The following is a 72,089-nucleotide window of genomic DNA, read 5'->3' as shown; positions in this document are numbered from 1 at the left end:
AAAGCCCTTGAGAGGTGGCTGCACTGGTAATTGTACCACCTGCACGGGTGGATTACATGGAAGTGTCCTCTTCCGATTGGTCCGATTTGTCGTTGTCCATTACCAGTGTGTTGTATTATGTCTGTACATCTTGATGAAGACAATCCTTGTCCGTCTCCTTCTCCAACAGTTCCTTCGCTTTCTGTTCCACTGAGTACATCTTGATGTCCCATTCCTTTGTTATTTTGGTCTCCGGATTGTACTTTGAAGCACTCTCCAACCTAATCATCTCCAGGGCTTCGTTGATTCTCCATTGGGGTAGAAAATTCTTGTAATAATTCAGAAAAGCCAAGGTATAAATCATTACTGTTATATCCAAACAAAGTTATATTGTCGTCATTATTCTGATCACGTCCACTTGCTAAGTTTTACATATTTAAATTAATCACCAACCTTCCTTTATATACCCATTCATATCTTATTATTCCACAACACACACATTTATCTTCTCAACATAACCTCTAAATTTAACCGCCCCTATTGTTGCGAAAGCTAACGCTCCTCCGGACACGCAACCACAACTACAGCAAGATAATACATACAAAGTGTTAATCATACTACGTGCGCGAAGCGGATGATTAACATGTATAATATGGTGTTGGAATAAGGGTGCGAATTATATGCATAGCGTTGTAAAAAGGAGCCCGCACAAATTTAAATAATTGAGCAGTGTATTTGTAGAGTGTAACAATATTTGGAATGATAAAAAAGGGGCCAAAAAGACAATAGGCAACCATGATTTAAATTGATTTTATTTACATAATAATAATTCCGCGAACAAAATAGATTTAACTACCCGCCAAAGGGCCAGGACCCATGTCTACGGTGCGGCGCCGTTTGCCGTGCAACGGTACGGCACCGCCGCCGGCAGATGGCGCGGCGCCGTGCCGCGCCACGGCGTCGTGTACCGGCACGACACGCTCAGCACTTATACCAAAATTAGTTTTGGCTTGTTATGGACCGCAAAAGACGTATCCTGCTCCTGTTGCTGTTAAGACGTCGACGAATGAAGAAAAAACAAAATCAAAGAAAATATTGGGTAAATCCATACCTTTCTATAATGAACCATGATGGAGATCTATTCTATTCTATTCTATTCTCTGTGGGGGTGTCAGTACCTGCACCTGGCTCTCTCGAATGGAACCTTTGTGCATATCCCCAAGGTCTAAACTGCCTTCCTAAGCTTGGACCATTTCCCACCACGCTGGTCCACTGCGGGTTGGTGGGTTCACATATCTAGATGTGCTAAATCTAGATATGCAGGTTTCCTCACGATGTTTTCCTTCACCGTAAGAGCGATGGTATACATTGTACTTAAATTCAGAAAAGAACTCATTGGTACATGTCAGCGCCGGGATTCGAACCCGCATCTCTGGCGTGAGAAGCGGGCGCTTACCCGACTGAGCTACCACCGCTCTATCATGATGGAGATCATTTTAAGAGGAAATATGAAGCGTTGAAAATATGTGGTGATGACAAATTTTACGAATATTTTAGAATGTCTATATCAAGTTTTGAAGAACTGCTAACCAAAATAGCGCCTCGTATACAGAAGAAATACGTGTTCAGGAAACCTGTTGGGCCCATGGAAATGCTAGGCTTAACTATAAGGTAAAAAAAAGAAATTTATTTCAACTTATTTACATATTCTAATCATAGAAATATTTTCTTTGATGTATTCATACGTATGTATTAGCTAGGTCTGTGTTTTGTGTCAATCCGTCAAGCCTTTTAAAATTGCTAACTCGTCAAGTGGTCCTTTTTGCAGAATTTAAATAAAACAATCAAGTTCACGCATTTAAACAAATCGTATATTTTTTACTTCTTTTCGCAACCATAATATTGTATTCTTGTATCAATAACAATCAAACAAAAAAAAATCAACAAAGAAGAAAATCAATAAAAAAACCGTTTTCTTACAAAATTATAATATAAATCAGTAATAATGTAATCTTTTTCGTATTTATTATGATTTAAGAAAAATCGTATTCGGATTCCAGTGTATCTCTGGTATTAGACATGATGTCTTCCAAAGGTGAGACTGGTGATGTTTCGCGACGATTTATACTAATTGGGTTTGATGAATTACAAGCTGTTTGATAGTTAGTTTCATAAGACATTGTAGCTTGTGGTTGTTGGGCAGTTTGGTTATAGTTAGCGTCGTAAGATGTTGCTGTCTGGTACCCGCTATATGACTGGAATGGTGATTGATGGAAATCTGTTAAAATCTTTAAAACCCCGCTTTGAAATAGTAAGGTCTGGTGGTCATTTAACTTGTTGAGAGACGGTAAAATGGCTTTAAAAAATGACAGGTGTCGATTTTCAGAAGCAGCTAAAGTTTCGACGATTTGCTTCTCAAATTCATCGCAACTTGGTTTTCGTTTTAGCGTAGTTTTTCTGTAGGGTTGATATCTTGACCTTGTGTTCGGAGTTTGAGATTCTTCTTCTATACTATCTTCAGTTAAATTTGGTGCATTTTTTTGTAAAAACATGAGTTGTCTACAAATGATATTCTTTTATACGTTTAGCACCAGCTCCAGATTTCTTTGAAAGTTCTACCTTCTTTGTATATTTGAAAAAAATATCCTTAATGTTAGTCCATTTTTTTATGACGTCATTCCTGTAACAATCGTTATAAAAATAGAACTGATAATAAAATTGCTTTTATAATGGTCTGTAAAATTTTAAGAAATGTTTCTTTTGCAGATTTTTGGCAACAGGGAATTCATTCAGAGATATGGAATTCACAGATTATCGTGGAAAATCTACAATTGGAAAAATTGTACGAGATGTTTGTCGTGCTATATGGGACATTCTTTTAAGTGAAAGTATACCGAAAATATCCGAAGAGCGAATTGAAAAAATAGCTAAGGATTTTGACGTAAAAACAAATTTCCCAAATTGCATGGGGGCATTGGACGGGAAACACATCCGAATATGTAGTCCTGCCCACAGTGGGTCCCTTTTTTTTAACTATAAAAGTTTTAACTCTATAGTCTTGCTGGCACTGGTGGATTCTAAGTATAGATTTGTATATGTTGATATAGGATCGTATGGAAAGGAATGTGATTCCACCATTTTCCACAATTCAAAACTATACGAATTATTATTGCAAAATCGACTTCCCATACCAGCGCCAAAGCCTTTACCGGGGCTCCAAAATTCAGTTCCCTATGTTTTTATCGCTGATGAAGGCCTACCGTTACTTAACAATCTAATTCGTCCATACCCAGGGAAGCATCTCAGAGAAGAACAAAGGGTTTTCAACTATCGTTTGAGTCGAGCAAGACGATATGTCGAGTGTGCTTTTGGTATTTTCGCAAATAAATGGCGAGTATTTCATCGGCCCTTAAATGTTCAATATAATTTTGCGACCGACATTATCAAAGCATGTTGTGTTTTACACAATTTTGTTGTAAGTCGAGATGGAGTTAGAAAATCAGAGGAGTTATATATTGACGACTGTTTTTTGAACCTTCCACAAACAGCAGGTGACGTTTCCTTAACAAATCCTGTCAATATAAGAGACGAATTTTGTAAATACTTTAATAGTGATGTCGGTGCGCTTAGTTGGCAACTAAGCAAAATATAACTAAAGTTGGGTCACGGATCGAACCCACCAAATGTATTGAGTGTGTGTAAATGGCAAGTTCATAATAATACTAAACATTAATGCATTGATTTCACTTTGATGTTTATTGTATTCACTTTATTAAGTTAAAAAGATAAATAAATAGGTAGGTATATACTCACCGAGTTTCGTTTTTTCTTTATTGTCCATGCTGTCGAATGATGGAAAAATATTTAGGCAGACATCTTTCCACCCTTCTGTTTTTAAATTTTTATTCTTATAATCCTCCTTTGACTTGTCCCAGAGTACGGGACGTGCTTCCACTAGTGAAATCAAAAAGTCTAAATCTAAATCGTCCGCCATTTTATGCAAAAAAAATTACCACGTGCGCACTATGCAACTACAACACAATAATGAGCACGTCGGTACACGACGCCGTGGCGCGGCACGGCGCCGCGCCATCTGCCGGCGGCGGTGCCGTACCGTTGCACGGCAAACGGCGCCGCACCGTAGACATGGGTCCACGCCCAAATAGAGGTGAGAGAAGTCGGTTAAATACGTTCTAACTAATAATTCAGGGAATACTACATTATTAACGTACGGGTGATTAATAAAGATACGATCATGGTTATTAAGAACAGTTAGATCGTTTCCATTCCGTACACGACACGACCTAGCGCTACATAAAGTTGTCCGTGGCTGAATACGTCCGACCTAACATCAACTCCCACACGGTTGATCGTCTGTCCTTGACTCTTGTGTATAGTATTTTTTTATATATTTTTTTTTTGTATCACTCCACAGACTTTATGTCCGTGCCTTTTTGAGAGAACAATATATTGTGAGAGTTTGGTTGTTTTTTATTTTCATCTTTTAACTACTCAATGTTTATATTATTATTGTTTTTTTTTTGCTCTCCTCTTGTGTATAGTCATGGTTCATGGCGTAGCAACGGAAACTGGTGACGAAACATTTCTATGGGGCTATTCGTAGCGATAGGCGCTTTAAATGGTATTCCCGGAATAAAATACAACTCATGTTCGTTAGGTTTCCGCACTGTTATTAGACGGGGAGACTTTACTTTAGTGCCGTTCACTATAGGATCCGAAAAACTTAGATTACGCATGGCCATGCAAACGCTACCAATCTTTAATTGCAAGTGATGTTCCGGTATTCCTTTGGGCTGCGCTTTGTTCAACGTATCCGTATCCTAAAATATTTCGTCGGCATTATCCGCAACAGTTTTATCGACTGAAAAGAAATGCAGCAGTTCTCCTGAAACCCTATTTAGTACTATATTATTAATTTCCCTAACGCCGTTATTATGTGTACACATCTGGGTCATTGAGGCATTCAGTTGGAAATACAGAATCAATAAGCCAATATACTTCTGTGACATAATTTACATTAGAGACATTTATCAAATTGGTGATGTTGCGGCCTGTATCTATAGATTCTGACTGAATATTATTATGTCCGATATTTAATAAAAATTCTGAAAATTCCGGGTCATCTCTACTCCGCTAAGCGGTTGATAGGGCAAAACATTTTATCTGCGGCCAAATATGAGATGACTTTAATGAACAATTAATTTGATTTTAGCGTTTGTTACTACCGGTGGGATTTGACGGAAATCTCCTGCAAAAATAATTAACTTCCCGCCGAAAAGTCTGAGTTCATTAAATCCCGTAAGGAGCGATCTAACAAATGCACGAAATATTTGTGGGCCATAGGGGCTTCGTCGTAGATGATAACTGACGCATGATAAATCTGTGTGCCGTTCGTTATATTCCAATATCCTAAATCGTCATGCTATGTTTCCAACTAATAAGGAGTTCATTAGTTTTTTCTTCTACTTTAATTCTTTGAGACTCCATTCAGTCGCTGCATTTTCCTCTCGTGGTGCATTTTTTCCCTTTCTTGCTATGTCTGCAGACGCCTTCGTTCTATCTTAGATAATTCCATGTACGCCCTTTCAAAAGGCGTTTCTCTTCTTCTGCGTACATTTCCCTGTGTCGCTGTCGCCGAGGCGCAGCATGGCGTTCTGTTGTTGGAGGAGCTCAGCAGGCTGTTATAATATTAAGATAATCGTCGACACGGGTGTAAAGCCAAGCCTGCATACGCAGGTTATACTCTGCCTACCTCTGTTTGGTCAACCCAATACAAACGCGTTACGTTTTCTCCGCGATGCCGTTTAATAATAAAGTTATTCACGATTTGGGGAACTTCTACCCTATTTGATTTTGGCCTTTGCGTGTGGACAATATAACGTTCATAAAAGTCTAAATTTGTAAGATTGGCGAATTCTAGACCGGACGGACGCTTGAATACTACGTTATGTGCCCCTTCAAGGTGAACCGTAAGGTGTTGGATAGTGGGCTCGCGAGCTTTTATGTAAAATTCGAAAACTCGCCACGCCGCGTCACTAGACCCTATATACCGTTTTGTGAAGTAGTTTTCTATCTCATAATTTTGATCACCGGTTACCATAGCTACACGTGTTTCGTCTATACCTTTCGTAATATATTTAAATAAATACTTAATAATTTTATGCGCGGAGGACACATCTTACTTAGCGTGATTCTGTCATACTTATAGCCATGTCATACGTCCAATTCATTTTTTTTATATTTTCTTCTGTAAGCGATGTTTATGGTCGTCCTTCGCGATGTACGTCTTCCGTCGATGTTCTCCCCAGCTTATCCTATTATACTAGAGGTATTTATTGCATCTAATTCCACAACAGGGAGCCTGGCCTTGGTACACATGTTGTGTAGTATGACATAATGCGTTGACAATAGAGGCTGCTACCTCTGGACTGTAGTGCAATGTCCTAGGTGATAGGAGACATCGAAATCGTGCTTTCAGAACTCCGATAGCACGTTCCACAGTGTTCCTGGTTTGGACCTGTTTTTCTGTATAATATGCCTCAGGGGTAAAAGGCATCGCATTCACAACTGGAGTCATCATGAACTTCCTAAGCGAATACCCAGAATCTCCTGAAACAATATATCAATATATATAATATCTGGCGAATGGTCCACATCTCCATCAATTGAGGCAGAATCAGATGATATACATTAAGAAATTGGAGCGAAAAGTTGGGTCCAATTATATCGCAATATTTCTTCTGAAACTGATCACATTTCTCGAGTAAAATCGTTTCATTCCAGCTAAGCAAGTTTTTTGGCATCAGGAAGTCGAACGATTTACAAACTACACTCATACCAATAAAACGCGCATCTAACTGATTGATTATTATGTCGAGTACATTGTTGAAAATAGTAACTCTAAAGACTTCTTCCTGGTTTTCGAATCGGTGATCAGAAGCCAATTCATCGAAATGCTTTTTAGTTTTTCTTCGTCGCTAATCTGGGAAGGTAGGCTCGATATCGTATTTTATATTATAATATTTGGTGCACTTGTATTGTAAGTATTAGAATAATTGCCATCATCGTAATAGATTGGAGGAGTCGATGAGTTAGTGTTAGGCGAGACACGTGTGCTTTCACCGATCTCTGCTAATTCTTGTTCTGTTATGATTTGAGCTAGTTTCATTTTTATAATAGTCTGTCTACGTAGCGACAATCTCGTAACACTCTTTGCATATCTAATAAATATATGTTCCAAATCGTCCATTTGTGATTGTGATCTCTTTTGCGATTTCCTTTCAAAATATTGTAGCACTTGGTTGACTGGCGTGACGTAATTGTTATTTTTTTGCGTAAGAGTGTTAGATCCAAGCGGAGTATTTGAAATAGGTGCATTTCGTGCAGCAATGATCTCAGCCTGTGATGCAGAAATTTGTGTTACCGGTTGTGATTCATTATTGTCAACTGCAATATTTTGGGCATCGTCGGTTTGATAAATTTATTATAAATCACGTGTTCGTATCTTTCCACTAACACGGGCCACATCATAGGGTTAAGTTTCTTCTTGTAATCTTTAGGAGGAAGGAAATCGGCACGTCTCCACGTGTACATGAGCATTCTATCTTCAAATGCAAGGTTCTTTGAAAAAACCCACTTGTTTGATAGTATAATCACGGGTGTTCGTGATAATGGTTGTTCCGCTTGATACTTGACAGCAGCTTTCAAAGGATCACCTGACAAGAGTATTTTCACTGTATTGAAAGCAGCAGCTTCCACGTTAGGTATATTCCAGTAGTTGAGTCGTCTGTTTATAGCTTCCATAAGTGGGAAATTATTGTATCTGTTAAAATTTTGTATAATTCCAACATTTTTTCCAGCGCTCGGACGACTAACTACCATTACACTGTTTCTTTTAGGAATCAACTTTTCACATTCTGCGAATATATTTGAAATAAACTTTCCACGTCTCTCTTGCTTTGTGTACACAGACATTGTTTCACACTTCCAATTGATAATCCAAAAGTTGCAGTGCAATATCAACACTCTCAACCATTGTAAAGTACATATCTTAGTGTTGAGCTCGATGTATAGCACCAAACAATGGTAAAGTTTCCTCACTCTTTTAAAGAGTTATAAAATCATCATAAATATTTCCATTTGCAGGTTTTATTCATAATCAAAGAGAAGCTCTTTGAACAGTTTTTTCGCTTGCTATGAAAGTATTATATTTTGACATACTACTATGATGACATCTTAATCTAAAGCAGTAAATAAACGGGTCAAAAAGACAATATGCAACCATGATTTCAATTGATTTTATTTACATAATAATAATTCCGCGAACAAAATAGATTTAACTACCCGCCAAATAGAGGTGAGAGAAGTCGGTTAATTAATTTACTTTAGTGCCGTTCACTACTTAAATTACGCATGACCATGCAAACGCTACCTATCTTTAATTGCAAGTCATGTTCCGGTATTCCTTTGGGCTGCGCTTTGTTCAACGTATCCGTACCTAAATATATTTCGTCGGCATTATCCGCAATGGTTTTATCGACTGAAAAGAAATGCAGCAGTTCTCCTGAAACCCTATTTAGTACTATATTATTAATTTCCCTAACGCCGTTATTATGTTTACACATCTGGGTCATTGAGGCTTTCAGTTGGAAATACAGAATCTATAAGCCAATATACTTCTGTGACATAATTTACATTAGAGACATTTATCAAATTGGTGATGTTGCGGCCTGTATCTATAGGTTCTGACTGAATATTATTATGTCCGATATTTATTAAAAAATCTGAAAATTCCGGGTCATCTCTACTACGCTGAGCGGTTGATAGTGCAAAACATTTTAATTGCGGCCAAATATGAGATGACTTTAATTTTATTTTAGCGTTTGTTACTACCGGTGGGATTTGACGGAAATCTCCAGCAAAAATAATTACCTTCCCGACGAAAAGTCTATCAGAGTTCATTAAATCCCGTAAAGAGCGATCTAACAAATGCACGAGATATTTGTGGGCCATAGGGGCTTCGTCGTAGATGATAACTGACGCATGATAAATAAGCTCGGCTCTCTGTGTGCCGTTCGTTATATTCCAATATCCTAAATCGTCATGCTATGTTTCAAAACTAATAAGGGGTTCATACATTGGGAGGCTTGAACGTATCCAAAAAAAATTTGTAAGATACTTAGGTTTCAAATTCAAACTCCCAAGTATGGACTACAACAAACGATGTGTCAAATTGCATCTTCTACCTCTCAAATTACGTAGAGACATAAATGATGTAATTTTTCTGGTGAAAACCTTTCGTGGCCAAGTCGACTGCCCAGACTTACTTAACAAACTCGGCTTGCGGATCCCAACCAGGAGGACCCGCTCTCGGCCCCTCCTTTCTATCCCTCGCTCAAATAGCAATTATAGACATAACACTTTTGTGATTAGATCTGCCGAAACATACAACCGTCTATGTAGCAATACCGGTGTTGATCTATTTTATTGTAGTTATAACTCAATTAAGGACCACATTATTAATAAATTTGTTAGCTCACTGTGATGCTAATCGTAAATTTTAAGTAAAGTATAAGGTTTCTATATGTGAAAACCTTTAACTGGCATGTTTGTTACTATTCATTTACTATTCCTAGTTCTATAATTCCATGCTGTTGGTTTTCCATGCTTCATTAATAAATAAATAAATAAATTAGTTTTTTCTGCCACTTTAATTCTTTGAGACTCCATTCAGTCGCTGCATTTTCCTCTCGTGGTGCATTTTTTCCCTTTCTTGCTATATCTGCAGACGCCTTCGTTTTATCTTAGAGATTTCCATGTACGCCCTTTCAAAAGGTTTCTCTTCTTCTGCGTACATTTCTTCGCTGTGGAGTACTGGGTCCAGACGAATGGGGTGACTGCTCCAGCTCCCTGTGTCGCCGTCGCCGAGGCGCAGCATGGCGTTCTGTTGTTGGAGGAGCTCAGCAGGCTGTTGTGGGTCATTGACTTCTGTAATAAATCAATCAATATATATTACACAAACTTAGTCTTGATATGTATAGAATATACTTAAAGAATTGTTAAAATATACATTTTAACTGCTTCCATATATTATGAGATAACTTTAATGAACAATTAATTACGTCTGCCTACTTCTCTACCTTATACTATGTATGTACTATGCACTATATTACTCTCATCATATAACTTTATGCTAAACCTAAATAAAGCAGTGTTTACTGGAACTTCGCTGGTTTCACTCGTCTTCCATCGCCAATCCTTACAGTCATTTGTTTTTCCTGACTAGCTCGTAACCTTGGCTCCATTTCTGAAAATATGAAAATATTTTATAAAAAATCTGCAAATTCCGGGTCATCCCTATTCCGCTGAGCGGTTGATAGGTAATAACATTTTAACTGCTGCCATATATGAGACTTCAATGAACACTTAATTACGTCTGCCTACTTCTAGCGTTTGTAACTACCGGTGGGATTTGACGAAAATGTCCTGCGAAAATAATTACCTTCTCGCCGAAAAGTCTATCAGAGTTCAATAAATTCTGTAAAGAGTTGATCTAACAAATGCACGAGATATTTGTGTGCCATAGGGGCTTCGTCGTAGATGATAACTGACGCATGTTAAATAAGCTTCGCTATCTGTGTCTCTGTGTGCCGTTCGTTCATATTCCAATATCCTAAATCGTCCACAATATCTAAAGGAAATTTAATCATGCTATGTTTTGTAATGCCTTCGTAATGTTGTGCCTCTATGCCGGACGTCGTCGCGCTACACAACACTACGCAACCTAAGGTGCCACGGACATAAGATGCGAACACGTTTAATAACAGGGTCTTTCCTATTCCTGCTGGCCCATCAACGAAAATCGCATTGTTGTTCGTTGAATGATAGACTGGGTCTTTTGACAGTTGATCAACGTAATCGAATATTTCGCGTTGATCTTGCCATAAAAAAGGCAACCAACGTTCCACTCACAACACACGTCTGTTCACGAATTAATTCAGTCGTGTCATCTGGAATCTCCGGAAGTCCCTCTGCCACAAGAAGGGTCCGTGTTTTCGCTAAAGTCTATCGATTTGTACTAATGCTAACTTGTAAGCCCTTTCGTTGTCGTTAGGGCATCGTTCAAGGAAATTATCACAATTAGGATTGTTCGATGTTTTCCACAAAGGAGCTCCATTAACTGTCAGTAGCACGTACAGCTGCGTAACCGGTAAAATATGTTGCAGCTTCTTGTATGGCTTGTTGATATTCCTGCTCATCGTTGGCAATACCTATTCTTTGCGACTTCCTGGAACGTTTTACAATTTGGACCCCCAAAATTTAGCACATATGTAGTTGTAATACTGAGATAATCGTCGACACAGGTGTAAAGTCATGCCTTGCATACGCAGGTAAAACTCTGCCTACCTCTGTTTGGTCAACCCAAAACAAACGCGTTCCGTTTTCTCCGCGCTGCCGTTTAGTAATAAACTTATTCACGATTTGGGGAACTTCCACCCTATTTGATTTGGCTTTTGCGTGTGAACAAAATAACGTTCATAGAAGTCTAAATACCTAAGAGAGTAAGATTGGCGAATTCTAGACCGGACGGACGCTTGTATACTACGTTATGTGCCCCTTCAAGGTTGAACCGTCAGGTGTTGGACAGTGGGCTCGCGAGCTGTTGTGTCAAATTCGAAAGTTCGCCACGCCGCGTCACTAGACCTAATTTACCGTTTTGTGAAGTATAATAATAATAATAAATTTATTTATTCGAAGTAAAGTGATTACAGTAAAGTTCTTATGGCTAGGATTTGGATAAAATTCATAATTGGTAGACTGTTGCCGTAGCGTCTGCTCTCATAGCTAGGCTATAGAATAGCCTGTATTAATGAGAAGCAGGCCCCTGACATAAATAGTTTTGGTACAGTGTTGAAAAAAAAATAATTGATTACTTTAAGTACAGTTATTGTAAATAACCTAGTAAAAATTTAGTGACAAATAACATTTACATTTTAATCTTATTAATATAATATTATATATGTTTGTGTGTGTGTGTGTGTGTGTTTGTGTGTGTGTGTGTGTGTGTGTATGTGTGTGTGTGTGTGTGTGTGTGTGTGTGTGTGTGTGTGTGTGTGTGTGTGTATGTGTGTGTATGTATGTATGAGTATGTATGTTATGTTACCGCGATCATGAAGTTTTCAGTCTCATCGTATGTCAATTTACTGAGTAATTCAGTAATAATATTTTTGCATTCATGCAGAGAAAGATTGTGGAAGTACTTAATTTTGTTAAATTTATTGTAGAGGTAGGGTCCTAGGTAATAATTGTGTCGCTGAGTGAAGGCTAGGTTTGAAGATGGAATGGTGCAGATTTTGTCCTTACGTCTTTTATTAGATGGAATCGCATGTAAAGGTGTAAGTCGGTGTTGTAGGGTCAGCGTATTAAAGATGAATAGTTGGCGGACAGATAAGACTTTACAGAGTTCATACAACTTATGAGTGGGGAATAGAATAGGGCGGTTAGTGGCCACTTTCAAAATAGCGCGTTGTGCTATTTCTAGTGGTTTTATTATGGTTTTCGCGGCACCTCCCCAACAAGTTATGCAGTATGTTAAAATGGATTGACATAAAGCAAGATAGGTGTTTTTAATAATTTGAGGATTTGCGATTTTCCGTAGCGTTTTAAATACATAAATTAATTTTCTTACTCTGGAGCACAGATTATTAATGTGTGTGTTAAATTTTAGATGTTTGTCTAGGGTTACGCCAAGGTATTTGATTGTTTCAGTTGAGACTATCTGGGGACAGTCACATCCATTTAAATTTGAACATTTGTGTGCATATAGGGAGAAGGAAGAATCAGGTTGATTAACTGAGGAGGCGGAAAAGGGGATAAATTTGGTTTTGGACGCGTTAAGGGTTAGCGAGTTAGTTTGTAGCCAATTTAAGACGACATTAAAGCTAGTTTGGGCGTGGACTTGTAGTTCTGGCCACGAGTCGGCGTATAAAAGAACAGCTGTATCATCGGCGTAAGAAGATATATAAGTGTTTTGAATTTTTAAGTTACATAGGTCATTTATAAAAACTAAAAAGAGCAAAGGCCCGACTATACTACCTTGTGGAATTCCATGGCAAGACGAGGTACTAAGTTCATCACTTAGATGAGCTCCAATTTTCACTTTTTGTGAACGGCCCGAGAGGTATGAACGGAACAACTCCAGTTGCAATCCTCGGATGCCAATATCACTGAGTTTATTTAATAGAGCAGCCGTGGGCACTGTGTCGAACGCCTTTTGTAAGTCTAAAAATATGGTTATTACTTTTTTACGATTGTTAATTAATTTTACGATTTTAGATGAAGTAGTTTTCTACTTCATCATTTTGATCACCGGTTACCATAGCTACACGTGTTTCGTCTTTACCTTTCGTTATATATTTATATCGTTGTAAGGAACTATCCGCAAATCACTGACTTCTACTGGCCGGTTACGAAACCTTATAGTACCGCTATTGTTGGCATCTCTATGTAGACGGAGAAATCTTTTATTTTACGTTTTTTCATTTATGTTACATCTGTAGCAAAATTAAAAGACGGTAGCGTGACTGCTACCCTGGCGACGATTTAGAAGACGGCCCTTATCAGGCTAACACGATGATAGAGATATGTATATTTAAATTACAGAAGAGTCAAATCTCTATCATTCCCATTGACTTTGGATTATTTGGAGTTCCTTTATGTTATTAAATTTTATATAAAGTTAGTGATTTCTAACAAATTATTATTTAATGCCGAACCTGGATCGCTACATATTTTGCTTGGGGTTCGTATTTTTTTATTTTATTAAAGCTTTTCGTAGAACATTATAGGCTTTTCGCCTTACCACCTCTGTGCAGTACATCACATGCAGTTGTGTTATTTTGCTTGCTACATATGGGTGATAATGTACCGTTCTGTCCCTGAGTAAACCTTCACCGTGATTTCAGGACACCAAAGTATATTTTTATACAGTTTCTCGTTTTGATATGCCGCTTTGTATATTATAATTTATGGTAATTGGCTCTAGGCAACAAGTTTTAGCAACAAAAGCTAATAATCCCACAATAGTAATGGATGGAGGGTCTATTGAACAGGTTACTGAGGCGCGTAATCTTGGTCTGGTTTTTGACAGCGGTCTGACTTTTGAGAAACACGTTTTGGATGTGGTAAGAAACTGCTTTTTCAGACTTAGGGTTTTGTACAGAATAAGACCATACATAAATGAGGAACTGCGTATACAGCTTTGTGAGTCACTGGTCCTCTCTAAGCTGAACTATGCTGACACGGTTTATGGTCCCTGCCTACTTAAGAAAACCTTAAAATTGTTGCAACGAGTTCAGAACGCCTGCGCCCGCTTCTGTTTTTGTATTCGTCCACGTGCACATGTAACACCGTTCCTGAATAAGTCAAATTTACTTAAGATAGCTGCTAGGCAGAGGTTGCATCTTGCTACAATGCTATTTGGTATTGTAAAGTATCAGACTCCGGATTACTTGTACAAAAAAATCGATTGGTCACGCAATCACCATTCTATCAATACTAGAGGTTCAAATTATTTGATGCTTACCCCCGCTCATAAGTCAGCTTCATACCGACGTAGTTTTAAATATTTAGCTTGCAAGATTTACAATAATCTTCCGCCACCAATCCGTGATCTCAAATCCGTCTCATCATTTAGGAGTCGGTATAAAATGTTTTTACTAAATAGGCAAAAACAAAATCAGTAATAAGCAGTTATATATATCACACACACACACACGCACACAGACATACACACAAACACACACACACACACACAAACAAACACAACACACACATTTCATTATACATTACATATTTCCTATCTTTCAGCTGGCCTTACAACTATACATAAATAACAGAGTACTCACAAGCATAGTTATTTACATGGGTACATATGAGTAAGCATTTGTTTATGCACTGTTATATACTATATACCATTTATTTCACAGTTTAACAGACACATTTATTCTTTCTTCCTATATATTTTTTACAACGTATTTAAAGATCAGTTAAAATTAATAAAATGTTATATGCTAATTATGGAGCATGCACTTAGAATAGACCTACTTGTAATATATGTATACGCCACATAGGTACCCTTTAAAAACTGGTTCTGGCAGAATTATCAGCGCTATATATATATACACACTTATATATGTAGCACATGCTGAGTCTGAACCATTTCGCTATCACTGTGCACGACATGGAGATTGGCAACCATAAAATATTGTTTATTTATTTAATGTATAAGCTGTGTACCTACCTAATTTGTATTGTTATGTGATTTTCCATGTTGTGTATTCTTGAAGGCGAATAAACTATTTCTTTCTTTCTTTCTTTCTTTCTATATTCTGCTTCTCGCGAACCTTCTCAAAGGTCAAAAAAAATCATCCTTGTCTTCCTGGAACTTAAGAGGATTTGCTGTTGACAGGTCGACTCGTTTCTTCTTTTGCTCGTCGTTTAACATTTTCGGTACCCAACGCGCGGAGACGTTTCTCATATTATTATGCAATTCGTTCGCAAGGATTCTTTGAATGCTGCCATATGAGATCCCTGTGACCTGTGATAGGGACATCGAAATCGTGCTTTCAGAACTCCGATAGCACGTTCCACAGTGTTCCTGGTTTGGACCTGTTTTTCGATATAATATGCCTCAGGGGTAAAAGGCATCGCATTCACAACTGGAGTCATCATGAACTTGACTATAATTAAGCTTGAAATAACCTAATGTACTATGTGTGGAGACAATCCCATTAGATATTTATTTTTCAAAGTTTGACTAGTTGGTGACTACCTACTTAATATGACGCAGCAAAGCTGATGCCGTTTACTGTAGAATGGAATATAATACAAACCTATAGTAGCCAAGTGTTTTCATTTAGATTTTCCAGGTATTGCTTCACAGCATGCTGGGTCCAAATGAATGAATCATGCGTTGCTACACCATAATTGGCGTCTACACTGTATATATTCATGTTGGCATCACAGATCTAAAATAAAAAATAAATAAATTATTAACTCAACTCATTTGTGTCTCAAATGGTCAAACAGACCTTGATCATGAAATATGATATTATACATTTATTTTTAAACTTACTAGGTGTACATTCAGTGAATGGTAAATGGTAATGCTTTCTACAGAAGTACCGTTCCTCATGCTGCGATGGCCTTACAGCAACATGTGTGCCATCCACACATCCTAGAACTCCAGACATACCAGACTTCCCTTAGACCCTAAAATATAAGTAATATGAAGTATATTAATAAACAAATTCATAATTTTTATTCAGCATCAAGATGCCTATGTCCAACAGAATGATGTTATACTTACTCAGCCCTAATTAAATTTCTGTCTTGGAGATCACGTAGAAAAACAATGTTGACACTTGTGCTATGCACGTGGACATGGTCTGCTGAGCCATAGAATGGGCCGCTATGTCCCCAGCTGTTCTCTGATAGGAGCCAGTGGCATAAAAAGATAATGTAGTTGGGTTAGCGGGCGCGGGAACGCGAGCGCTGCCGCTGTCGCGAGTGCTGCGGCTCGCGATCACGTGACCAGTGGTTGTAATATTGATGTTGATGCGTCTGCGTCTTTAATTCAGCGATATCCCACATCAGGAACTCTAGTTTCTCATATTTATGTCTTCATTTGGTGATTTTCTTGGCTCGACGGCTGCAATAGTTATGCGACATTTGCGTGCTTTCCATAATTTTGTCGGCCATTTTGCTAGCTCATCGATGTCCACCGTTGTAGCGATGGTGTTGGTGATGGCGAGGACTGGTCGAACAGATTATGGTAGATGTCGCATCCACAGGTTGTGCACGGTGTGGTCTGTTATCCCGTCGCCGGCGAGGTGTTGCATTCGATGAAGGAGCTGCGATGGCTTTAAGTCACCGAGTTCGGTCTCCGCCAGCAGACGGTCGAGGCGGCGTTCGTCGAAGTCTTCGTAGAATCCTATGTACTTAGTCTTGAGTGCCTCGTATTTGATATTGTCTGGTGGTTTGAGATTGAGGTGGTCCACGATGTCCAGGCCTTGCTTGTCGAGTTGCCGGATGACGATGTTGAACATTGCTTGGTCGCCCTGTCTCAGCGGCTTCATGATGGCTTCGAACTGAGCGAACCAGAGGCGTAGTCGTTGAAACCAGACTGGTGGGATCCGCATGCTGAGGGATATTGCAGAGACGTCTTCGTGGCGAGATGGAGCTGGGGCGTCTTGCTGCTATGAAGGTGCAGAGGCAGATTTCTCGTCGATGCTTGACATTTTGATTTATTTTTATCTTGATTCTTTTTTTTTGAAAGGCTTATATACCAAGCCCCAACGCAAACCGTTGGGCGGCTGCCCGCCAGGCCACACCACCCGGCCTGGTCGGAGGATCCTTTGCCATGGGGATGCACCACCACCTCCAGCATCTCCATACTTAAATACCTTATCTGTTACGCTCAAATCAGATCGTTTTCTTGGTTCATTGAACATGGAACCCAAGTCTTAAAACAAGCTGTCCGTTAACTCCTTGGAAAGGCGATATCGACGGTGAAACTCCGATTCTTCTAGGGAGAAAGGATCGCATTCGTCACGTATATGTTTTCGTCGTCGATTCGTGTTTTTTATGGCGTAATCCATTTCCAGGAACTAAACGCTAACAAGTCGTGAATAATACCGCCAACCATGTGGCGGCATTTTTCACAAAAAGATACAAAACTTTGCTTGGCAATGGCTACGACGCAAGAATATGCATTTTTGCTTCAGTGCAATTTTGGCCATTAATTTGAGCGATAATGTACTCTGTGTGATGAGCTGGTAGTACGACTGTCTGGCAAGCAACGGCTATATTTACACTGACTGGCACTGACAACAGGCTGTGCGTCAAAAATTCAGTTCCTGTGACGTGTACGTGTGGTTTGGTTATCTGCTCAATCCCGCGTGTTGCGACAAGTAGTTCTTGAAAAGTTTTAACGCTGCTCCTTTGTAGTTTCTTCCGAATTTCCAGAGCATGTTGCGACAAGTAGCTCCTCAAACTTTGTAACGCTGCTCCTCTGTATTTTCTTTCTAATGTCCAGACTAAGTTACGTTGAATTGCTGTAGGTCAGCTCTTTCATGGTGAGATTTATTAAATAAAACAGAATAAAATGTGATCTACGACTAATAAACCTAAACTAAAATAGTACCTATAAATATTAAGATATTATAAAACTACCTAACTACCTACCTTAATAGATAAAAAATATTTTCTAGGTCTACCATAATGTGAACTCTAATTATAAGCTTTCAAGAACCATATCACAATGAAACCTCGTATCTTTGAATATAGTCGTTTATTGGTTGTTTTCAAGGACCTTCTTCTAATTCCATTTTCCTATTCACAGACACATATCCAGATCTTTTTTCCACTGACCAATTTTGATATGGTCTGAGGTCCTCTCTTGATATCCTCTTCCAGAATATAATATCAACTTCGGTTTTCCCTAAGATCAGTCGTGTCTCTGAAATCACCACCCCAGCGGAAAGAATAGATAATAATGTTGTCGACAGGGTGAGCCACAGTCTATGCATCCTTGTCTACAGAGTCGGGATAATCTTCTGGTGGGGTAACAATGAAGAAATTGACACAGTACCAGATCTGTTAGGGCCTGCTCCGTGGAAGATATATTGCCCCACAGCTGACAATCTCCTCCTACCAAACTTGGTTGTGAGCTCCAGATTGCATATGACTCGGTTAAGGTACAGGAACTTACCTTTATCGACCTTAACTTTTAAGATAGGACAACAGACCAGCGTTAGCCCTAAAGTTTCTCTAAGTTTGCAGAGCTCGGAACTTACTGATGCGAGGTAGGGAGGTCTGCCTGGGATGTCAATAGGGAATCTTCTGATTTGAAGTGAGGGTTTCCCAGAATACTCTAGTGTCCAAAAGCCGCTGGACTCATTACTTGATAAGGCTTCATGTGCTGGAGTGACGCACGAGAGAGCTAGGTATATGGTCCAGTGATGTAATATCGGTTTGGTTTCTATGAATGGGGGTGGTTGTTGATTATTACAAAGTTGTCCGAATCCTATGATCTGCTGAGATTTGGTGTGACTGGAGGCGGAAGTTGGGCAAACAAGAACCGTTTGTATGCTACAAATGACTCTGTCAAAGTTCCAGGCTCTTGCTTATTCCCAACTATCTATTGGTATATGATATAAGCTGATTTCTATGGAGCAAACGCATGCCTCAGCCTTCGATGAATTGTTCCCACGTCCGGACATATTCTTTGACTCCTTTCCACCATACTGCAGCTTCGTCAGAGAGGACGAGAGGCATTGCCATCAGCGCGTCGCAATCGGAGATGTTTTCCGTCTTCTATTACACCTAAATCGCCGATATGTATGCCTCTACCCTTCCGGACTCTACATCCGTTGAAGTCCTTCGTTCAGTCAAAACTAGGCCTGCCTGTGAAAAAAGTCTTTCAGCCCTGTATTTTGTGACTGTATGGGCGTTAGCAACCGGTGTTAATTGGTACAAACTAAGGGACTTAGGGTTTGTTTCACAATGTCTGATTAAAGGTGTCTGCCCGCTATCCCGTAGCATACCATGACCGTGCTAGGAATGTATCCGGCACGGAAAGCAATCAGATACGCTCTATTTCGCCGACTGAAGCGGGCCGACAGCGTTCTGAACCCGTATGTAACCCGTATTTAATCTGTATGATGCCCGTATGTAACACGGCAGGAATCCTTTCAATACACTCGTAAATCATCGGTTCATTCTCATACAAATAAATATCAGTGTTGCGTTGTTGCGTAGACAAAGTTAAAGTGGTGAAATATTGAAATAGTTATGGCTTAGATTGAACAACTGGCAATGATTGCTATCATTTTGGATGAAGAGGAAGAGGAATGCCCAAAAACACTCGATGTTACTGGATTCACAATTCACATTTAACGATTTCCTGAAAAAAATTGAAAATGACATTGTCAAAAAAAACACAAACTTTAGAGAATGCCTGCTACCTAAAGAAAAGCTTGCTGTGTGTTTACGGTAAGTAAAAAACAATTAGTTTATTATTAATATTTAATAAAACTTTTGATCTAGTATTCATGGTAAAGCTTTATGCTTGATTATTATTATTCCACTCGTTAGTGTTCCAAAGCTCAGGAGACGGAGGCATAGGTGTAGCACTCGCATGTACGCCCGATGAAGTCGATGCTGGAGATGAAGCATAGGCATACGGTGGTGTAGCTGTAGCAAAGTTAGGTGGTGAGCTGCTGCCATTTCTGAAACTCATCATCATCATCATTATCAGCCCGTATCTGCCCACTGCTGGGTATAAGCCTCTTCCCTATCACGTCATCTCTTCCGGTCCCGGTGGAAAACGTTCCCAAGCTTTAACGCTCTAAGAGCGTGCGATCTTTTCACGCACCCTGGATGCGAGACCTTACAGAAGGCCTAGTCCGTTTTGTTCGGACACTCGGAACTCTGGTTGATTCCAGAGCCTATTTCCGGAGCCAAAATCAAAGACGGCGTTCTGATCCGCTAGATAAATAGCCGGAATCGGGCCTTCAAAGGTGTAGCCAACCATATCAGTCTCCAGTGCCTCACGACGCTTAATACGGTACCTCCAGATAGCTGCGGCACATGCGATGTGGGTGGTGGTCTGAGTGTAACTGTTGGTGATGGCTGCCTTGGCTGAGATAGACTCGCCGTTAGTCTCTACGTCCGTTGTAACACGAGTAGAAAATACCGACTGAGACAAACTTCCTCGAACTGATTCATTGAACAGTGAGACTGCCCTGCATTTGGAGTTGTTAATGGCTCCTGCTATATAGGCTAGATGTGACTGATTGACGGGGATTCCGCCAACGTCGACAAAAGAGAGGGGTGGTTCCTCTGGCCGCCCAGTATTAATGCCAGCTTGCTCTAAAGCGGCGACTTGGTCATCGGTGAGTCTTTCGGCTCTTCTCCATCCCAAAAGATTTTGGTTGGGGACGGTTCCTGCCTGCTCACAAGCCAAGGGTTCTGGTAAATTCCAAACTACCGGGCCTTCGGCCTGGGGCAGTTGGGTGCGGCGTATATCGGCCACCATTCGCCAAACCGACACGAATGGGGCGGGCATAGTTTCATAAGACAGGTGGCTATTCGCATTATACCTGCCGAAGCTGCCAGTTAGTCCTCGGACGACCTGGTCTGTTAGCTCGGAGTGTAGTTGCAAATAAAATTGCCTTCCAGCTTGATCTACTATCTCGCCAATGCCGTTCAAATAGACGGCTATGTCGGTCGGAATGGGCATGGAGAAATTTAGGTAATGCTCCAGTCTCTGATATTCGAGACTTAGTGGTCCTCTTCTCGATATTACGTAGTATAGCCTCTTCCATAGAAGCACCACGCAGTAGTATTGATACATGCTGCATGACATGTGCTTCTTGAGACCTCTATCATACGTCACCGCGGATCGGTATGATGCCTGCACTAGTTCAATGAAGCTAGAGTAATCTAACTTGAACCTTCGTTCAGACGCACACTGGACAAATCCAGCGATACCATCAACTAGAATTGAATCTAGGATCATGGGGTCATTGCGCTCAACAGAAGGGACTGTTGACAGGTGCTTCTGCGTGAGGTCTGGTTTCCTAACTGGTGTAGGTGGAGTAGACTTCGGGGGTGGATCGGCTGAGACTTTAGTCTCGATGGGCTCTTCGACGGGGGCGGGCATGCCCGCAGGCTTGCCTCTTCCTCTGCCTCTGAAACCTCCTCGACCTCCTCCTCGATTATTATTAGGTGTGGTTGTTGGGGTGCTCATGATGATGAGTGATCGCGAACTTCGCTAAAACCATAAATGGTTACCGGTGACCGATCGCTCCGGTGGTAAAAAACCATAATTTCTGAAACTAAACTGAATATTTTGTTTTTGCGATGGCTTGTAAGTAAGGAGAAAACTTCTTTACTGTATCTGATATGTGCAAAAAAAAATCGTTCTAATTCAGCGTCTTGTCGTGTAGATTTATTTTGCGCTTCTAACAATTTCGATATCAATACAGCGGATGCTGTTTGTGGTGGTTGGATTTTACTTCTCTTTATTGTCTTGGCCTTTTTTGCTTGACTGAGTAGTGGTTGTGAGGATTTGTTACTGGCAGTAATGTCATCTTCGTTCTGAATTTCGGTGGCTGTAATATTTTCTGCAGCAGGAATATCAACAGTATTATCGATCTCATTGTTGAAGTGATGGTTCTGAATTTCAGTTCCTGCGCTATTCGGCTGTGACTCTTCATCGTCACTTGTCAGCTCAACGGATTCTAAAGATTTTCACTCGCCAAAGAACGAAGCAACAAAAGCCATTTCATCTTCATACTTCCATTTCTTAATGTTTTTCGCTTCTTGTCCACTTTTGCCTATTTTCTTATTTAATGCTCGTCTATATGCATCCCTTAGCCCTTGCCATCTTTGTTTGCAAGCTGCAGCTGTAAAAAATAATTACACGATTAATATTGATATTTTGTTTGAAGGTACTTAGCAATAGGCGATTCATTTACAACCATTGCTTTTAGTTATCTTTTGGGAATCGGTACTGTGAGACGTGCTGTGTTAGCAGTTTGTGATGCTGTAATAAAAAATGTACTGCGAGAAAGTATTTAATTATCGCCTATCGAGAGCACGAATATACGTAGAATGTGCATTTGGCATTTTGTCAAACAAATGGCGAATTTTAAATCGTGCATTGGGTGTATCACTTTATCAATAATTGTGGTGTTTGGCCTTTTTGATAAAAGATTGTTTACAGTTTGTTTATATTTCTAGTTAGTCTATTACCGAATATAAGAATGGTGAACAGCAACTCTTATATTATTTCCCTAAATATCACATTGGCGACGAGGATGGGATCATGATAAAGGTTTGTTTTGATTGTTGATTATTGTTATCTAACATTCTCAACATGATTTTCTGAATGGAAGAAGTAGTTGTTGATGTAGCTCTTTTGTCTCTTGACCCTCCAGATATCCTACTACTCTTCAGCTCTTCGACATAATGGTTGTATTGATTTTGGAGGGTCTCTATATTGTATGTCCCGTTCATCTTTAGGGTGTCCATATAGGATCGTGAGGTGACAATGGAGGGGGACACTCTTTCTTTTGTCAAGGTTTCCATGCTAATGAGGAATCCTCCATCATCCTTGAAAATAGGAATTAATTATATTCCGTATCAACACATACAGAAGGTTGTGAAGCTGATTCATTACTCCAATGAAACAGCCTCTTGGTATTCGTCGCTGTCAGGAGAATTATGTGTTCTCCCGCTTGATATTCTCCACTCTCAAGCATCCCTAGATCGAAATGATCCACCTGTACTGGACACCCCTTAAAGGATAAGGATTCCTTTTTTGGAATAAAGCGGAGCAAGCCAGAGGGAGACTCACAGTGGGGTTCCTTTTTCAAATCACACAAATGGAAGTCCTGGTCTGTGACAACTCCACTAGAGGTAGTTTGTACAGAGCACTTATAGACCATCTTCCTTATGTCTGACTTGGTGTTGAAACTCCCCCAATAGCAGGGGAATGGCACGTCCTCATCGAAATAACCCTTGGGGAGCCCCCTCACAGAGCACTTATAGACCATCTTCCTTATGTCTGACTTGGTGTTGAAACTCCCCCAATAGCAGGGGAATGGCACGTCCTCATCGAAATAACCCTTGGGGAGCCCCCTTTCTAGCTCCTGTTTGGAAGGCCTCTCAACTTATGATTATATTTTGTGTTTTAATTACTTATTGATTATATAAGTTTTAACATGTAAGGGTATATTGAGTTTTGTGTTTTTTATATTATTTTATAAATAGTAGGGGAGGTATGTGGTGTTTGGCCTTTTTGATAAAAGATTGTTTACAGTTTGTTTATATTTCTAGTTAGTCTATTACCGAATATAAGAATGGTGAACAGCAACTCTTATATTATTTCCCTAAATATCACAATAATATTGTGAAGGCATGTTGCATACTTCACAAATTTTACGAAAACGAGGCGACCATCACATTAGAGAAGAAGATTTTACTCATAGACCCACCGACCATAGGTGCGTCCGCGATCGCGACCGCACCCACGACCGAAACCGCGCCCACCTTCGCCGCGCCCGCGGCCCTTGCCAGCACCGCGGGCTCTCCACAAACTGAAAATAAGATAATTCCGTTTTAAATCACATCAGAGGAGTTTGCTGTGGTAAAATGATAAAAGGGCAAAAAATTTTCAACGAAATTTCAGCTATACGGATGAAGCAGCAAAGTCGCCGGCGCCTCCACCTGCGCCGCAGCCGCCTGCTCATGCTCCGCAACCTTTCTAAGTGTGAAAATACGTTATTTTAAAACAATGAAGTCATGTTAATACTTCGAAAATTTGTTAATAATAATAACAATAATTAGGGAACGTAAAAATATTTATGATTGATTATATAAAAAGGAATAATAATAAATATGTTTAATCTATTTCATTATTATTTCTCTGATTCACTGTCTGTGGTTTCTATAACTTCATCTTCTTCTAACTCAGTGTCCAATATCTCATCGATATCTACAAATTCTGTTTGCGAGTCCTCTGGAATAAGTAGTGAAATAGTTTATTTGAACATAGCTCTCTTTTTGTCTGTGGCCATTCGTGGGCGTATTTGTGCTAACATTGGATCGGAACTTATAACCAGATTATTTAATACATCTTCATTACAGGCAATTTAATTGATTTTTCTCGAATGGTGCTCTATGTACCTTCGAAAGTCCTTATTCCTTGCCTCTGAAGCTTCCTCTTAAAGAACTCCTATTGGAATCACGGAAAGATGTTGAATGATATGTGGTCCATGGATAAGTAACTTATGTACATTACATGGCATGTAGTACCATGTCTCGGTGTTGTCGCTGGCTCTGGCGCCGCCGTCATCCTTGTCGCTGGCTATGACACCACCGCCGTCGTTGTCACTGGCTGGGGCGCCGCCGTCGTTGTCGTTGGCTGGGGCGCCGCCGTCGGTGTTGTCGCTGGCTGGGCCATCTCCGTCGTTGTCGTTGGGTGGGGCGCCGAAAGCGTGGCCCTGTAAACAGAGTTCCTCATACTGCAAATAAGCCTCCATCGCAAACTTTCAACTTGTAAAGTTGTCCAAAGTCAAAGTCATATCAATCCGGTAAGTTGCGAAATGGAAATCATATTAGATCTCATGATTATGTTGAAAAAGTGCTGAAAAAGACACCTAGCACCTAACTTCACCGGTATGACACACGCTTTTAAAGTTATGAAAATTATCAATTTTGTTGTTTTTCACTGTTTTTCCTTCACCCATAGTCGAGGATTGGCATGATTTAAAAGCATTTATTCAAAATGACAGATATTACTAGCGTAGCGTAGGGCAGCAAAGTACGTATGTAAATTAAATTTTGCCAATGTTTTTATGCCAGTTTGAAAATAATGTGCAAAGGTAACATTCGATATCTGGAAATGGTCACATATTGTATGTACTAAAAAATTTCGTTTGATTTTGTACAGTGTAACAATGATAGCGAGTTCTAGTATTTTGGTAGCACTTTTATCTGCAATGTGTTTTATCAATGGTAAGAACTGCTTTGGTAAGCCGACATATGCCTTTGGGTCTCTTGATATAAAGTTAAATATTTGCTGTATTCATAATAAGGTAGGGAATCATATATTAATAAATTATTTGTATCTATTGGAAAATATAATGATTAATGGATTTTTTTAACTTACAATCATAACATTTCGGGAATGATAATGTTTGCCGTTTATGTACCGTTCCTCCGAATTATAGCCACATATGTCCCATCCCATCTACACACCCGGTTATCCCTGACATACCATACTTTTCATAAAACCTGGGTAAAATAAAATTTACACTGATTATCAGATGAAATACTACTAAATAGGTGCAAATACCAATTAATTGAATGGGTATTAAAATACAAGTATACAAATACAACTTTAAAATCAGAACTAACATCTTTTTCAAAATTTCCCTCTCTTCTTGATTTTGAGGAAATTTTATCCATTTCACAATTACAGTGAGGTGGTTCAATGCACCTGTAACCTCAGATATAGCCCGAGATACAGATTTCTGGGACATCAGGGTGCCGTGGTTGTTACCGACAAGCCTTTGGTAGCTCCCACTGGCAAAAAAAGATACTGCCAATAAAATCAGAAACATTTTTTTTATTAACTACATTCAAGTCCACATGCATAATTGTAAGATTATAATTAAGTTAATTAATATGACTTTAAAAGAAAATGTGCCTTCAGTACAACTATTTAGGTTATATTTATACATACATAATACATACACGCTCACGCCTGTCTCCCAGAGGCGTAGGCAGAGATTACGGATTTCCACTGGACACGATTCTGACACACCTCTTTCGCTTCTTCCACATTCATTACATCTGCGCATCCATGCTCGTCGGTTACGGGTACTCTTAAATTGGCCCTTTTTCTGTATGTCGCCAATCTGGTCGACATACTTCCGTCTAGAGGACGACCCTTCCTGTCTCTTCCACTCACTTCTGCTCTATATATTACCTTTGTCACTCTTTCATCATTCATTCTTTCCACATGTCCAAACCACCGAAGCATACCTTTCTCAACTCTTGTCACTACATCTTCTTTCAGACCACACTTTTCTCTTATAAAGTCTTATAAAACTATTCCTTAATCTGTCATTCAGAGTCACACCTAACATACTTTGCAGAGAGCGCATCTCTACCGCATTTAATCTACTTTCATGCTTCTTCTGCAACTACCAACATATATACTTACCCAACTTTCACTGCCATACACCAATGTCGGCAACAACACGGCATTGTGAATAGCCAGCCGTGCCCGTTTTGACACGACCTGACTCGCCACAATGGAGTGAAGAGCCCCATTCACTCTATTTAAAATATTTATATAAAAAATAAAAACAAAAAATCCCGATGTATATGTCCCGATGTTTCACGTGTTTCTATTGACGGTACGAGAAACAGAAGATTGTCGAATAAATTGTACTTTCGGCGATCTTTTTTCGCTGCTTGGCCAGACTTTGTTTGCTTCTGTTACCGAAGCTCCCTCGCAACCAACGATTTTGGACTAGTTACCTGAAAAACACAAAGCAATCCTATAGATAATAAAACAATACTGTATTAAGATAATTCTTACTCAAACTCATGCTAGATCTTGCGACTGGTGCAAGCTTTTATACTCTATCATTTGAGCATCTACTGGTAGTTACTACAGTAAAAGAAATAGTAAAATTGACGTGTACCTACACAAATTTGGATACTTTCAGCTGCTCTACCAGAAATCATTAAGACGTTGTTCTCCTGCTCGGTCATCGGCGGGACAGAAGGCCTTCCTCCTGTGCCCGTCAGAGCGTCACGCACTTTTCAGGCCTTGCCTCGGACTTTCTGCACCCATGCCTGCCATACCTGATCTTCAATATAAGATACAGGGGTAGGTTGAGAAGTACTCGGAATCACAGGAGTAAATAGGTTATTGATGAACAGCAAGTTTAACTACTCTTGCAGTAGACATCGTGACTTATCCTTTCATAAATATTCTAGAAACCCTTCCCTTGTAACCATTAATGATACTACGGTATCTGTATTCAGTCTATTGCGGTTTGAATTTTTAAGGATACTAAACCGCGCTCGACTGATGCATTTGAAAAAGGCAATATCAGCAATAAGAAGTTTCCAAGATGTTGGCGGCACTTAACATGTAAGATGTAACACGTTATCCATTCCACCCAAGGAACATAATACTCTCTACCGAGAGAAGAACAGTAACTTCATAGATAAAAAATGCGACCACAGATTCACACATAGACGTATAGTAGCGACGTTACGTTTTATCAAGTTAACTAAAATGCGCGCGAATATTCAAATAGATGTACCTACTTGCTACTACTAAAAATACTACATGAAGAGAGTTTCTCATATATGATTAAAACAACAGTTTACCTTGAGTGTATTTCATGATAATCTGTTAAATTAATCATATATGAGAAACTTTATTCACGCTGAAACTTCTAAATACATGCAAGGCAAATGAAACAAGATGGGTTCTACCTTTTTTGGCATAAGATTTATTTGCCTAACCTCGTATTGCATACTAACGTTTGGTCAAAGTCTCGTTTCGCTATTCAAAATTATAAAAAGTTATTTCGCATAATATTGTTAAGCCTAATAATGGTATGGCCAAATCTTGAATAGTCTAATAATGCTATGACATAGGTTATATAAAGTAATAATATTCGGGCTTTAACTTGGATGGGACATCTTAGCGCAACTGGTTTTATTTATTAAGATAATATTAGGAGAAACAAGATTATACCTATACGAAAAATTTGAGCAAAAGAGACTTACGTGTTTCAAGATTGTGCCAAAAGTGTTTTATGCGAAACGAGTCTTATGCCACGTAAGACTTGGCAAAGTGATGATTTGACCAAAAAAGTTTAGACCTTACGAGTTATGCGAAACAAGTTTTGGCAATAAAGATTAGGCGAGATGAGGGGAACCCAACAAGATGTTATGTTCTATCTATTTATTTTTTAAAATTCTCATTTTTCGTTCTAGCGACTTTTTTTTGTCATCTTCACCTATCTCTCTATTTTTAAGTATGGTGTACCTTTTTACACATATAAAAAAGTACAAATTTTTTAATGCGTTCGGTTTTTTCCCAAATGTGTTAGACATTACGTCAAGGAAATCTAAATCTACACAATTTAAAGCCAACATAATGTTTAGTTTTATGAATGGTTTATAGCTATTAACCTTAAGATTGACTATCTCTCTAATAATTATAGCCATTATTTCTACAGCCTGTATCATATTTTTATTAACGTAGTACAATGAATCAACATTATTGTACTCCTTAAAACTTGTGAATATGTGTATGGATTCATGGGTTGTTGCCAAAAACGCCCTTTGACAGTCCAAACACTTATTATGTCTCAGTTTCTTAAAAATGAACCCACACACATATCCATAAGCTTGACCTTCAGGCGTCGCCAGCTCCACTGCTTCGACTGCATCAGCTAAAGCCATCTCAATTTCTTCACTACCCTCCATTTCGGCGGCATCAGAAGCTGCGACAGTGGCGGTGGATCTCAAAAAACATGTCAAATTGTTTGACAATATGCTTGAATCGTCTTCACAATTTTTTTTTTGGCCAGTATGCCGCAAATTTGCAATTATAGCCGTTTTGACACCTGCTATAAATTGCTCAATTGTGGGAGTCACATTGGACCAACAATTATATCGGATGCAGCCGAAGAAGTTCTCAAGTGCATCTTGGTTCAAGCGACGCGTTGAAAGGCTTTTAATTTTCAGTAACTGAAGTTTTTTGAATAGCCTTTCAATTCCATTCATAGTGTGGATCCAGCCGTCTTGTGATGGAGGTTTTGTTTTCGACCCTATATATTTCATAGATGATATGAATTTCCTCATCTGTGCAAATAACTCTGCATGAGGTCTTCTAGCTGTCATATTCGTGGAATATTTTTTTCCTTTACGTAAGTCAGGAGTATCAGCACAGCATCATATAACTCATCAAATCTTTGAAGGAACGATGCAGTTGTTAGTGCTTCTGCTGGAAGTTCATCTGTGAAGAAAGACAACATCGTGAATTTCAAAAAGTAACTTAATAATTAATAAAAGGTAGATATTATATTGGGTACAGTAGGTAGTAGATGCAAGTCGCTGAGATGTCTTTGACGTTTTGTTGCGTGAATTGTTCTACTGGGCGCTCAAAATGGTGCAAAAGTATAAAGTTTGGGTGAAATAACAATGTATACCATAGCTCTTACGGTGAAGGAAAACATCGTGAGAAAACCTGCACATCTAGAAGAAAAAAAAACCTAGATGCGACGAAAAGACGAAAAGACCCACCAACCCGCAGTGGACCACCGTGGTGGGCAATGGTCCTAGCTTAGGAACATAAGGAGTTTAGACCTTAAAGGAATATGCACAAAGGTTGCACTCGAGAGAGCCAGGTGCAGGCATAAACACCGTCACAGAGAACAGAATAGGGGAAATAGATATAAATTATAAGTATTATTTTATTATAATTGTAACATTATTAACTCCTTTTCCACCATCTCTTAAATGATTTCAGTTTAGGGCTTAGATATGCCATGCTGCACATGTAGGTTTCGGCTTAGTATACCCTTTTTGCAACACCCTGTATACAAGCATTAACAACATAGGTGTTTGATCGGCAGCACATGTTGGGGTTGAGATGAAGGTCAATCTGGGAAGATGAGCCTTTCCTGAAAGTCCCTTCATGATGAGTGAAGTTATTATTGTCTTGAAATAACACCTCTGGGGAGAGAGGGATCAGGGATTCCCTTATCAGAGAAACCTTGAGCTACCAAGTAATCGAGAAGGTTCAAAATGTTGAGCAGAGAATCTAAAGAGAGAAACCCTCATCCGATATTTGTTGTACTCGTAGAAACAACGGAGCTTTCTTGTATATATCTTGAGTTAAGATTATTCCAGTCAAACTGCATGAAACCATCATGGAGAATTACCTGATAACGATGTTCCATATTAGCAAAGAGGGGTCCACTCTCGTTGCCCAGTTGAAGGGGAGTCTTCCTGCTTCTACCACTCCACTACCAGGCTCCCTTAAGTAATGTTTTCTAATCAATTTAAGACTATGTTCTGCTACCATAGATGCAAAATCATTAGGGTCTTGAGATTGTGTCAGATCTAAGATGGTCTTGGACCACAAACTAGATTCATAAAATCCTTCTATGGATTTTTTCTCACACCAATTGAACACGGTCTTGTGAGAAGGATCCGGAATCAATCTCTCTAAGACTGTCTCTTTCCCATGTATTCTCTCATAATTCACTTCTTCAACACAACACTTTGATTCAAAATGAATGTTATAAGATGGCGGAATCTGTAAACTGTCATCATTGAACTGAATAGATATTATAGAACCGAAGTAAATTAATATCACTTGAAACATCAAGTTTGTGTTGGAAGACCCTTTAGAGTAGTCAATAAGACTTGATGTGTAAAATTGGATCTTGGTGAGATGAGTAATTGAGTATACAGAAGTGATAAACCCCCTCCATGATCTGTCATTGTGTCAGAGATTCTGTGGTGTAATGTCCCTGTGATTTGAGTTTGGTCTGGTTCTAATCCAACTGGATCAAGATCTGTCACAACATTTAGAAGTCTCTATATCTGACTGAATAAGTTTGGTAAATAACGACCTAATTTAACGTTTTGTGAAGTAGTTTTCTACTTCATCATTTTGATCACCGGTTACCATAGCTACACGTGTTTCGTCTTTACCTTTCGTTATATATTTATATCGTTGTAAGGAACTATCCACAAATCACTGACTTCTACTGGCCGGTTACGAAACCTTATAGTACCGCTATTGTTGGCATCTCTATGTAGACGGAGAAATCTTTTATTTTACGTTTTTTCATTTATGTTACATCTGTAGCAAAATTAAAAGACGGTAGCGTGACTGCTACCCTGGCGACGATTTAGAAGACGGCCCTTATCAGGCTAACACGATGATAGAGATATGTATATTTAAATTATAGAAGAGTCAAATCTCTCTATCATTCCCTTTGACTTTGGATTATTTGGAGTTCCTTTATGTTATTAAATTTTATATAAAGTTAGTGATTTCTAACAAATTATTATTTAATGCCGAACCTGGATTGCTACATATTTTGCTTGGGGTTCGTAATTTTTTTTTATTAAAGCTTTCGGTAGAACATTATTGGCTTTTCGCCTTACCGCCTCTGTGCAGTACATCACATGCAGTTGTTATTTTGCTTGCTACATATGGGTGATAATGTACCGTTCTGTCCCTGAGTAAACCTTCACCGTGATTTCAGGACACCAAAGTATATTTTTATACAGTTTCTCGTTTTGATATGCCGCTTTGTATATTCTGCTTCTCGCGAACCTTCTCAAAGGTCAAAAAAAATCATCCTTGTCTTCCTGGAACTTTAGAGGATTTGCTGTTGACAGGTCGACTCGTTTCTTCTTTTGCTCGTCGTTTAACATTTTCGGTACCCAACGCGCGGAGACGTTTCTCATATTATTATGCAATTCGTTCGCAAGGATTCTTTGAATGCTGCCATATGAGATCCCTGTGACCTGTGATAGGAGACATCGAAATCGTGCTTTCAGAACTCCGATAGCACGTTCCACAGTGTTCCTGGTTTGGACCTGTTTTTCGATATAATATGCCTCAGGGGTAAAAGGCATCGCATTCACAACTGGAGTCATCATGAACTTGACTATAATTAAGCTTGAAATAACCTAATGTACTATGTGTGGAGACAATCCCATTAGATATTTATTTTTCAAAGTTTGACTAGTTGGTGACTACCTACTTAATATGACGCAGCAAAGCTGATGCCGTTTACTGTAGAATGGAATATAATACAAACCTATAGTAGCCAAGTGTTTTCATTTAGATTTTCCAGGTATTGCTTCACAGCATGCTGGGTCCAAATGAATTAATCATGCGTTGCTACACCATAATTGGCGTCTACACTGTATATATTCATGTTGGCATCACAGATCTAAAATAAAAAATAAATAAATTATTAACTCAACTCATTTGTGTCTCAAATGGTCAAACAGACCTTGATCATGAAATATGATATTATGCATTTATTTTTAAACTTACTAGGTGTACATTCAGTGAATGGTAAATGGTAATGCTTTCTACAGAAGTACCGTTCCTCATGCTGCGATGGCCTTATAGCAACATGTGTGCCATCCACACATCCTAGAACTCCAGACATACCAGACTTCCCTTAGACCCTAAAATATAAGTAATATGAAGTATATTAATAAACAAATTCATAATTTTTATTCAGCATCAAGATGCCTATGTCCAACAGAATGATGTTATACTTACTCAGCCCTAATTAAATTTCTGTCTTGGAGATCACGTAGAAAAACAATGTTGACACTTGTGCTATGCACGTGGACATGGTCTGCTGAGCCATAGAATGGGCCGCTATGTCCCCAGTAGTTCTCTGATAGGAGCCAGTGGCATAAAAAGATAATGTAGTTGGGTTAGCGGGCGCGGGAACGCGAGCGCTGCCGCTGTCGCGAGTGCTGCGGCTCGCGATCACGTGACCAGTGGTTGTAATATTGATGTTGATGCGTCTGCGTCTTTAATTCAGCGATATCCCACATCAGGAACTCTAGTTTCTCATATTTATGTCTTCATTTGGTGATTTTCTTGGCTCGACGGCTGCAATAGTTATGCGACATTTGCGTGCTTTCCATAATTTTGTCGGCCATTTTGCTAGCTCATCGATGTCCACCGTTGTAGCGATGGTGTTGGTGATGGCGAGGACTGGTCGAACAGATTATGGTAGATGTCGCATCCACAGGTTGTGCACGGTGTGGTCTGTCATCCCGTCGCCGGCGAGGTGTTGCATTCGATGAAGGAGGTGCGATGGCTTTAAGTCACCGAGTTCGGTCTCCGCCAGCAGACGGTCGAGGCGGCGTTCGTCGAAGTCTTCGTAGAATCCTAAGTACTTAGTCTTGAGTGCCTCGTATTTGATATTGTCTGGTGGTTTGAGATTGAGGTGGTCCACGATGTCCAGGCCTTGCTTGTCGAGTTGCCGGATGACGATGTTGAACATTGCTTGGTCGCCCTGTCTCAGCGGCTTCACGATGGCTTCGAACTGAGCGAACCAGAGGCGTAGTCGTTGAAACCAGACCGATGGGATCGTCATGCTGAGGGATATTGCAGAGACGTCTTCGTGGCGAGATGGAGCTGGGGCGTCTTGCTGCTATGAAGGTGCAGATGCAGAGGCAGATTTCTCGTCGATGCTTGACATTTTGATTTATTTTTATCTTGATTCTTTTTTTTTTGAAAGGCTTATATACCAAGCCCTAACGCAAACCGTTGGGCGGCTGCCCGCCAGGCCACACCACCCGGCCTGGTCGGAGGATCCTTTGCCATGGGGATGCACCACCACCTCCAGCATCTCCATACTTAAATACCTTATCTGTTACGCTCAAATCAGATCGTTTTCTTGGTTCATTGAACATGGAACCCAAGTCTTAAAACAAGCTGTCCGTTAACTCCTTGGAAAGGCGATATCGACGGTGAAACTCCGATTCTTCTAGGGAGAAAGGATCGCATTCGTCACGTATATGTTTTCGTCGTCGATTCGTGTTTTTTATGGCGTAATCCATTTCCAGGAACTAAACGCTAACAAGTCGTGAATAATACCGCCAACCATGTGGCGGCATTTTTCACAAAAAGATACAAAACTTTGCTTGGCAATGGCTACGACGCAAGAATATGCATTTTTGCTTCAGTGCAATTTTGGCCATTAATTTGAGCGATAATGTACTCTGTGTGATGAGCTGGTAGTACGACTGTCTGGCAAGCAACGGCTATATTTACACTGACTGGCACTGACAACAGGCTGTGCGTCAAAAATTCAGTTCCTGTGACGTGTACGTGTGGTTTGGTTATCTGCTCAATCCCGCGTGTTGCGACAAGTAGTTCTTGAAAAGTTTTAACGCTGCTCCTTTGTAGTTTCTTCCGAATTTCCAGAGCATGTTGCGACAAGTAGCTCCTCAAACTTTGTAACGCTGCTCCTCTGTATTTTCTTTCTAATGTCCAGACTAAGTTACGTTGAATTGCTGTAGGTCAGCTCTTTCATGGTGAGATTTATTAAATAAAGCAGAATAAAATGTGATCTACGACTAATAAACCTAAACTAAAATAGTACCTATAAATATTAAGATATTATAAAACTACCTAACTACCTACCTTAATAGATAAAAAATATTTTCTAGGTCTACCATAATGTAAACTCTAATTATAAGCTTTCAAGAACCATATCACAATGAAACCTCGTATCTTTGAATATAGTCGTTTATTGGTTGTTTTCAAGGACCTTCTTCTAATTCCATTTTCCTATTCACAGACACATATCCAGATCTTTTTTCCACTGACCAATTTTGATATGGTCTGAGGTCCTCTCTTGATATCCTCTTCCAGAATATAATATCAACTTCTGTTTTCCCTAAGATCAGTCGTGTCTCTGAAATCACCACCCCAGCGGAAAGAATAGATAATAATGTTGTCGACAGGGTGAGCCACAGTCTATGCATCCTTATGATAATCTTCTGGTGGGGTAACAATGAAGAAATTGACACAGTACCAGATCTGTTAGGGCCTGCTCCGTGGAAGATATATTGCCCCACAGCTGACAATCTCCTCCTACCAAACTTGGTTGTGAGCTCCAGATTGCATATGACTCGGTTAAGGTACAGGAACTTACCTTTATCGACCTTAACTTTTAAGATAGGACAACAGACCAGCGTTAGCCCTAAAGTTTCTCTAAGTTTGCAGAGCTCGGAACTTACTGATGCGAGGTAGGGAGGTCTGCCTGGGATGTCAATAGGGAATCTTCTGATTTGAAGTGAGGGTTTCCCAGAATACTCTAGTGTCCAAAAGCCGCTGGACTCATTACTTGATAAGGCTTCATGTGTGTATATGGTCCAGTGATGTAATATCGGTTTGGTTTCTATGAATGGGGGTGGTTGTTGATTATTACAAAGTTGTCCGAATCCTATGATCTGCTGAGATTTGGTGTGACTGGAGGCGGAAGTTGGGCAAACAAGAACCGTTTGTATGCTACAAATGACTCTGTCAAAGTTCCAGGCTCTTGCTTATTCCCAACTATCTATTGGTATATGATATAAGCTGATTTCTATGGAGCAAACGCATGCCTCAGCCTTCGATGAATTGTTCCCACGTCCGGACATATTCTTTGACTCCTTTCCACCATACTGCAGCTTCGTCAGAGAGGACGAGAGGCATTGCCATCAGCGCGTCGCAATCGGAGATGTTTTCCGTCTTCTATTACACCTAAATCGCCGATATGTATGCCTCTACCCTTCCGGACTCTACATCCGTTGAAGTCCTTCGTTCAGTCAAAACTAGGCCTGCCTGTGAAAAAAGTCTTTCAGCCCTGTATTTTGTGACTGTATGGGCGTTAGCAACCGGTGTTAATTGGTACAAACTAAGGGACTTAGGGTGAATTCGTCCAAACATCACGTTACACGAGAATAACTATACCGGAATTAAAATTATACGCGAGTAAATATCTAGGATAAGTACATTTGCATTCTACCAAGTTATACCATGATTAAATTGAATGAACGAGGAACGAAACTGTAATGCAACTAAAATAAAAATAGCTGCGTTTCAAAGCATGCAATAGAAATGACATGCCAACTTAGTTTGAATGGATTATAAAAGTATGAAATTGTTTATGTTTTAATATTTTATTCGCTGTTGTTATTCTGAGACTTTGCCTTTTAACGTACTTTTTTTATGTTTTGACAGATGTGTTTATATGTCATTATGACGGTTTTCTAATCAGCTGATGTGCTGCCGCCATTACAAAATTACTCTCGGATAAGCTCGTTACACGGTCAATTTTGGCGGTATAACATTTTATTCTTGGGATAAGCTAGTTATCTTGGTTTCAGGTTTGGTAGAATGCAAAATCTGCTTACTCGCGAGTAACTGGTACTTTACTCGTGAGTAAAAAGTTACTCGACGTTGGTCGAATCCGCCCTTAGGGTTTGTTTCACAATGTCTGATTAAAGGTGTCTGCCCGCTATCCCGTAGCATACCATGACCGTGCTAGGAATGTATCCGGCACGGAAAGCAATCAGATACGCTCTATTTCGCCGACTGAAGCGGGCCGACAGCGTTCTGAACCCGTATGTAACCCGTATTTAATCTGTATGATGCCCGTATGTAACACGGCAGGAATCCTTTCAATACACTCGTAAATCATCGGTTCATTCTCATACAAATAAATATCAGTGTTGCGTTGTTGCGTAGACAAAGTTAAAGTGGTGAAATATTGAAATAGTTATGGCTTAGATTGAACAACTGGCAATGATTGCTATCATTTTGGATGAAGAGGAAGAGGAATGCCCAAAAACACTCGATGTTACTGGATTCACAATTCACATTTAACGATTTCCTGAAAAAAATAAAAATGACATTGTCAAAAAAAACACAAACTTTAGAGAATGCCTGCTACCTAAAGAAAAGCTTGCTGTGTGTTTACGGTAAGTAAAAAACAATTAGTTTATTATTAATATTTAATAAAACTTTTGATCTAGTATTCATGGTAAAGCTTTATGCTTGATTATTATTATTCCACTCGTTAGTGTTCCAAAGCTCAGGAGACGGAGGCATAGGTGTAGCACTCGCATGTACGCCCGATGAAGTCGATGCTGGAGATGAAGCATAGGCATACGGTGGTGTAGCTGTAGCAAAGTTAGGTGGTGAGCTGCTGCCATTTCTGAAACTCATCATCATCATCATTATCAGCCCGTATCTGCCCACTGCTGGGTATAAGCCTCTTCCCTATCACGTCATCTCTTCCGGTCCCGGTGGAAAACGTTCCCAAACTTTAACGCTCTAAGAGCGTGCGATCTTTTCACGCACCCTGTATGCGAGACCTTACAGAAGGCCTAGTCCGTTTTGTTCGGACACTCGGAACTCTGGTTGATTCCAGAGCCTATTTCCGGCGCCAAAATCAAAGACGGCATTCTGATCCGCTAGATAAATAGCCGGAATCGGGCCTTCAAAGGTGTAGCCAACCATATCAGTCTCCAGTGCCTCACGACGCTTAATACGGTACCTACAGATAGCTGCGGCACATGCGATGTGGGTGGTGGTCTGAGTGTAACTGTTGGTGATGGCTGCCTTGGCTGAGATAGACTCGCCGTTAGTCTCTACGTCCGTTGTGACACGAGTAGAAAATACCGACTGAGACAAACTTCCTCGAACTGATTCATTGAACAGTGAGACTGCCCTGCATTTGGAGTTGTTAATGGCTCCTGCTATATAGGCTAGATGTGACTGATTGACGGGGATTCCGCCAACGTCGACAAAAGAGAGGGGTGGTTCCTCTGGCCGCCCAGTATTAATGCCAGCTTGCTATAAAGCGGCGACTTGGTCATCGGTGAGTCTTTCGGCTCTTCTCCATCCCAAAAGATTTTGGTTGGGGACGGTTCCTGCCTGCTCACAAGCCAAGGGTTCTGGTAAATTCTAAACTACCGGGCCTTCGGCCTGGGGCAGTTGGGTGCGGCGTATATCGGCCACCATTCGCCAAACCGACACGAATGGGGCGGGCATAGTTTCATAAGACAGGTGGCTATTCGCATTATACCTGCCGAAGCTGCCAGTTAGTCCTCGGACGACCTGGTCTGTTAGCTCGGAGTGTAGTTGCAAATAAAATTGCCTTCCAGCTTGATCTACTATCTCGCCAATGCCGTTCAAATAGACGGCTATGTCGGTCGGAATGGGCATGGAGAAATTTAGGTAATTCTCCAGTCTCTGATATTCGAGACTTAGTGGTCCTCTTCTCGATATTACGTAGTATAGCCTCTTCCATAGAAGCACCACGCAGTAGTATTGATACACGCTGCATGACATGTGCTTCTTGAGACCTCTATCATACTTCACCGCGGATCGGTATGATGCCTGCACTAGTTCAATGAAGCTAGAGTAATCTAACTTGAACCTTCGTTCAGACGCACACTGGACAAATCCAGCGATACCATCAACTAGAATTGAATCTAGGATCATGGGGTCATTGCGCTCAACAGAAGGGACTGTTGACAGGTGCTTCTGCGTGAGGTCTGGTTTCCTAACTGGTGTAGGTGGAGTAGACTTCGGGGGTGGATCGGCTGAGACTTTAGTCTCGATGGGCTCTTCGACGGGGGCGGGCATGCCCGCAGGCTTGCCTCTTCCTCTGCCTTTGAAACCTCCTCGACCTCCTCCTCGATTATTATTAGGTGTGGTTGTTGGGGTGCTCATGATGATGAGTGATCGCGAACTTCGCTAAAACCATAAATGGTTACCGGTGACCGATCGCTCCGGTGGTAAAAACCATAATTTCTGAAACTAAACTGAATATTTTGTTTTTGCGATGGCTTGTAAGTAAGGAGAAAACTTCTTTACTGTATCTGATATGTGCAAAAAAAAATCGTTCTAATTCAGCGTCTTGTCGTAGAGATTATATTTCGTGGAGATGTCGTGGATTTATTTTGCGCTTCTAACAATTTCGACATCAATACAGCGGATGCTGTTTGTGGTGGTTGGATTTTACTTCTCTTTATTGTCTTGGCCTTTTTTGCTTGACTGAGTAGTGGTTGTGAGGATTTGTTACTGGCAGTAATGTCATCTTCGTTCTGAATTTCGGTGGCTGTAATATTTTCTGCAGCAGGAATATCAACAGTATTATCGATCTCATTGTTGAAGTGATGGTTCTGAATTTCAGTTCCTGCGCTATTCGGCTGTGACTCTTCATCGTCACTTGTCAGCTCAACGGATTCTAAAGATTTTCACTCGCCAAAGAACGAAGCAACAAAAGCCATTTCATCTTCATACTTCCATTTCTTAATGTTTTTCGCTTCTTGTCCACTTTTGCCTATTACAGGCCATAACGGTCCACGGCCCACTTGATATCACTGTCGTCCACGGCGTCCACCAGTGTGGTGATCTTCTTGACCCGCCTGTTGGATGGGGTGAATACATAGTTAAACGTGTTCCTCCGCCCGACGCGAACCGTCTCCGCCGAATCCATTTGCATTTTGGTCCAGACTTGCGAATAACTGGCCTCTATAGACGCGAGTGTCCGGGGAAGTTGGGGGCCCATGACGCCAGCACGTAGCAGCCCGCGTATGCAGTAAAACAGACGCTCGTAGTAAATCTTGTGTGTAATCTGCGCCATCACGCGATGTTCGCGGGAAAGCGCGCCGCGTGTCACGTGTGCGCGCCATGTGTGAGCGTGTGTGAGGTGATTAAACTGTGCATGTGTGAGCCATGTGTGTGAGCCATGTGTGAGCGTGTGTGAGCGCGTGTGCGAGCTATTGCGTGAACCTACGTGTGAGCGCGTGTGCGAGCTATTGCGTGAACCTACGTGTGCGAGCTATTGCGTGAACCTACGTGTGAGCGCGTGTGCGAGCTATTGCGTGAACCTACGTGTGTGAGCCGTGTGTGAACCATCTATGAACCATCTAATACTTAATAAAAAAATCATTTATTTATTAATCATTTATTTACAATGTTAAACGTTTCATGGACCGGTACATCTCATCCACCAGGGGCACAGACAAAACAAAGTGGGGGGGAATTCGGTCCAGAAGGCGGAGACCCGAGCTATGGGTGACCCTACTCAGCGCCACGTATGCCTGCGCCTCCATAAATACAGCGTTTGGGATGACAATCAAGTTCCTTAGGGTCATCCCCTGCGCCTTGTGGATGGTGCACGCCCATCCATGCGTGAACGGCAGGCCTCGGTACCGGACAATGGGGGGGCCCGCTACGGGCGGTCTTCGTTTAAAGTAGCGTTCAATTGTGGTGATGGACAAGTCCCTGCCGTCATACTCGCGATTCATGGTCACAGTCAGCTCCTCGCCCTTTTTCTCAATTTTCACAATGGTACCAATGTCGCCGTTAAAGTGGAGGGGGTCCCCAGAGTTTGCTGTACACATTATCCTCGTGCCCACGCAAAATGGCAAATCCTGTTGGTAAATCATACAAAACTGATCGTACGGGTAGATGGGCGTCGTCCGCGGCAAGTCCCGATAGTTGAAATACCCCGTATTCACCACTTCCGAGGTGTATTCGTCCTGGTCCTCGTGCTTTGCAGAGTTGCGCAAATGCGCATAAAAGTTGTCATTAATCTCCTTGGCCTCGCGCCTGGTGGCCACCAGGTTGGTCATATTCTGGGCCTCGTCCCGCGTGGGTACCTTCTTCACCACCAGATTGTTGAAAAAATTCAAGCAGGCCCTGTCCCCGGTCCGCAACAGGTTCAGGTTTCTGACGAAATCTTCCTCAGTTTGCCTCAGATTTTTCGTCAACTCGTAGATGGAAAAGTACTTCCAAGCGTTCAATTGTGGTGATGGACAAGTCCCTGCCGTCATACTCGCGATTCGTGGTCACAGTCAGCTCCTCGCCCTTTTTCTCAATTTTCACAATGGTACCAATGTCGCCGTTAAAGTGGAGGGGGTCCCCAGAGTTTGCTGTACACATTATCCTCGTGCCCACGCAAAATGGCAAATCCTGTTGGTAAATCATACAAAACTGATCGTACGGGTAGATGGGCGTCGTCCGCGGCAAGTCCCGATAGTTGAAATACCCCGTATTCACCACTTCCGAGGTGTATTCGTCCTGGTCCTCGTGCTTTGCAGAGTTGCGCAAATGCGCATAAAAGTTGTCATTAATCTCCTTGGCCTCGCGCCTGGTGGCCACCAGGTTGGTCATATTCTGGGCCTCGTCCCGCGTGGGTACCTTCTTCACCACCAGATTGTTGAAAAAATTCAAGCAGGCCCTGTCCCCGGTCCGCAACAGGTTCAGGTTTCTGACGAAATCTTCCTCAGTTTGCCTCAGATTTTTCGTCAACTCGTAGATGGAAAAGTACTTCCAAGCGTTCAATTGTGGTGATGGACAAGTCCCTGCCGTCATACTCGCGATTCATGGTCACAGTCAGCTCCTCGCCCTTTTTCTCAATTTTCACAATGGTACCAATGTCGCCGTTAAAGTGGAGGGGGTCCCCAGAGTTTGCTGTACACATTATCCTCGTGCCCACGCAAAATGGCAAATCCTGTTGGTAAATCATACAAAACTGATCGTACGGGTAGATGGGCGTCGTCCGCGGCAAGTCCCGATAGTTGAAATACCCCGTATTCACCACTTCCGAGGTGTATTCGTCCTGGTCCTCGTGCTTTGCAGAGTTGCGCAAATGCGCATAAAAGTTGTCATTAATCTCCTTGGCCTCGCGCCTGGTGGCCACCAGGTTGGTCATATTCTGGGCCTCGTCCCGCGTGGGTACCTTCTTCACCACCAGATTGTTGAAAAAATTCAAGCAGGCCCTGTCCCCGGTCCGCAACAGGTTCAGGTTTCTGACGAAATCTTCCTCAGTTTGCCTCAGATTTTTCGTCAACTCGTAGATGGAAAAGTACTTCCAAGCGTTCAATTGTGGTGATGGACAAGTCCCTGCCGTCATACTCGCGATTCATGGTCACAGTCAGCTCCTCGCCCTTTTTCTCAATTTTCACAATGGTACCAATGTCGCCGTTAAAGTGGAGGGGGTCCCCAGAGTTTGCTGTACACATTATCCTCGTGCCCACGCAAAATGGCAAATCCTGTTGGTAAATCATACAAAACTGATCGTACGGGTAGATGGGCGTCGTCCGCGGCAAGTCCCGATAGTTGAAATACCCCGTATTCACCACTTCCGAGGTGTATTCGTCCTGGTCCTCGTGCTTTGCAGAGTTGCGCAAATGCGCATAAAAGTTGTCATTAATCTCCTTGGCCTCGCGCCTGGTGGCCACCAGGTTGGTCATATTCTGGGCCTCGTCCCGCGTGGGTACCTTCTTCACCACCAGATTGTTGAAAAAATTCAAGCAGGCCCTGTCCCCGGTCCGCAACAGGTTCAGGTTTCTGACGAAATCTTCCTCAGTTTGCCTCAGATTTTTCGTCAACTCGTAGATGGAAAAGTACTTCCAAGCGTTCAATTGTGGTGATGGACAAGTCCCTGCCGTCATACTCGCGATTCATGGTCACAGTCAGCTCCTCGCCCTTTTTCTCAATTTTCACAATGGTACCAATGTCGCCGTTAAAGTGGAGGGGGTCCCCAGAGTTTGCTGTACACATTATCCTCGTGCCCACGCAAAATGGCAAATCCTGTTGGTAAATCATACAAAACTGATCGTACGGGTAGATGGGCGTCGTCCGCGGCAAGTCCCGATAGTTGAAATACCCCGTATTCACCACTTCCGAGGTGTATTCGTCCTGGTCCTCGTGCTTTGCAGAGTTGCGCAAATGCGCATAAAAGTTGTCATTAATCTCCTTGGCCTCGCGCCTGGTGGCCACCAGGTTGGTCATATTCTGGGCCTCGTCCCGCGTGGGTACCTTCTTCACCACCAGATTGTTGAAAAAATTCAAGCAGGCCCTGTCCCCGGTCCGCAACAGGTTCAGGTTTCTGACGAAATCTTCCTCAGTTTGCCTCAGATTTTTCGTCAACTCGTAGATGGAAAAGTACTTCCAAGCGTTCAATTGTGGTGATGGACAAGTCCCTGCCGTCATACTCGCGATTCATGGTCACAGTCAGCTCCTCGCCCTTTTTCTCAATTTTCACAATGGTACCAATGTCGCCGTTAAAGTGGAGGGGGTCCCCAGAGTTTGCTGTACACATTATCCTCATGCCCACGCAAAATGGCAAATCCTGTTGGTAAATCATACAAAACTGATCGTACGGGTAGATGGGCGTCGTCCGCGGCAAGTCCCGATAGTTGAAATACCCCGTATTCACCACTTCCGAGGTGTATTCGTCCTGGTCCTCGTGCTTTGCAGAGTTGCGCATAAAAGTTGTCATTAATCTCCTTGGCCTCGCGCCTGGTGGCCACCAAGTTGGTCATATTCTGGGCCTCGTCCCGCGTGGGTACCTTCTTCACCACCAGATTGTTGAAAAAATTCAAGCAGGCCCTGTCCCCGGTCCGCAACAGGTTCAGGTTTCTGACGAAATCTTCCTCAGTTTGCCTCAGATTTTTCGTCAACTCGTAGATGGAAAAGTACTTCCAAGCGTTCAATTGTGGTGATGGACAAGTCCCTGCCGTCATACTCGCGATTCATGGTCTCGCCCTTTTTCTCAATTTTCACAATGGTACCAATGTCGCCGTTAAAGTGGAGGGGGTCCCCAGAGTTTGCTGTACACATTATCCTCATGCCCACGCAAAATGGCAAATCCTGTTGGTAAATCATACAAAACTGATCGTACGGGTAGATGGGCGTCGTCCGCGGCAAGTCCCGATAGTTGAAATACCCCGTATTCACCACTTCCGAGGTGTATTCGTCCTGGTCCTCGTGCTTTGCAGAGTTGCGCAAATGCGCATAAAAGTTGTCATTAATCTCCTTGGCCTCGCGCCTGGTGGCCACCAGGTTGGTCATATTCTGGGCCTCGTCCCGCGTGGGTACCTTCTTCACCACCAGATTGTTGAAAAAATTCAAGCAGGCCCTGTCCCCGGTCCGCAACAGGTTCAGGTTTCTGACGAAATCTTCCTCAGTTTGCCTCAGATTTTTCGTCAACTCGTAGATGGAAAAGTACTTCCAAGCGTTCAATTGTGGTGATGGACAAGTCCCTGCCGTCATACTCGCGATTCATGGTCTCGCCCTTTTTCTCAATTTTCACAATGGTACCAATGTCGCCGTTAAAGTGGAGGGGGTCCCCAGAGTTTGCTGTACACATTATCCTCGTGCCCACGCAAAATGGCAAATCCTGTTGGTAAATCATACAAAACTGATCGTACGGGTAGATGGGCGTCGTCCGCGGCAAGTCCCGATAGTTGAAATACCCCGTATTCACCACTTCCGAGGTGTATCCGTCCTGGTCCTCGTGCTTTGCAGAGTTGCGCAAATGCGCATAAAAGTTGTCATTAATCTCCTTGGCCTCGCGCCTGGTGGCCACCAGGTTGGTCATATTCTGGGCCTCGTCCCGCGTGGGTACCTTCTTCACCACCAGATTGTTGAAAAAATTCAAGCAGGCCCTGTCCCCGGTCCGCAACAGGTTCAGGTTTCTGACGAAATCTTCCTCAGTTTGCCTCAGATTTTTCGTCAACTCGTAGATGGAAAAGTACTTCCAAGCGTTCAATTGTGGTGATGGACAAGTCCCTGCCGTCATACTCGCGATTCATGGTCACAGTCAGCTCCTCGCCCTTTTTCTCAATTTTCACAATGGTACCAATGTCGCCGTTAAAGTGGAGGGGGTCCCCAGAGTTTGCTGTCGAACAGAACTTGTTATATATATCGAATTTATTATATATAACATTCTCGTAACGATGCACTAGAGCGGGCCACATAAAAGGATTCAATTTTTTCTTGTACTCTTTTAAAAACTCTGCTCTGCGCCACGTGTAAACAAACATGCGATCTTCGAAAGCCTGATTCTTCGGAAAAGCCCATTTATTTGAAAGTACAATTACAGGTGTTCTCAATAAGGGTTGTTCCGATTGGTATTTTACCGCAGCTTTCAACGGGTCTCCGGCGAGCAACATCTTCACAGTGTCAAACGCGCTCGGTTCCACGTTGGGCTCGTTCCAACAATTGATTCTGCGATTGATGGCCTCCATCAGGGGAAAGTTGTTGAATTTGTTGAAATTCTGAATTATTCCAACGTTCAAATAAAAAGCCATTATAGCATCAAAAAAGTAGTTTTTTCCTCCACTGGGAGGACTAACTACCATAATGGCATTTCTCTTGGGAATAATCTTTTCACACACTGCAAACACGTTGCTCACAAACTCACCGCGTTTTTCCTCCCGACTGAATGCACTCATTGCTTCATTACTCTCTAATTGGTAGTCCAACAATTCCAGAGCAATATCGACACTTTCGGGAACATTGTAATACAGTTCGTGGGTGTTGCCTTGGTCTATGGCTCCAAACAATGGATGCACGTCTTCCTGGTTATACAGAGTAATGTAATCATCGTACGACCACTTACAAGTTCTGTTCATCAAAAGGGCCACGGCTCTCTGCACAGTCTTGTCACTGGCTATGAAGGTTGCAAACTCTGACATGTCCCACAATCGTGTGCGAAGTATGTTTTCTAGTGGAAACGTGGGATTCTTTAAAAAAAGTTTGATGATTCCTTCGGCTTCAGCACCTCCATTTCTGGATGACGGCTTATTCTTTTTCGAGCCGCGTCCACTATCTTCGCCACCGCTACCGCTATTTGATCGGCGTCGCCGCAGCACACCTTTATCCGCTGGATCGCCTTCTTCCAACGGATTTGCGTATTGTTCTCCCTCTCGTAAGTCGCTTTCCGGAATATATTCAGTTCCAAAAACATAGTACTGTTCCTGTCCGTCGGGCATCTTACTGTAAACGAGCCATCTGGGGTACTTTCCGATATAGAACAAAGTGTTCTTAAAGTGTTGTTCGCTTGAAGGAAAGTGCTGCTGGTCAGCCGGTTTTCGCTTAAGTACGTCAATAGCCCTTGAGAGGTGACCACATTGGTAATTGTACCATGCGCAGGGGTGAAGAATGTGGAAATGTCCCGATCCGATCGTTCCGAGACCGAGTCGATCTGTCGAATCCCAGAACGCTCCAGTTCTGTATCTAATGACTCCCTGTCTAACCTGGAACGTTTTTGAGCCAATAACGCCTTGGTACCAACAGGTTTGTACGACTTCGTCTCCGTCTGCTCGTCGTCGGTAAATATCAACCGCCTCTTTGTACTCGGTCTTGATTTGGTACTGGCTTCTGTCGTCCGGGTGGAATGCGATGACTGACCAGTCGCATCCGCTGAGGCTTTTTTGAATGCGTTGCACAAAACATTCAAACTTGCCTTGATCTCCTCCGACGAAAGACACTGTATCGTGGAGGATGCGCCGTACATTTCCACCAATTGAGGCAGAGATACTTGAATACAATCTGGTTCCCATTCGGTCGAGTCGTTCTTGCACGCTTCGGTCACCTTCATCATAGTTTCCCAAAAACGATTGTTCTTGGGTTGCAACGGCAGTACTGTCTCCTCTTCCGTCTCCAGCACCAGACGATTGTACAACGTCTGCACCACTTGATACAGACATTCCTCGTCCGTCGGCTCCTTCGATGACCGGATCAACTGCTCTGCACGTTCCTCCAATTGCTCGTACTCGTTCTGGTCCCAAGTCGTCGAGTCTATCGCCTGCTCCACTTGACTCAGGTTCAGCTCCTGGCAAACTTTCCATTGGGGTTGAAAATTCGCAAAGTAATTCAGACATACCGCGGTGAATATCATCACAACTGTATCCAAACAAAGTTATATTATAATTATTATTCTCGTCGAGACCGTCCACTTGATTATACATCGACACTTTATCCACCAACAAACATATTTATACTAGTCAGTTATCTGTCCTCCATCCCTATCCTATTATCTCTCCTCACCCCACTACAAGATAACTACTACACCAACAATATCTCTTACACACACACACACACACACACTCCACCAACGCGTCACGCTTCCTACACCGATAACAACATAACCTCAAACACGCGCGCTACCAAAACAGTGAACGTTACGAAAGCTTACGCCCTTCGGTATCCACCAACAACCACAACAAGACAACGTCACACGGTACATACTTTGTGATAATCATACTATGTGCGCATAAAAGTTGTCATTAATCTCCTTGGCCTCGCGCCTGGTGGCCACCAGGTTGGTCATATTCTGGGCCTCGTCCCGCGTGGGTACCTTCTTCACCACCAGATTGTTGAAAAAATTCAAGCAGGCCCTGTCCCCGGTCCGCAACAGGTTCAGGTTTCTGACGAAATCTTCCTCAGTTTGCCTCAGATTTTTCGTCAACTCGTAGATGGAAAAGTACTTCCAAGCGTTCAATTGTGGTGATGGACAAGTCCCTGCCGTCATACTCGCGATTCATGGTCACAGTCAGCTCCTCGCCCTTTTTCTCAATTTTCACAATGGTACCAATGTCGCCGTTAAAGTGGAGGGGGTCCCCAGAGTTTGCTGTACACATTATCCTCGTGCCCACGCAAAATGGCAAATCCTGTTGGTAAATCATACAAAACTGATCGTACGGGTAGATGGGCGTCGTCCGCGGCAAGTCCCGATAGTTGAAATACCCCGTATTCACCACTTCCGAGGTGTATTCGTCCTGGTCCTCGTGCTTTGCAGAGTTGCGCAAATGCGCATAAAAGTTGTCATTAATCTCCTTGGCCTCGCGCCTGGTGGCCACCAGGTTGGTCATATTCTGGGCCTCGTCCCGCGTGGGTACCTTCTTCACCACCAGATTGTTGAAAAAATTCAAGCAGGCCCTGTCCCCGGTCCGCAACAGGTTCAGGTTTCTGACGAAATCTTCCTCAGTTTGCCTCAGATTTTTCGTCAACTCGTAGATGGAAAAGTACTTCCAAGCGTTCAATTGTGGTGATGGACAAGTCCCTGCCGTCATACTCGCGATTCATGGTCACAGTCAGCTCCTCGCCCTTTTTCTCAATTTTCACAATGGTACCAATGTCGCCGTTAAAGTGGAGGGGGTCCCCAGAGTTTGCTGTACACATTATCCTCGTGCCCACGCAAAATGGCAAATCCTGTTGGTAAATCATACAAAACTGATCGTACGGGTAGATGGGCGTCGTCCGCGGCAAGTCCCGATAGTTGAAATACCCCGTATTCACCACTTCCGAGGTGTATTCGTCCTGGTCCTCGTGCTTTGCAGAGTTGCGCAAATGCGCATAAAAGTTGTCATTAATCTCCTTGGCCTCGCGCCTGGTGGCCACCAGGTTGGTCATATTCTGGGCCTCGTCCCGCGTGGGTACCTTCTTCACCACCAGATTTTTGAAAAAATTCAAGCAGGCCCTGTCCCCGGTCCGCAACAGGTTCAGGTTTCTGACGAAATCTTCCTCAGTTTGCCTCAGATTTTTCGTCAACTCGTAGATGGAAAAGTACTTCCAAGCGTTCAATTGTGGTGATGGACAAGTCCCTGCCGTCATACTCGCGATTCATGGTCACAGTCAGCTCCTCGCCCTTTTTCTCAATTTTCACAATGGTACCAATGTCGCCGTTAAAGTGGAGGGGGTCCCCAGAGTTTGCTGTACACATTATCCTCGTGCCCACGCAAAATGGCAAATCCTGTTGGTAAATCATACAAAACTGATCGTACGGGTAGATGGGCGTCGTCCGCGGCAAGTCCCGATAGTTGAAATACCCCGTATTCACCACTTCCGAGGTGTATTCGTCCTGGTCCTCGTGCTTTGCAGAGTTGCGCAAATGCGCATAAAAGTTGTCATTAATCTCCTTGGCCTCGCGCCTGGTGGCCACCAGGTTGGTCATATTCTGGGCCTCGTCCCGCGTGGGTACCTTCTTCACCACCAGATTGTTGAAAAAATTCAAGCAGGCCCTGTCCCCGGTCCGCAACAGGTTCAGGTTTCTGACGAAATCTTCCTCAGTTTGCCTCAGATTTTTCGTCAACTCGTAGATGGAAAAGTACTTCCAAGCGTTCAATTGTGGTGATGGACAAGTCCCTGCCGTCATACTCGCGATTCATGGTCACAGTCAGCTCCTCGCCCTTTTTCTCAATTTTCACAATGGTACCAATGTCGCCGTTAAAGTGGAGGGGGTCCCCAGAGTTTGCTGTCGAACAGAACTTGTTATATATATCGAATTTATTATATATAACATTCTCGTAACGATGCACTAGAGCGGGCCACATAAAAGGATTCAATTTTTTCTTGTACTCTTTTAAAAACTCTGCTCTGCGCCACGTGTAAACAAACATGCGATCTTCGAAAGCCTGATTCTTCGGAAAAGCCCATTTATTTGAAAGTACAATTACAGGTGTTCTCAATAAGGGTTGTTCCGATTGGTATTTTACCGCAGCTTTCAACGGGTCTCCGGCGAGCAACATCTTCACAGTGTCAAACGCGCTCGGTTCCACGTTGGGCTCGTTCCAACAATTGATTCTGCGATTGATGGCCTCCATCAGGGGAAAGTTGTTGAATTTGTTGAAATTCTGAATTATTCCAACGTTCAAATAAAAAGCCATTATAGCATCAAAAAAGTAGTTTTTTCCTCCACTGGGAGGACTAACTACCATAATGGCATTTCTCTTGGGAATAATCTTTTCACACACTGCAAACACGTTGCTCACAAACTCACCGCGTTTTTCCTCCCGACTGAATGCACTCATTGCTTCATTACTCTCTAATTGGTAGTCCAACAATTCCAGAGCAATATCGACACTTTCGGGAACATTGTAATACAGTTCGTGGGTGTTGCCTTGGTCTATGGCTCCAAACAATGGATGCACGTCTTCCTGGTTATACAGAGTAATGTAATCATCGTACGACCACTTACAAGTTCTGTTCATCAAAAGGGCCACGGCTCTCTGCACAGTCTTGTCACTGGCTATGAAGGTTGCAAACTCTGACATGTCCCACAATCGTGTGCGAAGTATGTTTTCTAGTGGAAACGTGGGATTCTTTAAAAAAAGTTTGATGATTCCTTCGGCTTCAGCACCTCCATTTCTGGATGACGGCTTATTCTTTTTCGAGCCGCGTCCACTATCTTCGCCACCGCTACCGCTATTTGATCGGCGTCGCCGCAGCACACCTTTATCCGCTGGATCGCCTTCTTCCAACGGATTTGCGTATTGTTCTCCCTCTCGTAAGTCGCTTTCCGGAATATATTCAGTTCCAAAAACATAGTACTGTTCCTGTCCGTCGGGCATCTTACTGTAAACGAGCCATCTGGGGTACTTTCCGATATAGAACAAAGTGTTCTTAAAGTGTTGTTCGCTTGAAGGAAAGTGCTGCTGGTCAGCCGGTTTTCGCTTAAGTACGTCAATAGCCCTTGAGAGGTGACCACATTGGTAATTGTACCATGCGCAGGGGTGAAGAATGTGGAAATGTCCCGATCCGATCGTTCCGAGACCGAGTCGATCTGTCGAATCCCAGAACGCTCCAGTTCTGTATCTAATGACTCCCTGTCTAACCTGGAACGTTTTTGAGCCAATAACGCCTTGGTACCAACAGGTTTGTACGACTTCGTCTCCGTCTGCTCGTCGTCGGTAAATATCAACCGCCTCTTTGTACTCGGTCTTGATTTGGTACTGGCTTCTGTCGTCCGGGTGGAATGCGATGACTGACCAGTCGCATCCGCTGAGGCTTTTTTGAATGCGTTGCACAAAACATTCAAACTTGCCTTGATCTCCTCCGACGAAAGACACTGTATCGTGGAGGATGCGCCGTACATTTCCACCAATTGAGGCAGAGATACTTGAATACAATCTGGTTCCCATTCGGTCGAGTCGTTCTTGCACGCTTCGGTCACCTTCATCATAGTTTCCCAAAAACGATTGTTCTTGGGTTGCAACGGCAGTACTGTCTCCTCTTCCGTCTCCAGCACCAGACGATTGTACAACGTCTGCACCACTTGATACAGACATTCCTCGTCCGTCGGCTCCTTCGATGACCGGATCAACTGCTCTGCACGTTCCTCCAATTGCTCGTACTCGTTCTGGTCCCAAGTCGTCGAGTCTATCGCCTGCTCCACTTGACTCAGGTTCAGCTCCTGGCAAACTTTCCATTGGGGTTGAAAATTCGCAAAGTAATTCAGACATACCGCGGTGAATATCATCACAACTGTATCCAAACAAAGTTATATTATAATTATTATTCTCGTCGAGACCGTCCACTTGATTATACATCGACACTTTATCCACCAACAAACATATTTATACTAGTCAGTTATCTGTCCTCCATCCCTATCCTATTATCTCTCCTCACCCCACTACAAGATAACTACTACACCAACAATATCTCTTACACACACACACACACACACACTCCACCAACGCGTCACGCTTCCTACACCGATAACAACATAACCTCAAACACGCGCGCTACCAAAACAGTGAACGTTACGAAAGCTTACGCCCTTCGGTATCCACCAACAACCACAACAAGACAACGTCACACGGTACATACTTTGTGATAATCATACTATGTGCGCATAAAAGTTGTCATTAATCTCCTTGGCCTCGCGCCTGGTGGCCACCAGGTTGGTCATATTCTGGGCCTCGTCCCGCGTGGGTACCTTCTTCACCACCAGATTGTTGAAAAAATTCAAGCAGGCCCTGTCCCCGGTCCGCAACAGGTTCAGGTTTCTGACGAAATCTTCCTCAGTTTGCCTCAGATTTTTCGTCAACTCGTAGATGGAAAAGTACTTCCAAGCGTTCAATTGTGGTGATGGACAAGTCCCTGCCGTCATACTCGCGATTCATGGTCACAGTCAGCTCCTCGCCCTTTTTCTCAATTTTCACAATGGTACCAATGTCGCCGTTAAAGTGGAGGGGGTCCCCAGAGTTTGCTGTACACATTATCCTCGTGCCCACGCAAAATGGCAAATCCTGTTGGTAAATCATACAAAACTGATCGTACGGGTAGATGGGCGTCGTCCGCGGCAAGTCCCGATAGTTGAAATACCCCGTATTCACCACTTCCGAGGTGTATTCGTCCTGGTCCTCGTGCTTTGCAGAGTTGCGCAAATGCGCATAAAAGTTGTCATTAATCTCCTTGGCCTCGCGCCTGGTGGCCACCAGGTTGGTCATATTCTGGGCCTCGTCCCGCGTGGGTACCTTCTTCACCACCAGATTGTTGAAAAAATTCAAGCAGGCCCTGTCCCCGGTCCGCAACAGGTTCAGGTTTCTGACGAAATCTTCCTCAGTTTGCCTCAGATTTTTCGTCAACTCGTAGATGGAAAAGTACTTCCAAGCGTTCAATTGTGGTGATGGACAAGTCCCTGCCGTCATACTCGCGATTCATGGTCACAGTCAGCTCCTCGCCCTTTTTCTCAATTTTCACAATGGTACCAATGTCGCCGTTAAAGTGGAGGGGGTCCCCAGAGTTTGCTGTCGAACAGAACTTGTTATATATATCGAATTTATTATATATAACATTCTCGTAACGATGCACTAGAGCGGGCCACATAAAAGGATTCAATTTTTTCTTGTACTCTTTTAAAAACTCTGCTCTGCGCCACGTGTAAACAAACATGCGATCTTCGAAAGCCTGATTCTTCGGAAAAGCCCATTTATTTGAAAGTACAATTACAGGTGTTCTCAATAAGGGTTGTTCCGATTGGTATTTTACCGCAGCTTTCAACGGGTCTCCGGCGAGCAACATCTTCACAGTGTCAAACGCGCTCGGTTCCACGTTGGGCTCGTTCCAACAATTGATTCTGCGATTGATGGCCTCCATCAGGGGAAAGTTGTTGAATTTGTTGAAATTCTGAATTATTCCAACGTTCAAATAAAAAGCCATTATAGCATCAAAAAAGTAGTTTTTTCCTCCACTGGGAGGACTAACTACCATAATGGCATTTCTCTTGGGAATAATCTTTTCACACACTGCAAACACGTTGCTCACAAACTCACCGCGTTTTTCCTCCCGACTGAATGCACTCATTGCTTCATTACTCTCTAATTGGTAGTCCAACAATTCCAGAGCAATATCGACACTTTCGGGAACATTGTAATACAGTTCGTGGGTGTTGCCTTGGTCTATGGCTCCAAACAATGGATGCACGTCTTCCTGGTTATACAGAGTAATGTAATCATCGTACGACCACTTACAAGTTCTGTTCATCAAAAGGGCCACGGCTCTCTGCACAGTCTTGTCACTGGCTATGAAGGTTGCAAACTCTGACATGTCCCACAATCGTGTGCGAAGTATGTTTTCTAGTGGAAACGTGGGATTCTTTAAAAAAAGTTTGATGATTCCTTCGGCTTCAGCACCTCCATTTCTGGATGACGGCTTATTCTTTTTCGAGCCGCGTCCACTATCTTCGCCACCGCTACCGCTATTTGATCGGCGTCGCCGCAGCACACCTTTATCCGCTGGATCGCCTTCTTCCAACGGATTTGCGTATTGTTCTCCCTCTCGTAAGTCGCTTTCCGGAATATATTCAGTTCCAAAAACATAGTACTGTTCCTGTCCGTCGGGCATCTTACTGTAAACGAGCCATCTGGGGTACTTTCCGATATAGAACAAAGTGTTCTTAAAGTGTTGTTCGCTTGAAGGAAAGTGCTGCTGGTCAGCCGGTTTTCGCTTAAGTACGTCAATAGCCCTTGAGAGGTGACCACATTGGTAATTGTACCATGCGCAGGGGTGAAGAATGTGGAAATGTCCCGATCCGATCGTTCCGAGACCGAGTCGATCTGTCGAATCCCAGAACGCTCCAGTTCTGTATCTAATGACTCCCTGTCTAACCTGGAACGTTTTTGAGCCAATAACGCCTTGGTACCAACAGGTTTGTACGACTTCGTCTCCGTCTGCTCGTCGTCGGTAAATATCAACCGCCTCTTTGTACTCGGTCTTGATTTGGTACTGGCTTCTGTCGTCCGGGTGGAATGCGATGACTGACCAGTCGCATCCGCTGAGGCTTTTTTGAATGCGTTGCACAAAACATTCAAACTTGCCTTGATCTCCTCCGACGAAAGACACTGTATCGTGGAGGATGCGCCGTACATTTCCACCAATTGAGGCAGAGATACTTGAATACAATCTGGTTCCCATTCGGTCGAGTCGTTCTTGCACGCTTCGGTCACCTTCATCATAGTTTCCCAAAAACGATTGTTCTTGGGTTGCAACGGCAGTACTGTCTCCTCTTCCGTCTCCAGCACCAGACGATTGTACAACGTCTGCACCACTTGATACAGACATTCCTCGTCCGTCGGCTCCTTCGATGACCGGATCAACTGCTCTGCACGTTCCTCCAATTGCTCGTACTCGTTCTGGTCCCAAGTCGTCGAGTCTATCGCCTGCTCCACTTGACTCAGGTTCAGCTCCTGGCAAACTTTCCATTGGGGTTGAAAATTCGCAAAGTAATTCAGACATACCGCGGTGAATATCATCACAACTGTATCCAAACAAAGTTATATTATAATTATTATTCTCGTCGAGACCGTCCACTTGATTATACATCGACACTTTATCCACCAACAAACATATTTATACTAGTCAGTTATCTGTCCTCCATCCCTATCCTATTATCTCTCCTCACCCCACTACAAGATAACTACTACACCAACAATATCTCTTACACACACACACACACACACACTCCACCAACGCGTCACGCTTCCTACACCGATAACAACATAACCTCAAACACGCGCGCTACCAAAACAGTGAACGTTACGAAAGCTTACGCCCTTCGGTATCCACCAACAACCACAACAAGACAACGTCACACGGTACATACTTTGTGATAATCATACTATGTGCGCATAAAAGTTGTCATTAATCTCCTTGGCCTCGCGCCTGGTGGCCACCAGGTTGGTCATATTCTGGGCCTCGTCCCGCGTGGGTACCTTCTTCACCACCAGATTGTTGAAAAAATTCAAGCAGGCCCTGTCCCCGGTCCGCAACAGGTTCAGGTTTCTGACGAAATCTTCCTCAGTTTGCCTCAGATTTTTCGTCAACTCGTAGATGGAAAAGTACTTCCAAGCGTTCAATTGTGGTGATGGACAAGTCCCTGCCGTCATACTCGCGATTCATGGTCTCGCCCTTTTTCTCAATTTTCACAATGGTACCAATGTCGCCGTTAAAGTGGAGGGGGTCCCCAGAGTTTGCTGTACACATTATCCTCGTGCCCACGCAAAATGGCAAATCCTGTTGGTAAATCATACAAAACTGATCGTACGGGTAGATGGGCGTCGTCCGCGGCAAGTCCCGATAGTTGAAATACCCCGTATTCACCACTTCCGAGGTGTATTCGTCCTGGTCCTCGTGCTTTGCAGAGTTGCGCAAATGCGCATAAAAGTTGTCATTAATCTCCTTGGCCTCGCGCCTGGTGGCCACCAGGTTGGTCATATTCTGGGCCTCGTCCCGCGTGGGTACCTTCTTCACCACCAGATTGTTGAAAAAATTCAAGCAGGCCCTGTCCCCGGTCCGCAACAGGTTCAGGTTTCTGACGAAATCTTCCTCAGTTTGCCTCAGATTTTTCGTCAACTCGTAGATGGAAAAGTACTTCCAAGCGTTCAATTGTGGTGATGGACAAGTCCCTGCCGTCATACTCGCGATTCATGGTCACAGTCAGCTCCTCGCCCTTTTTCTCAATTTTCACAATGGTACCAATGTCGCCGTTAAAGTGGAGGGGGTCCCCAGAGTTTGCTGTACACATTATCCTCGTGCCCACGCAAAATGGCAAATCCTGTTGGTAAATCATACAAAACTGATCGTACGGGTAGATGGGCGTCGTCCGCGGCTGTCCTGGTCCTCGTGCTTTGCAGAGTTGCGCATAAAAGTTGTCATTAATCTCCTTGGCCTCGCGCCTGGTGGCCACCAAGTTGGTCATATTCTGGGCCTCGTCCCGCGTGGGTACCTTCTTCACCACCAGATTGTTGAAAAAATTCAAGCAGGCCCTGTCCCCGGTCCGCAACAGGTTCAGGTTTCTGACGAAATCTTCCTCAGTTTGCCTCAGATTTTTCGTCAACTCGTAGATGGAAAAGTACTTCCAAGCGTTCAATTGTGGTGATGGACAAGTCCCTGCCGTCATACTCGCGATTCATGGTCTCGCCCTTTTTCTCAATTTTCACAATGGTACCAATGTCGCCGTTAAAGTGGAGGGGGTCCCCAGAGTTTGCTGTACACATTATCCTCGTGCCCACGCAAAATGGCAAATCCTGTTGGTAAATCATACAAAACTGATCGTACGGGTAGATGGGCGTCGTCCGCGGCAAGTCCCGATAGTTGAAATACCCCGTATTCACCACTTCCGAGGTGTATTCGTCCTGGTCCTCGTGCTTTGCAGAGTTGCGCAAATGCGCATAAAAGTTGTCATTAATCTCCTTGGCCTCGCGCCTGGTGGCCACCAGGTTGGTCATATTCTGGGCCTCGTCCCGCGTGGGTACCTTCTTCACCACCAGATTGTTGAAAAAATTCAAGCAGGCCCTGTCCCCGGTCCGCAACAGGTTCAGGTGTCTGACGAAATCTTCCTCAGTTTGCCTCAGATTTTTCGTCAACTCGTAGATGGAAAAGTACTTCCACGTTAGGTATATTCCAGTAGTTGAGTCGTCTGTTTATAGCTTCCATAAGTGGGAAATTATTGTATCTGTTAAAATTTTGTATAATTCCAACATTTTTTCCAGCGCTCGGACGACTAACTACCATTACACTGTTTCTTTTAGGAATCAACTTTTCACATTCTGCGAATATATTTGAAATAAACTTTCCACGTCTCTCTTGCTTTGTGTACACAGACATTGTTTCACACTTCCAATTGATAATCCAAAAGTTGCAGTGCAATATCAACACTCTCAACCATTGTAAAGTACATATCTTAGTGTTGAGCTCGATGTATAGCACCAAACAATGGTAAAGTTTCCTCACTCTTTTAAAGAGTTATAAAATCATCATAAATATTTCCATTTGCAGGTTTTATTCATAATCAAAGAGAAGCTCTTTGAACAGTTTTTGCGCTTGCTATGAAAGTATTATATTTTGACATACTACTATGATGACATCTTAATCTAAAGCAGTAAATAAACGGGTCAAAAAGACAATATGCAACCATGATTTCAATTGATTTTATTTACATAATAATAATTCCGCGAACAAAATAGATTTAACTACCCGCCATATAGAGGTGAGAGAAGTCGGTTAATTAATTTACTTTAGTGCCGTTCACTACTTAAATTACGCATGACCATGCAAACGCTACCTATCTTTAATTGCAAGTCATGTTCCGGTATTCCTTTGGGCTGCGCTTTGTTCAACGTATCCGTACCTAAATATATTTCGTCGGCATTATCCGCAATGGTTTTATCGACTGAAAAGAAATGCAGCAGTTCTCCTGAAACCCTATTTAGTACTATATTATTAATTTCCCTAACGCCGTTATTATGTTTACACATCTGGGTCATTGAGGCTTTCAGTTGGAAATACAGAATCTATAAGCCAATATACTTCTGTGACATAATTTACATTAGAGACATTTATCAAATTGGTGATGTTGCGGCCTGTATCTATAGGTTCTGACTGAATATTATTATGTCCGATATTTATTAAAAAATCTGAAAATTCCGGGTCATCTCTACTACGCTGAGCGGTTGATAGTGCAAAACATTTTAATTGCGGCCAAATATGAGATGACTTTAATTTTATTTTAGCGTTTGTTACTACCGGTGGGATTTGACGGAAATCTCCAGCAAAAATAATTACCTTCCCGACGAAAAGTCTATCAGAGTTCATTAAATCCCGTAAAGAGCGATCTAACAAATGCACGAGATATTTGTGGGCCATAGGGGCTTCGTCGTAGATGATAACTGACGCATGATAAATAAGCTCGGCTCTCTGTGTGCCGTTCGTTATATTCCAATATCCTAAATCGTCATGCTATGTTTCAAAACTAATAAGGGGTTCATACATTGGGAGGCTTGAACGTATCCAAAAAAAATTTGTAAGATACTTAGGTTTCAAATTCAAACTCCCAAGTATGGACTACAACAAACGATGTGTCAAATTGCATCTTCTACCTCTCAAATTACGTAGAGACATAAATGATGTAATTTTTCTGGTGAAAACCTTTCGTGGCCAAGTCGACTGCCCAGACTTACTTAACAAACTCGGCTTGCGGATCCCAACCAGGAGGACCCGCTCTCGGCCCCTCCTTTCTATCCCTCGCTCAAATAGCAATTATAGACATAACACTTTTGTGATTAGATCTGCCGAAACATACAACCGTCTATGTAGCAATACCGGTGTTGATCTATTTTATTGTAGTTATAACTCAATTAAGGACCACATTATTAATAAATTTGTTAGCTCACTGTGATGCTAATCGTAAATTTTAAGTAAAGTATAAGGTTTCTATATGTGAAAACCTTTAACTGGCATGTTTGTTACTATTCATTTACTATTCCTAGTTCTATAATTCCATGCTGTTGGTTTTCCATGCTTCATTAATAAATAAATAAATAAATTAGTTTTTTCTGCCACTTTAATTCTTTGAGACTCCATTCAGTCGCTGCATTTTCCTCTCGTGGTGCATTTTTTCCCTTTCTTGCTATATCTGCAGACGCCTTCGTTTTATCTTAGAGATTTCCATGTACGCCCTTTCAAAAGGTTTCTCTTCTTCTGCGTACATTTCTTCGCTGTGGAGTACTGGGTCCAGACGAATGGGGTGACTGCTCCAGCTCCCTGTGTCGCCGTCGCCGAGGCGCAGCATGGCGTTCTGTTGTTGGAGGAGCTCAGCAGGCTGTTGTGGGTCATTGACTTCTGTAATAAATCAATCAATATATATTACACAAACTTAGTCTTGATATGTATAGAATATACTTAAAGAATTGTTAAAATATACATTTTAACTGCTTCCATATATTATGAGATAACTTTAATGAACAATTAATTACGTCTGCCTACTTCTCTACCTTATACTATGTATGTACTATGCACTATATTACTCTCATCATATAACTTTATGCTAAACCTAAATAAAGCAGTGTTTACTGGAACTTCGCTGGTTTCACTCGTCTTCCATCGCCAATCCTTACAGTCATTTGTTTTTCCTGACTAGCTCGTAACCTTGGCTCCATTTCTGAAAATATGAAAATATTTTATAAAAAATCTGCAAATTCCGGGTCATCCCTATTCCGCTGAGCGGTTGATAGGTAATAACATTTTAACTGCTGCCATATATGAGACTTCAATGAACACTTAATTACGTCTGCCTACTTCTAGCGTTTGTAACTACCGGTGGGATTTGACGAAAATGTCCTGCGAAAATAATTACCTTCTCGCCGAAAAGTCTATCAGAGTTCAATAAATTCTGTAAAGAGTTGATCTAACAAATGCACGAGATATTTGTGTGCCATAGGGGCTTCGTCGTAGATGATAACTGACGCATGTTAAATAAGCTTCGCTATCTGTGTCTCTGTGTGCCGTTCGTTCATATTCCAATATCCTAAATCGTCCACAATATCTAAAGGAAATTTAATCATGCTATGTTTTGTAATGCCTTCGTAATGTTGTGCCTCTATGCCGGACGTCGTCGCGCTACACAACACTACGCAACCTAAGGTGCCACGGACATAAGATGCGAACACGTTTAATAACAGGGTCTTTCCTATTCCTGCTGGCCCATCAACGAAAATCGCATTGTTGTTCGTTGAATGATAGACTGGGTCTTTTGACAGTTGATCAACGTAATCGAATATTTCGCGTTGATCTTGCCATAAAAAAGGCAACCAACGTTCCACTCACAACACACGTCTGTTCACGAATTAATTCAGTCGTGTCATCTGGAATCTCCGGAAGTCCCTCTGCCACAAGAAGGGTCCGTGTTTTCGCTAAAGTCTATCGATTTGTACTAATGCTAACTTGTAAGCCCTTTCGTTGTCGTTAGGGCATCGTTCAAGGAAATTATCACAATTAGGATTGTTCGATGTTTTCCACAAAGGAGCTCCATTAACTGTCAGTAGCACGTACAGCTGCGTAACCGGTAAAATATGTTGCAGCTTCTTGTATGGCTTGTTGATATTCCTGCTCATCGTTGGCAATACCTATTCTTTGCGACTTCCTGGAACGTTTTACAATTTGGACCCCCAAAATTTAGCACATATGTAGTTGTAATACTGAGATAATCGTCGACACAGGTGTAAAGTCATGCCTTGCATACGCAGGTAAAACTCTGCCTACCTCTGTTTGGTCAACCCAAAACAAACGCGTTCCGTTTTCTCCGCGCTGCCGTTTAGTAATAAACTTATTCACGATTTGGGGAACTTCCACCCTATTTGATTTGGCTTTTGCGTGTGAACAAAATAACGTTCATAGAAGTCTAAATACCTAAGAGAGTAAGATTGGCGAATTCTAGACCGGACGGACGCTTGTATACTACGTTATGTGCCCCTTCAAGGTTGAACCGTCAGGTGTTGGACAGTGGGCTCGCGAGCTGTTGTGTCAAATTCGAAAGTTCGCCACGCCGCGTCACTAGACCTAATTTACCGTTTTGTGAAGTATAATAATAATAATAAATTTATTTATTCGAAGTAAAGTGATTACAGTAAAGTTCTTATGGCTAGGATTTGGATAAAATTCATAATTGGTAGACTGTTGCCGTAGCGTCTGCTCTCATAGCTAGGCTATAGAATAGCCTGTATTAATGAGAAGCAGGCCCCTGACATAAATAGTTTTGGTACAGTGTTGAAAAAAAAATAATTGATTACTTTAAGTACAGTTATTGTAAATAACCTAGTAAAAATTTAGTGACAAATAACATTTACATTTTAATCTTATTAATATAATATTATATATGTTTGTGTGTGTGTGTGTGTGTGTTTGTGTGTGTGTGTGTGTGTGTGTATGTGTGTGTGTGTGTGTGTGTGTGTGTGTGTGTGTGTGTGTGTGTGTGTGTGTATGTGTGTGTATGTATGTATGAGTATGTATGTTATGTTACCGCGATCATGAAGTTTTCAGTCTCATCGTATGTCAATTTACTGAGTAATTCAGTAATAATATTTTTGCATTCATGCAGAGAAAGATTGTGGAAGTACTTAATTTTGTTAAATTTATTGTAGAGGTAGGGTCCTAGGTAATAATTGTGTCGCTGAGTGAAGGCTAGGTTTGAAGATGGAATGGTGCAGATTTTGTCCTTACGTCTTTTATTAGATGGAATCGCATGTAAAGGTGTAAGTCGGTGTTGTAGGGTCAGCGTATTAAAGATGAATAGTTGGCGGACAGATAAGACTTTACAGAGTTCATACAACTTATGAGTGGGGAATAGAATAGGGCGGTTAGTGGCCACTTTCAAAATAGCGCGTTGTGCTATTTCTAGTGGTTTTATTATGGTTTTCGCGGCACCTCCCCAACAAGTTATGCAGTATGTTAAAATGGATTGACATAAAGCAAGATAGGTGTTTTTAATAATTTGAGGATTTGCGATTTTCCGTAGCGTTTTAAATACATAAATTAATTTTCTTACTCTGGAGCACAGATTATTAATGTGTGTGTTAAATTTTAGATGTTTGTCTAGGGTTACGCCAAGGTATTTGATTGTTTCAGTTGAGACTATCTGGGGACAGTCACATCCATTTAAATTTGAACATTTGTGTGCATATAGGGAGAAGGAAGAATCAGGTTGATTAACTGAGGAGGCGGAAAAGGGGATAAATTTGGTTTTGGACGCGTTAAGGGTTAGCGAGTTAGTTTGTAGCCAATTTAAGACGACATTAAAGCTAGTTTGGGCGTGGACTTGTAGTTCTGGCCACGAGTCGGCGTATAAAAGAACAGCTGTATCATCGGCGTAAGAAGATATATAAGTGTTTTGAATTTTTAAGTTACATAGGTCATTTATAAAAACTAAAAAGAGCAAAGGCCCGACTATACTACCTTGTGGAATTCCATGGCAAGACGAGGTACTAAGTTCATCACTTAGATGAGCTCCAATTTTCACTTTTTGTGAACGGCCCGAGAGGTATGAACGGAACAACTCCAGTTGCAATCCTCGGATGCCAATATCACTGAGTTTATTTAATAGAGCAGCCGTGGGCACTGTGTCGAACGCCTTTTGTAAGTCTAAAAATATGGTTATTACTTTTTTACGATTGTTAATTAATTTTACGATTTTAGATGAAGTAGTTTTCTACTTCATCATTTTGATCACCGGTTACCATAGCTACACGTGTTTCGTCTTTACCTTTCGTTATATATTTATATCGTTGTAAGGAACTATCCGCAAATCACTGACTTCTACTGGCCGGTTACGAAACCTTATAGTACCGCTATTGTTGGCATCTCTATGTAGACGGAGAAATCTTTTATTTTACGTTTTTTCATTTATGTTACATCTGTAGCAAAATTAAAAGACGGTAGCGTGACTGCTACCCTGGCGACGATTTAGAAGACGGCCCTTATCAGGCTAACACGATGATAGAGATATGTATATTTAAATTACAGAAGAGTCAAATCTCTATCATTCCCATTGACTTTGGATTATTTGGAGTTCCTTTATGTTATTAAATTTTATATAAAGTTAGTGATTTCTAACAAATTATTATTTAATGCCGAACCTGGATCGCTACATATTTTGCTTGGGGTTCGTATTTTTTTATTTTATTAAAGCTTTTCGTAGAACATTATAGGCTTTTCGCCTTACCACCTCTGTGCAGTACATCACATGCAGTTGTGTTATTTTGCTTGCTACATATGGGTGATAATGTACCGTTCTGTCCCTGAGTAAACCTTCACCGTGATTTCAGGACACCAAAGTATATTTTTATACAGTTTCTCGTTTTGATATGCCGCTTTGTATATTATAATTTATGGTAATTGGCTCTAGGCAACAAGTTTTAGCAACAAAAGCTAATAATCCCACAATAGTAATGGATGGAGGGTCTATTGAACAGGTTACTGAGGCGCGTAATCTTGGTCTGGTTTTTGACAGCGGTCTGACTTTTGAGAAACACGTTTTGGATGTGGTAAGAAACTGCTTTTTCAGACTTAGGGTTTTGTACAGAATAAGACCATACATAAATGAGGAACTGCGTATACAGCTTTGTGAGTCACTGGTCCTCTCTAAGCTGAACTATGCTGACACGGTTTATGGTCCCTGCCTACTTAAGAAAACCTTAAAATTGTTGCAACGAGTTCAGAACGCCTGCGCCCGCTTCTGTTTTTGTATTCGTCCACGTGCACATGTAACACCGTTCCTGAATAAGTCAAATTTACTTAAGATAGCTGCTAGGCAGAGGTTGCATCTTGCTACAATGCTATTTGGTATTGTAAAGTATCAGACTCCGGATTACTTGTACAAAAAAATCGATTGGTCACGCAATCACCATTCTATCAATACTAGAGGTTCAAATTATTTGATGCTTACCCCCGCTCATAAGTCAGCTTCATACCGACGTAGTTTTAAATATTTAGCTTGCAAGATTTACAATAATCTTCCGCCACCAATCCGTGATCTCAAATCCGTCTCATCATTTAGGAGTCGGTATAAAATGTTTTTACTAAATAGGCAAAAACAAAATCAGTAATAAGCAGTTATATATATCACACACACACACACGCACACAGACATACACACAAACACACACACACACACACAAACAAACACAACACACACATTTCATTATACATTACATATTTCCTATCTTTCAGCTGGCCTTACAACTATACATAAATAACAGAGTACTCACAAGCATAGTTATTTACATGGGTACATATGAGTAAGCATTTGTTTATGCACTGTTATATACTATATACCATTTATTTCACAGTTTAACAGACACATTTATTCTTTCTTCCTATATATTTTTTACAACGTATTTAAAGATCAGTTAAAATTAATAAAATGTTATATGCTAATTATGGAGCATGCACTTAGAATAGACCTACTTGTAATATATGTATACGCCACATAGGTACCCTTTAAAAACTGGTTCTGGCAGAATTATCAGCGCTATATATATATACACACTTATATATGTAGCACATGCTGAGTCTGAACCATTTCGCTATCACTGTGCACGACATGGAGATTGGCAACCATAAAATATTGTTTATTTATTTAATGTATAAGCTGTGTACCTACCTAATTTGTATTGTTATGTGATTTTCCATGTTGTGTATTCTTGAAGGCGAATAAACTATTTCTTTCTTTCTTTCTTTCTTTCTATATTCTGCTTCTCGCGAACCTTCTCAAAGGTCAAAAAAAATCATCCTTGTCTTCCTGGAACTTAAGAGGATTTGCTGTTGACAGGTCGACTCGTTTCTTCTTTTGCTCGTCGTTTAACATTTTCGGTACCCAACGCGCGGAGACGTTTCTCATATTATTATGCAATTCGTTCGCAAGGATTCTTTGAATGCTGCCATATGAGATCCCTGTGACCTGTGATAGGGACATCGAAATCGTGCTTTCAGAACTCCGATAGCACGTTCCACAGTGTTCCTGGTTTGGACCTGTTTTTCGATATAATATGCCTCAGGGGTAAAAGGCATCGCATTCACAACTGGAGTCATCATGAACTTGACTATAATTAAGCTTGAAATAACCTAATGTACTATGTGTGGAGACAATCCCATTAGATATTTATTTTTCAAAGTTTGACTAGTTGGTGACTACCTACTTAATATGACGCAGCAAAGCTGATGCCGTTTACTGTAGAATGGAATATAATACAAACCTATAGTAGCCAAGTGTTTTCATTTAGATTTTCCAGGTATTGCTTCACAGCATGCTGGGTCCAAATGAATGAATCATGCGTTGCTACACCATAATTGGCGTCTACACTGTATATATTCATGTTGGCATCACAGATCTAAAATAAAAAATAAATAAATTATTAACTCAACTCATTTGTGTCTCAAATGGTCAAACAGACCTTGATCATGAAATATGATATTATACATTTATTTTTAAACTTACTAGGTGTACATTCAGTGAATGGTAAATGGTAATGCTTTCTACAGAAGTACCGTTCCTCATGCTGCGATGGCCTTACAGCAACATGTGTGCCATCCACACATCCTAGAACTCCAGACATACCAGACTTCCCTTAGACCCTAAAATATAAGTAATATGAAGTATATTAATAAACAAATTCATAATTTTTATTCAGCATCAAGATGCCTATGTCCAACAGAATGATGTTATACTTACTCAGCCCTAATTAAATTTCTGTCTTGGAGATCACGTAGAAAAACAATGTTGACACTTGTGCTATGCACGTGGACATGGTCTGCTGAGCCATAGAATGGGCCGCTATGTCCCCAGCTGTTCTCTGATAGGAGCCAGTGGCATAAAAAGATAATGTAGTTGGGTTAGCGGGCGCGGGAACGCGAGCGCTGCCGCTGTCGCGAGTGCTGCGGCTCGCGATCACGTGACCAGTGGTTGTAATATTGATGTTGATGCGTCTGCGTCTTTAATTCAGCGATATCCCACATCAGGAACTCTAGTTTCTCATATTTATGTCTTCATTTGGTGATTTTCTTGGCTCGACGGCTGCAATAGTTATGCGACATTTGCGTGCTTTCCATAATTTTGTCGGCCATTTTGCTAGCTCATCGATGTCCACCGTTGTAGCGATGGTGTTGGTGATGGCGAGGACTGGTCGAACAGATTATGGTAGATGTCGCATCCACAGGTTGTGCACGGTGTGGTCTGTTATCCCGTCGCCGGCGAGGTGTTGCATTCGATGAAGGAGCTGCGATGGCTTTAAGTCACCGAGTTCGGTCTCCGCCAGCAGACGGTCGAGGCGGCGTTCGTCGAAGTCTTCGTAGAATCCTATGTACTTAGTCTTGAGTGCCTCGTATTTGATATTGTCTGGTGGTTTGAGATTGAGGTGGTCCACGATGTCCAGGCCTTGCTTGTCGAGTTGCCGGATGACGATGTTGAACATTGCTTGGTCGCCCTGTCTCAGCGGCTTCATGATGGCTTCGAACTGAGCGAACCAGAGGCGTAGTCGTTGAAACCAGACTGGTGGGATCCGCATGCTGAGGGATATTGCAGAGACGTCTTCGTGGCGAGATGGAGCTGGGGCGTCTTGCTGCTATGAAGGTGCAGAGGCAGATTTCTCGTCGATGCTTGACATTTTGATTTATTTTTATCTTGATTCTTTTTTTTTGAAAGGCTTATATACCAAGCCCCAACGCAAACCGTTGGGCGGCTGCCCGCCAGGCCACACCACCCGGCCTGGTCGGAGGATCCTTTGCCATGGGGATGCACCACCACCTCCAGCATCTCCATACTTAAATACCTTATCTGTTACGCTCAAATCAGATCGTTTTCTTGGTTCATTGAACATGGAACCCAAGTCTTAAAACAAGCTGTCCGTTAACTCCTTGGAAAGGCGATATCGACGGTGAAACTCCGATTCTTCTAGGGAGAAAGGATCGCATTCGTCACGTATATGTTTTCGTCGTCGATTCGTGTTTTTTATGGCGTAATCCATTTCCAGGAACTAAACGCTAACAAGTCGTGAATAATACCGCCAACCATGTGGCGGCATTTTTCACAAAAAGATACAAAACTTTGCTTGGCAATGGCTACGACGCAAGAATATGCATTTTTGCTTCAGTGCAATTTTGGCCATTAATTTGAGCGATAATGTACTCTGTGTGATGAGCTGGTAGTACGACTGTCTGGCAAGCAACGGCTATATTTACACTGACTGGCACTGACAACAGGCTGTGCGTCAAAAATTCAGTTCCTGTGACGTGTACGTGTGGTTTGGTTATCTGCTCAATCCCGCGTGTTGCGACAAGTAGTTCTTGAAAAGTTTTAACGCTGCTCCTTTGTAGTTTCTTCCGAATTTCCAGAGCATGTTGCGACAAGTAGCTCCTCAAACTTTGTAACGCTGCTCCTCTGTATTTTCTTTCTAATGTCCAGACTAAGTTACGTTGAATTGCTGTAGGTCAGCTCTTTCATGGTGAGATTTATTAAATAAAACAGAATAAAATGTGATCTACGACTAATAAACCTAAACTAAAATAGTACCTATAAATATTAAGATATTATAAAACTACCTAACTACCTACCTTAATAGATAAAAAATATTTTCTAGGTCTACCATAATGTGAACTCTAATTATAAGCTTTCAAGAACCATATCACAATGAAACCTCGTATCTTTGAATATAGTCGTTTATTGGTTGTTTTCAAGGACCTTCTTCTAATTCCATTTTCCTATTCACAGACACATATCCAGATCTTTTTTCCACTGACCAATTTTGATATGGTCTGAGGTCCTCTCTTGATATCCTCTTCCAGAATATAATATCAACTTCGGTTTTCCCTAAGATCAGTCGTGTCTCTGAAATCACCACCCCAGCGGAAAGAATAGATAATAATGTTGTCGACAGGGTGAGCCACAGTCTATGCATCCTTGTCTACAGAGTCGGGATAATCTTCTGGTGGGGTAACAATGAAGAAATTGACACAGTACCAGATCTGTTAGGGCCTGCTCCGTGGAAGATATATTGCCCCACAGCTGACAATCTCCTCCTACCAAACTTGGTTGTGAGCTCCAGATTGCATATGACTCGGTTAAGGTACAGGAACTTACCTTTATCGACCTTAACTTTTAAGATAGGACAACAGACCAGCGTTAGCCCTAAAGTTTCTCTAAGTTTGCAGAGCTCGGAACTTACTGATGCGAGGTAGGGAGGTCTGCCTGGGATGTCAATAGGGAATCTTCTGATTTGAAGTGAGGGTTTCCCAGAATACTCTAGTGTCCAAAAGCCGCTGGACTCATTACTTGATAAGGCTTCATGTGCTGGAGTGACGCACGAGAGAGCTAGGTATATGGTCCAGTGATGTAATATCGGTTTGGTTTCTATGAATGGGGGTGGTTGTTGATTATTACAAAGTTGTCCGAATCCTATGATCTGCTGAGATTTGGTGTGACTGGAGGCGGAAGTTGGGCAAACAAGAACCGTTTGTATGCTACAAATGACTCTGTCAAAGTTCCAGGCTCTTGCTTATTCCCAACTATCTATTGGTATATGATATAAGCTGATTTCTATGGAGCAAACGCATGCCTCAGCCTTCGATGAATTGTTCCCACGTCCGGACATATTCTTTGACTCCTTTCCACCATACTGCAGCTTCGTCAGAGAGGACGAGAGGCATTGCCATCAGCGCGTCGCAATCGGAGATGTTTTCCGTCTTCTATTACACCTAAATCGCCGATATGTATGCCTCTACCCTTCCGGACTCTACATCCGTTGAAGTCCTTCGTTCAGTCAAAACTAGGCCTGCCTGTGAAAAAAGTCTTTCAGCCCTGTATTTTGTGACTGTATGGGCGTTAGCAACCGGTGTTAATTGGTACAAACTAAGGGACTTAGGGTTTGTTTCACAATGTCTGATTAAAGGTGTCTGCCCGCTATCCCGTAGCATACCATGACCGTGCTAGGAATGTATCCGGCACGGAAAGCAATCAGATACGCTCTATTTCGCCGACTGAAGCGGGCCGACAGCGTTCTGAACCCGTATGTAACCCGTATTTAATCTGTATGATGCCCGTATGTAACACGGCAGGAATCCTTTCAATACACTCGTAAATCATCGGTTCATTCTCATACAAATAAATATCAGTGTTGCGTTGTTGCGTAGACAAAGTTAAAGTGGTGAAATATTGAAATAGTTATGGCTTAGATTGAACAACTGGCAATGATTGCTATCATTTTGGATGAAGAGGAAGAGGAATGCCCAAAAACACTCGATGTTACTGGATTCACAATTCACATTTAACGATTTCCTGAAAAAAATTGAAAATGACATTGTCAAAAAAAACACAAACTTTAGAGAATGCCTGCTACCTAAAGAAAAGCTTGCTGTGTGTTTACGGTAAGTAAAAAACAATTAGTTTATTATTAATATTTAATAAAACTTTTGATCTAGTATTCATGGTAAAGCTTTATGCTTGATTATTATTATTCCACTCGTTAGTGTTCCAAAGCTCAGGAGACGGAGGCATAGGTGTAGCACTCGCATGTACGCCCGATGAAGTCGATGCTGGAGATGAAGCATAGGCATACGGTGGTGTAGCTGTAGCAAAGTTAGGTGGTGAGCTGCTGCCATTTCTGAAACTCATCATCATCATCATTATCAGCCCGTATCTGCCCACTGCTGGGTATAAGCCTCTTCCCTATCACGTCATCTCTTCCGGTCCCGGTGGAAAACGTTCCCAAGCTTTAACGCTCTAAGAGCGTGCGATCTTTTCACGCACCCTGGATGCGAGACCTTACAGAAGGCCTAGTCCGTTTTGTTCGGACACTCGGAACTCTGGTTGATTCCAGAGCCTATTTCCGGAGCCAAAATCAAAGACGGCGTTCTGATCCGCTAGATAAATAGCCGGAATCGGGCCTTCAAAGGTGTAGCCAACCATATCAGTCTCCAGTGCCTCACGACGCTTAATACGGTACCTCCAGATAGCTGCGGCACATGCGATGTGGGTGGTGGTCTGAGTGTAACTGTTGGTGATGGCTGCCTTGGCTGAGATAGACTCGCCGTTAGTCTCTACGTCCGTTGTAACACGAGTAGAAAATACCGACTGAGACAAACTTCCTCGAACTGATTCATTGAACAGTGAGACTGCCCTGCATTTGGAGTTGTTAATGGCTCCTGCTATATAGGCTAGATGTGACTGATTGACGGGGATTCCGCCAACGTCGACAAAAGAGAGGGGTGGTTCCTCTGGCCGCCCAGTATTAATGCCAGCTTGCTCTAAAGCGGCGACTTGGTCATCGGTGAGTCTTTCGGCTCTTCTCCATCCCAAAAGATTTTGGTTGGGGACGGTTCCTGCCTGCTCACAAGCCAAGGGTTCTGGTAAATTCCAAACTACCGGGCCTTCGGCCTGGGGCAGTTGGGTGCGGCGTATATCGGCCACCATTCGCCAAACCGACACGAATGGGGCGGGCATAGTTTCATAAGACAGGTGGCTATTCGCATTATACCTGCCGAAGCTGCCAGTTAGTCCTCGGACGACCTGGTCTGTTAGCTCGGAGTGTAGTTGCAAATAAAATTGCCTTCCAGCTTGATCTACTATCTCGCCAATGCCGTTCAAATAGACGGCTATGTCGGTCGGAATGGGCATGGAGAAATTTAGGTAATGCTCCAGTCTCTGATATTCGAGACTTAGTGGTCCTCTTCTCGATATTACGTAGTATAGCCTCTTCCATAGAAGCACCACGCAGTAGTATTGATACATGCTGCATGACATGTGCTTCTTGAGACCTCTATCATACGTCACCGCGGATCGGTATGATGCCTGCACTAGTTCAATGAAGCTAGAGTAATCTAACTTGAACCTTCGTTCAGACGCACACTGGACAAATCCAGCGATACCATCAACTAGAATTGAATCTAGGATCATGGGGTCATTGCGCTCAACAGAAGGGACTGTTGACAGGTGCTTCTGCGTGAGGTCTGGTTTCCTAACTGGTGTAGGTGGAGTAGACTTCGGGGGTGGATCGGCTGAGACTTTAGTCTCGATGGGCTCTTCGACGGGGGCGGGCATGCCCGCAGGCTTGCCTCTTCCTCTGCCTCTGAAACCTCCTCGACCTCCTCCTCGATTATTATTAGGTGTGGTTGTTGGGGTGCTCATGATGATGAGTGATCGCGAACTTCGCTAAAACCATAAATGGTTACCGGTGACCGATCGCTCCGGTGGTAAAAAACCATAATTTCTGAAACTAAACTGAATATTTTGTTTTTGCGATGGCTTGTAAGTAAGGAGAAAACTTCTTTACTGTATCTGATATGTGCAAAAAAAAATCGTTCTAATTCAGCGTCTTGTCGTGTAGATTTATTTTGCGCTTCTAACAATTTCGATATCAATACAGCGGATGCTGTTTGTGGTGGTTGGATTTTACTTCTCTTTATTGTCTTGGCCTTTTTTGCTTGACTGAGTAGTGGTTGTGAGGATTTGTTACTGGCAGTAATGTCATCTTCGTTCTGAATTTCGGTGGCTGTAATATTTTCTGCAGCAGGAATATCAACAGTATTATCGATCTCATTGTTGAAGTGATGGTTCTGAATTTCAGTTCCTGCGCTATTCGGCTGTGACTCTTCATCGTCACTTGTCAGCTCAACGGATTCTAAAGATTTTCACTCGCCAAAGAACGAAGCAACAAAAGCCATTTCATCTTCATACTTCCATTTCTTAATGTTTTTCGCTTCTTGTCCACTTTTGCCTATTTTCTTATTTAATGCTCGTCTATATGCATCCCTTAGCCCTTGCCATCTTTGTTTGCAAGCTGCAGCTGTAAAAAATAATTACACGATTAATATTGATATTTTGTTTGAAGGTACTTAGCAATAGGCGATTCATTTACAACCATTGCTTTTAGTTATCTTTTGGGAATCGGTACTGTGAGACGTGCTGTGTTAGCAGTTTGTGATGCTGTAATAAAAAATGTACTGCGAGAAAGTATTTAATTATCGCCTATCGAGAGCACGAATATACGTAGAATGTGCATTTGGCATTTTGTCAAACAAATGGCGAATTTTAAATCGTGCATTGGGTGTATCACTTTATCAATAATTGTGGTGTTTGGCCTTTTTGATAAAAGATTGTTTACAGTTTGTTTATATTTCTAGTTAGTCTATTACCGAATATAAGAATGGTGAACAGCAACTCTTATATTATTTCCCTAAATATCACATTGGCGACGAGGATGGGATCATGATAAAGGTTTGTTTTGATTGTTGATTATTGTTATCTAACATTCTCAACATGATTTTCTGAATGGAAGAAGTAGTTGTTGATGTAGCTCTTTTGTCTCTTGACCCTCCAGATATCCTACTACTCTTCAGCTCTTCGACATAATGGTTGTATTGATTTTGGAGGGTCTCTATATTGTATGTCCCGTTCATCTTTAGGGTGTCCATATAGGATCGTGAGGTGACAATGGAGGGGGACACTCTTTCTTTTGTCAAGGTTTCCATGCTAATGAGGAATCCTCCATCATCCTTGAAAATAGGAATTAATTATATTCCG

The 72,089-nt window shown here is 42.0% G+C and overlaps 1 protein-coding gene across 1 annotated transcript; it reads right to left on the bottom strand.

The window, feature by feature from the left end:
• Positions 1–39,512: 39,512 nt before the first annotated feature.
• On the bottom strand, positions 39,513–40,806 carry LOC125489542 (ATP-dependent DNA helicase PIF1-like). Its single transcript, XM_048625574.1, has 2 exons — positions 40,145–40,806; positions 39,513–39,594 (listed from the first exon to the last, which is right to left on the bottom strand). Exons 1-2 carry the CDS (start codon positions 40,804–40,806, stop codon positions 39,513–39,515), a joined length of 744 nt encoding a protein of 247 aa, XP_048481531.1.
• Positions 40,807–72,089: the final 31,283 nt, after the last annotated feature.

This window comes from Plutella xylostella, chromosome 14, assembly GCF_932276165.1.
Source record: "Plutella xylostella chromosome 14, ilPluXylo3.1, whole genome shotgun sequence".
NCBI classification, from domain to species: domain Eukaryota; kingdom Metazoa; phylum Arthropoda; class Insecta; order Lepidoptera; family Plutellidae; genus Plutella; species Plutella xylostella.
This window is presented reverse-complemented; position numbering and strand designations above follow the sequence as displayed.

Bases quoted from the DNA above. Each gene is read 5' to 3' on its own strand.
- LOC125489542 (XM_048625574.1), bottom strand. From the start codon at position 40,806: ATGACCAACCTGGTGGCCACCAGGCGCGAGGCCAAGGAGATTAATGAC. The intron at 39,595-40,144 runs GTAAATAAATGA...CCCATCCAACAG, and splicing joins TCCATGAAACGTTTAACATT to GCGGGTCAAGAAGATCACCA.